General features: G+C 35.7%; 1 protein-coding gene across 6 annotated transcripts; it reads right to left on the bottom strand.

Moving 5' to 3' along the window:
* Positions 1–24,528: 24,528 nt before the first annotated feature.
* LOC103499151 (uncharacterized) lies at positions 24,529–62,446 on the bottom strand. 6 transcript variants are annotated; one of them, XM_008462056.3, is made up of 22 exons: positions 62,171–62,446; positions 61,755–62,085; positions 58,770–58,868; positions 58,090–58,241; positions 57,369–57,441; positions 57,109–57,231; positions 56,281–56,389; positions 54,155–54,234; positions 34,678–34,759; positions 31,706–31,845; positions 31,524–31,634; positions 31,239–31,355; positions 30,486–30,575; positions 30,030–30,083; positions 29,507–29,581; positions 28,685–28,760; positions 28,397–28,496; positions 27,223–27,292; positions 26,754–26,824; positions 26,187–26,296; positions 25,063–25,323; positions 24,529–25,002 (listed from the first exon to the last, which is right to left on the bottom strand). In XM_008462056.3, the coding sequence occupies exons 2-22, from the start codon at positions 61,878–61,880 to the stop codon at positions 24,728–24,730; spliced, it is 2,394 nt and encodes a 797-aa protein (XP_008460278.2). In that variant the 5' UTR covers positions 61,881–62,085; positions 62,171–62,446; the 3' UTR covers positions 24,529–24,727. The 6 variants fall into 6 exon arrangements, with proteins under 6 accessions (XP_008460278.2, XP_008460277.2, XP_008460276.2 ...); XM_008462055.3 differs by having other exon boundaries at positions 62,187–62,446; XM_008462054.3 differs by having other exon boundaries at positions 62,190–62,446.
* Between the last annotated feature and the right edge of the window lie 9,643 nt (positions 62,447–72,089).

The raw sequence follows: 72,089 nt of genomic DNA, 5'->3' as shown, positions 1-72,089 counted from the left end.
GTCACAAAAGATATTTGTAACAGTCTCAACTGTTTCAGCAACAATATTATTTGTCACTAAGATATCACCTTTAGTGGCCAGTGCAATATGCAACTATAAAAAATAAATAGTGACATAATATATGTTAATAAAAGTAATTAAGCTTTTAGTAACACGAAAACATCACTAAAAGTATACCTTTTGCGGCGCTAATATTACGTCGTTAAAACTAATAGCAACACGGATTCAATAAAACTCCTAGCGACAATGGCTCTACATCACTAATACCTGTAGCGACGTGTTTTTGCGTTTTAGTGCGTTTTTGGTGTGCCACTAAAAACATAACTTCTTGTAGTGAGGTGACATGCGAGTAAATTATCTATGCAATGAGTTTGCATAAGACCAGACCGCAAATAGTAACCACTGATGTAACTCCATTAACTAGTTAGGTTTTTATTTCATTAGGATGACCTAAGTAACTTAGTCTTAATCCTGAGTGTATTATGAATGAGTTCGCAAGGGATTGCCCTATGATTTTTACGGGTGAGAGTGGCCAGATTGTCGACTCAATATGCTTATCATTTTGAGAACAAGACCGTGAGGGGAGCTGGGAACAAAATCACACAAGATGGAGTTCACTCATTCCCAACTTTAAGGTAAGTAGATAAGTGTTCCCTTAAATGGTGTCTCTGGAACTTGAACAAAGGTCATTACCCTCTTTATGGCACGAGAGAGGTTTTTGTCTAGGGGTTGGACCATAAACAGATTGTTCATTAGAGGAGCATTGGTATTTAAGAACTAGAAGTAACCCAGGGGTAAAACAGTAATTTAATCCAACTGGTGTTACGAACAACTAAAAAATAGGTAAATGTGATTTACTTGTCTTAGAAACATGTTTAATGAAAGATGACGAAAATGCTTGGATACTTGATTCAGGAGCCACTAACTATGTTTGTTCTTCTTTATAGGAAACTAGTTCCTTGAAGCAGCTCGAGGATGGGGAGATGACGCTCAAGGTTGGAACAGAAGATGTCATTTCAGCTCACGCAGTGGAAGATGCTAAGTTGTTTTTCGGAAATATATTCATGTTTTTTGAAAACTTGTACATAGATCCTAAAATCAAGAGGAACTAAATTTTCGTTTCTTGTCTTATTGAACATACGTACTCAATTAATTTTTCTATGAATGAAGCGTTCATTTCTAAGAATGGTGTACATAAGTTTGTTCGACTAAGCTTGAAAACAACTTATATGTATTAAGACCTAATGAAGAAAAAGTAGTTTTAAATTAAGAGATGTTTAAAACTGCTAACACTCAAAATAAAAGGCAAAGAATTTCTCCAAATAACAATACTTATCTTTGGCATTTAAGATTAGGTCACATTAATCTCGATCAGATCAGGAGATTAGTAAAGAATGAACTTCTAAATGAGTTAGAAGACGATTCATTACCTCCATGTGAATCTTGTCTTAAAGGAAAGATGACTAAAAGACCTTTTACTAGAAAAAGTTATAGAGCCAAAGATCCTCTAGAACTTATACATTCAAACCTCTACGATCCAATGAATATAAAAGCTAGAGGAGGTTTTGAATACTTCATCTCTTTTATAAATGATTATTCAAGGTATGGTTATTTATACTTAATGAAGTATAAGTCTAAAACTCTTGAAAAGTTCAAGGAGTACAAGGCTGAAGTTGAAAATCTATTAAGTAAAAAGATTAAAATACTTCGATCTGATCAAGGTCGAGAGTACATGGATTTGAGATTCCAAGACTATATGATAGAACATGAAATCCAATTCCAACTCTCAGCATCTGGTACACCTCAATAAATTGTGTATCAGAAAGGAGAAATAGAACCTTGTTAGACATAGGTCATTCAATGAAGAGTTATGCTCAATAGCCTAGCTCATTTTGGGGGCATGCAGTAGAGACTGCAGTTCATATCATAAACAACGTTCCCTCGAAGAGTATTTATGAAACACCTTTCGAGTTATGGAGAGTAATTTACGTCACTTTATAATCCGAGGTTGTCCAGCACATGTGTTAGTGACAAATCCCAAGAAGTTAGAACATCGTTCAAGGCTATACCAATTTGTTAGTTACCCTAAAGAAACGATAAGTAGTCTATTCTTTAATCTACAAGAAAATAATGTTTGTATCGACAAACGTTACTTTCTTGGAAGAAGACCACATGAGAGATCATAAATCACGAAGCAAATTAGTATTAAATGAAGCTACTAATGAATCAACAAGGATTGTTGATGAAGTTGGTCCTTCATCAAGAATTGATGAAACCACAAGATTAGGTCACTACCATCCTTCTCAATCGTTGAGAATGCCTTAACGCAGTGGGAGGATTGTATCAATACCTAACCATTACTTGGGTTTAACTGAAACTCAGGTTGTCATACTAGATGATGGTGTTGAGGATCCATTGTCCTATAAACAGGCAATGAATGATGTAGACAAGGACCAATGGGTGAAAGTCATAGACCTTGAAATAGAGTCTATGTACTTCAATTCAGTGTAGGAGCTTATAGATCTACCTGAACAGATGAAACCTATAGGGTGCAAATGGATCTATAAGAAAAAGAGAGATTCAGCTGGGAAGGTACAAACTTCAAAGCTAGGCTTGTAGCAACAGGGTAAACTCAAAGGGAAGGGGTTGACTATGAGGAAACTTTTTTCCATGTTGCTATGTTAAAGTCTATAAAGATTCTCTTGTCCATAGCCTAATTTTATGATTATGAAATATGGCAAATGGGTGTCAAGACTGCTTTTTTGAATGGCAATCTTGAAGAGAATATCTTTATGTCTCAGCCCGAGGGGTTTATAACCCAAAGTCAGGAGCAAAAAAATTGAAAGCTGAATCGATCAATTTATAGGTTGAAACAAGCATCCAGATCAAGGAACATTAGGTTTGATACTACGATCAAATCCTACGGTTTTGACCAAAACGTTGATGAACCTTGTGTATTCAAGAAAATCAACAAAGGTAAAGTAGCTCTTTGTACTTTATGTGGACGATATCCTCCTCATTGGGAATGATGCAGGATAGGGGTGAGCATCGGGCGGTAAACCGCTCCGAACCGACTACAAGTCGGCACGAAAGTTGGAAAATCGGCCTCGGCCGCCGTTTCTAACAAAACTGACCGGTCCAACCGGCGGTTGGGTCAGTTGGGTTTCTTTTCCTTCTTCTTCCTTTTCTATGTTTCTTGCTTTCTTTGATAAACGATTTTAAAAAATAAGAATGGCATTATTATGTTTTATTTCACTTTTTAATTTCAATAGAAAAGTCTATGATATATATTCTATATTGTCTTAAAATCATATAATTGTGATTAAAAAATAAAATCTAGTTCTATTAATTTCAATGCTTAGTTCATAGTTATTACACAAATTAATAAAATAAACAACATAAAAATAAGAATCTAAACATACTACCAAAATGAAATTAGAAACATCCAAGTTCAATTCACTTCACCACATTACTTTTAAGAGTCACAAATACAACCAAAGTATAAAACAGAAACACTATGATAGTCTAGTCAATAGAAATATTACAAGTCTTGGATCAGAATTAGTTAGTAATCGCTTAATTGGTAATTGACAACTTATCAAAATCTGGAAAGTCTTCAAGCTCTTTTTCATTCTCCATAACCACTCGGAATCCTACATAATCAATATGAAGAATTTATTAAATAATTTAAGATTTTACTGAAGTTACACATTACAACTACAAAAGATATCATGTAAAGATTTGAAAATACCTTCTTCAATTTTTGAAGCCTCTTCCAATTCATGTTGAATTTAATGATGTATTGGATCAGAATTTAGCCAATTTTGAGTACATATGAGAGCCTCCACTGTTTTAAGAGCCAATAAGCAGCGTGATGAGTCAAAAACACGTCCTCCAGTACTAAAAGCTGACTCAGACGCTACAGTAGAAACTGGAATAGCCAAAATATCTCTAGCCATATGACCAAGAACCTCAAATCGATCAATGTTCATCTTCCACTACTGTAGTATGTCAAAATCACCTTCAGTCCTAACATTGGCTTCCAACAAATAGATATCAATCTTCGATGACCCCTGTTCGGAAGGTGTAGTAGCATCATCTACAAATTCCTCAACAATCGTGTTGTAGACAAAATCTTCACCCACATTTTCATTTGAATCAAAATCAATATTAGCATCCAAGCCTGAAATAGTTTGTGTACTAGTTGTACTAGTACTACTACATCCTTGTCTACTCCCGCTTCAAGTAGTACTATACTCATGAAACAGACGTCTACAACATTGTTCCACTACATTTTCCATGGATTCAGCAACCTCGGGACCAAAAAAAAATTTCAAACAAAAAGATACAAATCTTAATTTCTTTCGAGGATCCAACTCAATAGCAACATACAACAACAAATTATTCTTTTCATTGTTTCCTCAATATTTCTCAAATTTTGCCTTCATGTTATTAGCCATTCCAACTAACAATGCATTTGCACTACCTGCATTCAAACGTATACAATTCTGAAAAACTGTAATCTAATGGAAAACCAAGTTCGAAGTAGTATACAAAGAGCTCAAAATCTTTAATGTGACATCATAAAATACTTTTAAAAACCTTATTAACATCTTAGCATTTGTCCAATCTTCCTTATTCGGTGACATATCATGTTTATACGAGGCATCTTTATCTTCTAACCGATCAAAAGCTTTTTCAAACTTAACAGAAGCTTCAAGCATCATATATGTGGAGTTCCATCTTGTAGGAACATCAAAACACAGATAACTCTTATAAACAATTTTTTCAAGTTCAATGCACTTTTTAAATTTCAAAAAACGACCAGGAGAAGACCTTATAAATCGCACGACATATTGAATTCTATCAATACAATCATTATGTTCCTTAAAAGCATCAATTACTATAAGATTCAATATATGGACACAACAACGAACATGCAGAAATTTCCCATCAAACAATAATCCTTTATTGAATCTCTTTAAAAGATAAGCAACAGCAATGTCATTCGAACTTGCATTATCAACCGTCAAAGTCATTACCCTCTCAATGCCCCAATCCTTCAAATTCTTTTCAATGGTTTTACCGATAGTATCACCTTTATGATTCTCAATTGGACTAAAACTAAGTATTCTCTTATGTAATTTCCAATCAGAATCAATGAAATGGGCAGTTAGGACCATGTAATTAATATTTTGTGTTGATGTCCAACAATTAGTGGTGAAAGAAACTCTATACTTATTTTTTACAAACATGTCTCTCAAACGATTCTTCTCATTAACATACAACTTAAGCACATCTCTAGCCACAGTAAATCGAGATGGAACAACAAATCTAGTATGATTTCCACATGTTAATATATCCACAAACTTCTTAAACCCCTTACCGTCCACAAACTTAAAGGACAATTCATCAACTATTATCATCTCAACCAAAGCTTTCTGACAACCCTCTAAACTAAATGACTCACATACATGTTGTGAAGAATTATCTCCAACTTTGTCTTTAGGTTTAAAAGCTAATGTCATTTGAGTTTGGTCTCTCTTTTTTTGGGTAAGGGTACTTTTTGCAATTTTCTAAATGATGCTTCATAGTTCCAGTACCATTATGTTTAGAATAACATGCATAAACAACTCCACAATATTTACATTTAGCACGAGGATCATTAGGATCACCTTTAAGCCTCTCAAAGTGGTCCTAAAGCATTGATTGTTTAACATTCTTCCTTATTTTCGGGGGATTTGGAACATCTTCTCTCCCATATGAATCAAGATCAACATCAATAGTTTTACGCTTGACATCCATATCTTCTTCCCTTACGATTTTTAAAGTTTCGCAACTCCCATCACACTCTAACTCCATGTCCGTTGAATCCATTTGATTTAGCTATAATGGGAGTAAAAAAAATATATTTCATTTTAATGTGTGTGGGAAGAATAAAAGAAACCCAAAGCTTAAAAATAACAAATCAATAGATATAGATATCGTAGGCAAAAATGATGATCAAATTCAAAAGCATGCTAGATAACTACTGCATGATATCGAAATTCAAGCAAAACTCATCAAATGAAACAAACCACAAAATTATAAATGAAATATTATCCCATATAAATGTTGTAAGATGAATTTAATCAACATATTAAATCCATCTATTTTTCTTTTTTTTTCATTATATATAAAATCCAATACATATCTCCAATTATTTCACAAAAAAATAAAATTCAACTAAGACAATAGGTCATGAAATCGTATATTTTTTTCTTAGTTTTGAATGTATAATATCAGTTACAAACTTTACCTTTTAAATAAGTTACTGATGTTATTGATATATATAATAAATCATTATATTTTTAACCAAGTTTTGGTGAAAGATACTTAAGAAACAATTAAAATTGTTCTGAAGAAAAAAAGAAGAAAATTAATGATGGAAAGTTGTGTTGTGGGTGAAAATTAATCATCTTTTTTGGGTTCAAATAACAAATCAATTTAAAATCAAACCCAAACATAATTTGAATTCAAAATGTCCCCTAAGTTTGGGTCTGCAATCTTTTTCTTTTCCATATTCTTCATAATAAAAAACCCCACTTCCAATTTTCCATTAATCTCAATCCAAAAAAGTGTTAAAAAAGAGAGAGAGAAATCCATTTTCAAACAGAAGCAAAAATCACTTCAAAAACCCCATCTCTTCAAAAATCTCTTCCTTTGATTTTTTCTTCACACACAAGCAAAAATCACTTCAAAATTTGGTAAGTGTTTTTCCCCTTACAGAAATGAGAAAAACCCATCTCTTTAGAACCTTAAAAAAAATTCGTTCTTTTTCTTCTTCATTTCAATGGAGGAAGTTTTCTTCACAGTTCACAACATCCCCTTTAATTGCTCCATTTTTTTAGTTCTTTTTACATTTTCGTATACACATATATTCAGAAAGAAAAGAAAAAAATACCTAACAGGTTAGGCGTGCGGCTGGTGGCGAACGAGTTGGGCATGTGGCTAACGACGAACAGCACAAGAGATCTGTCTGTGACGGCGAACGGTTGAGGCAACGAACTGGCCAATGGAGTCACTGGCGGCAGCGATTGCGACGGCCAACTGAAAGGGAAAAGGAGAGATGAAAGATCTGTGCGTGTGGATGTGGACTGTGGTCTGGAGCGTGAGCCGAGGAGATGAAAAAACCTAACTTTACAATAGTTATATATATATATTAAAGGTAGAGTCGGTTCGGTCGGTTTACCAAACTGACCGACCTCATAGATTGAATCGACAGCTTGAACTCGATTTTAAAATTGTAATAACCAAAACCCGATCGTCCATAGTATTTTTTCACCCAACCGACATCAGTGCGTTCTGTCTCGGTCGTTTGTTTCGGTTTTTCGGCGCACCATGCTCACCCCTAATGTGAGATACCTAACTGATGTTGAAACTTAGCTGGTAGCCCAGTTCCAAATAAAATATTTAGGAGAGGCACAACATGTTCTTGGGATCCAAATCATAAGGGATCGTAAGAACAAAACACTAGGACTATCTCAGGAAACCTATATTGATAAAATGTTGGTCTGATATTCGATGCAAAACCCTAAGAAGAGTTTATTACCTTTCAGGCATAGGGTTCACTTGTCTAAGAAACAATGTTCTAAGACACCTCAAGACGTTAAGGACATGATATTTATTCTCTATACCTTAACTGTGGGCAGCTTAATGTATGTTATGCTCTGCACTAGGCCAGACATTTATTATGCAGTGGGAATAGTTAGTAGGTATCAGTCCAACCTAGGGTTAGACCATTGGATGGCGGTTAAAACTATTCTCAAGTATCTTAAGAGAACGAGAGACTACATGCTTGTGTATGGAGCTAAGGATTTGATCCTTATAGGATATACTAACTCTAATTTCCAAACCGATAATAATTCTAGAAAATTCACATCGAGATCAGTGTTCACCCTGAATGGGGGAGCTGTGGTATGGCATAGCATCAAGTAAGGATGCACTGCAAACTCTACAATGGTATCTCCAGGACTTAGAGAAAGGGTCTTACCCTCTCTATGGCACGAGAGAGGTTTCTGTTTAGTGGTTGGACCATAAATAGGTTGTTCATTAGATGAGCACTAATATTTAAGGACTGGAAATAACCCAGAGGTAAAAAAGGTACTTTAACCCAACTGGTGTTACGAACACTTGTGAAGGACTAACTTAATGGTATTGGTCTATATCCTTGGACATAGAAATATATCTACAGTGAGAAGAATTCAGCTGTGAGTTTTTAGTGGACTGTACACACAGTTAACTAATATTGATTAATGTGGTTAATGAATTTAGCCAATTAATCTTATATCGTTATAGCTTCTGATCTGTAGGTCTATTAGATCCCCTTCCTAGCTCGTAAAGGGTAATGAGATTTATTTCTATTGGTTGTAATTTGTTCAAATTTACTTTGGGAATTAATATAATGTATGGTGATACATTATAATATAAAGTTTATATTTTACTTAAACTTTATTATATAAATTTAATTTTGGGTATGATTCAAAATTAATTTATGAGAGTATTTGAATGAGTTCAAATATTAATTTAATGTGAATTAGATTTATATTAAAACTATAAGTTACAATTTAATATGTATATGATTCAAATTTGGATTAAATTAAATATAAGAAGTTGAGGATATGAGATGTATTCCTTATGTCTCAGTTGTGGGCAGCTTAATGTATGTTATGCTCTGCACTAGGCCAGACATTTGTTATGCAGTGGGAATAGTTAGTAGGTATTAGTCAAACTCAGAGTTAGACCGCTAGACGGCGGTTCAAACCAATAAGGATTCTAGAAAATCCATGTCGAGATCAGTGTTCACCCTGAATGGAGGAGTTGTGGTATGGCGTAGCATCAAACAAGGATGCATTGCAGACTCTACTATGAAGGCTGAGTACGTTGTTGCTTGTGAAGCAGCAAAAGAAGCAGTTTGGATCAGGAAGTTTCTGGATGATTTGAAAGTTGTTCCAAATATGAACATGTCTATCACTTTATAATGTGATAATAGTAGGACAGTAGCCAATTCTAAAGAACCTCGCAGCCACAAACGAAGGAAACACATAGAGAGGAAGTATCACCGAATACGGAAGATTGAGCATCAAAAGGATGTGATCGTCACCAAGATCGCTTCGGAGCACAATATTGTTAATCTATTTACGAAGACTCTTACGGCTAAAGTGTTCGAGGGTCATCTAGAAAGTCTAGGTCTAAGAGATATGTAAATTAGGTAATCTAGGGCAAGTGGGAGATGTGTAATGGGTATGAGAATACCCTAGTTTATTGTATTTGTATATATAGGTTTTAGTTAATATATTTGTACATTTTACAATTTCCAATGTTTGAGGATTACTTTATTATGTACATTCCAGTGGGAGACTAGAGTTTTAGTCCAAGTGGGAGTTTATTGGGTTTTATGTCCTAAAACTCTTAGATAGTAAATAAAATCCCTTGATCGTTATTATAAAGTGTTACTATTATATTTCAATAAGTGATATTGATTTTATTATTAGTTTTGTCTTAATAACCCGAATCCAATAAAGTAACATTCTAAGCTATTTGATGAGTCTTGAATAGTATCTAGAGACATACATGGATCAATATTCAAGATCAACTTAAAGGGTCTATAGTATAAGGATAAGGCTGAGTACCTTATCCTGGTAACACTAGAGATACGGCTCACTATGTATTTGATACAAATGCAACGATCCAACGTGTTCGTGTAGATGACATGCGAGTGAGTGTATCCTATGCAATGAGTTTGCATAAGACCGGACCGCAAAATAGTAACCACTAAATGTAACTCCGTTATAGTTAGGTTTCTATTTCATTAGGATGACCTAAGTAGCTTAGTCTTAATCCTGAGTGTATTATGAACGAGTTCGTGAGGGATTGTCCTTTGATTTGTACAGATAAGAGTGGTCAGATTTTCGACTCAATATGCTTATCATTTTAGGGACAAGATTGAGTAGGGAGCTGGAAACATAATCACACAAAATGGAATTTACTCCTTCCCGACTTTAGGGTAAGTAGATAAAATTTTCCTTAAATAGTATCTTCGAAACTTGAACAAAAGGTCCTACCCTCTCTATGGCACAAAAGGAATTTTTGTTTAGTGGTTGGACCATAAATAGGTTGCTCAATAGGGGAGCATTGGTATTTAAGTATTATAAGTGACCTAGGGGTAAAACGATAATTTGACCCTGCTGGTGTTACAAATATTTGGAAAGAACTAACTTACTGATATTGGTCTATATCCGTGGACACAGAAATATATCTAACAAACATTGATTAATGTGGTTAATGAGTTTAGCCAATTAATCTCATATCATTGTAGCTTCTTATCTATAAGTCCATTAGATCCCCTTCCTAGCTCGTAATGGGTCATGAGATTTAATTGTATTGTTTATAATTTGAAATGTTCAAATCTACTTTGGGAATTAATATCATCTATGGTGATACATTATAATATAAAGTTTATATTGTAATTAAATTTATTATATAAATTTAGATGTGATTCGAAATTAATTTATAAGAGAATAAAATATTTAAATGAGTTCAAATATTAATTTAATGTGAATGAGATTCATATTAAAACTATAAGTTAAAATTTAATTTATATATGATACATATTAAAACTATAGGTTATGAGAAAAATTTATATTTCAATATGATTCAAATTTGAATTAAATTAAATATATGATATTTAATTTAGCAAATAATTAATTAGAGAATTAATTAATAAATTAGTTTAATTTTATTTAATTAAGTTTGATTTAATTAAATTAACTAAATTAAAACATAGATTATGTGAGAGATATTCATTTAAATATGATTTAAATGAATTATTAATTAAATATGATTTAATTAATTAATTAATTAATTAATTGATATTAATATTATTTTAATAATAATAAGTTATTATCAAATTAATAGGGAACGTGAGTGGTTTTCCCACGTTTCTAAATTTTCTCTCAACTTCCCACTTCTTTTGTCTGAAGAAGAGGGAGAGATCTGCGTAATGGACAAAAGAGTTCTGTGATTTATGGATTGTGAATTCTCTTAAGAATATCTCTCAAAACAAAATTTCCTTATCCAATTTTGCCCACAAACCAAATCTCAACCCAGAGAATAGGAATGTTTCCAATTGGTGTTGTCACATTTTAGAGTTTTGTAGATCCAGAGACGTCAACGTGCGTAAGTTTCCTGTTCTTCATCTTCTGTAATTTATTTCTTGAAAGCATGTTTAGCCATAAATAAATTCGATTTTGCCAATGTACTGGTATTTTTAAGTTCCTAAATTAATTTGAGTTATGCTCTCTGTTAATTTTTTGTTGCGTAAGGCTTTCATCCATTCACTTAGGTGCATAAATACTACCACCACCAACGTTCAATTAAGATTCTTTTCTTTTAATTATTCATCATATAACTATGAGATTTACAATCCAACCCCAATGGAAGACCAAGGATTTAATGAGAGAATTTATTTTTGAATGTAGGGTAAGATAATTCATCGGAGAAAAATGAGAGGCTAGAAAATTTTGTAGAGAAAATAGGAGCCAAATTGATAGTTCAAGAGGCTGCTATTAACCATATAGGAAATCAACTTAGTCAACTAGTTGATGCACTTAATGCCTTGAATGAAGAAAAATCCTTCGATTCTACCGATATGACAACTTTTTCATTCAACATGCCCATTCTTTTTAGGTGTGTATAGACAAGACACACGATGGGTGATCCCAAAAAAAGCTCAAACAGCGAAAAGATTACAAAATTTTCCCCCTCTCAATAAGTTTGTAAGCTTCTAATTTTAGCATCAAATTGAGCTTCTGTTATGTTAGTGGTTCCCCTTCCTATTATTTATTCATTATTTTGTTTTGGAAAAATATCTTTATTTTGGTTGTGTTATTAAGATTGTTTCTGGTTGTTAAGATTCATTTCGATATTTGCGGGTTGTTCGTGGTTATTTAGTGTGTAGAAAAAATAAAGGTTGACTCTGTGATCGAGCGAGTGTGGCAAGAACAAGAAAAAGCTGAAAAAGTGTATGTATTCTTCTTGATGAGTTGAAGATGATGAAAAAGCTTTCTGATTGAGAATCAGTATTGTGATTCGAGATTGTTGAAGATCAAATATGACTTGATTGATTGCTAAAAGTAACTAATGATTAAAGGAGGTATTCCGTTATGATGTTTATAATGAAAACTAGTGATTAATTTTACTGAAGAAAGAGTCACAAAAGTACAAAAGGTTGAAAATGTGTTATAATTTATATACTGATAGTCATAAGTCCGCAATTATGACTCATATCACAAGGCAATAAAAAATCTCTTATTATGGGTCAAGAACCCCCCAAATATAGATATTGTGTCATCAAACTAGGTTAACAATATCTGATGTTACTTTTTTATATATGCTTATTGCTCTTTCAGTTGTTTCTTGAGTTATTAACTATGGTGTGTACTTGAAGCATAAGTGTTGGTTGTTCTATTTTTCCCATTTGATATCAGAGCCATCTTTGTGGTGTTTTGTATGAAACATGTGCATGAAGGAAGCTCGACTACATAACCTCCAATTCTGGACGGATCAAATTATGCCTACTGGAAAACAAGAATGATTTCTTTCTTGAAGTTAATAGATAGAAAATCCTAGAAGGCTATTGTTACTAGGTGGGAACATCCCATCGTTACAGATGTTGCTGGTAAAGTCTCTCAGAAACTAGAAATCTAATTGTCAAATGCAGAAGATGAAGCCTGTCTTAGAAATTCTCATGTGTTAAATGCAATTTTTAATGGAGTTGATTAAAATATCTTCAAATTGATTAGTACTTGTACATCTGTAAAGGAGGCTTGGAGTATTTTGGAGGTAACTTATGAAGGTACCTCTAAAGTGAAAATGTCATGATTACAAATCTTGGCATCAAAATTTGAAGCCCTCATGATGGCTGAAGATGAATCCCATAGTTGAGTTTGATGTTCGAGTTCTTGACTTAGAAAATGAATCCCTTGCTCTAGGTGGAAATATCTCAAATACTAGGCTAGTTAGAAAAGTATTGAGATCTCTTCCTTTTTGTTTTAGTATGAAGGTCGTTGTTATTGAAGAAGCAAATGACATTACTACAATGAAGCTAGATGAGCTATTTGGATCCCTGAGAACTTTTAAACTGATTCTTGAAGATGGAAAACCTAAGAAGAAAAGTGGAATTTCACTGCAAGTGATAAACGATAACACTCCTCAATTGAGCAAAGAGCGTATTCATGATGACAATTTAGCAAAGTCCAGAGCCTTACTGACAAAGCAGGTTTCAAAGCTTAGAAGCCAATTTCATAAAAGATCTAGTAATTACAGAACTCTGTCTAATAGAGAGTTCAATCATTCCCATATCTTAGGATCAAGCTCCTTTAGTTCATATGCAGCTCATAAGCACAAAGATATTGACAAAAGTAAAAGAAATTCTGAAGGATGAAAACCCTTTACAGCGGAAAATTACAGAAATCCAATTTTAATTGGAACCTTAAAATTACCAATACATTGGAAAAAATTACAAAACTATTTTTATGGTTAAACATGCTTTGAAGAAAAATACATAGAAGAAAACTTATGCTCGTTGACGACTCTGAATCTACCAATCACCAATTTGGGCACCACCACTTGGAAACCTTCCTATTCTCTGATTGAGATGGTTTGTGGGAACCAAAATTGGAAGAAGGGAATTTTTTTTAGAGAGAAATTTTGTTCAGAGAGAAATGGGAGAGCAAATCAAACTTCGCAGAACTCATCCCTCTGATATTCGTTACGCAAAAAAATTCTCTCTTCTTCAGTCGAAAGAAGAAGGAAGTTAGAGAGAATAAATGGGAACGTGGGAAAACCACCCACGTTCCTTATTAATTTAATAAATATATATTAAATTAATATATATTAAATTAATTAATTAATTAAATCATATTTAATTAATATTTCATTTAAATCATATTTAAATGAATCTCTCACATAACCTATAGTTTAAATTTAATAAAACGAAATTAAACTAAACTATTAATTAATTCTCCAATTAATTAATTTCTAAATTAAATATCTTATATTTAAATATCTTATATTTAATTAATCCAAAATTTGAATCATATTCAAATATAAATTTCTCTCATAACCTATAGTTTTAATTTGTATCACATACACATTAAATTTTAACCTATAGTTTTAATATGAATCTAATTCACATTAAACTAATATTTGAACTCATTCAAATATTTTATTCTCTCGTAATTTAATTTTTAATCATATCCAAAATTAAGTTTATATAATAAAGTCTAATTAAAATAAAAACTTTATATTATAATGTATCAATATACATTATATTAATTCCCAAAGTAAATTTGAACATTTCAAATTACAACCAATATAAATAAATCTCATTATTCTTTATGAGCTAGGAAGGGGACCTAATGGACCTACAGATCAGAAGCTACAACGATATGAGATTAATTAACTAAACTCATTAACCACATTAATTAATATTCGTTAACTGTGTGTACACTCCACTAAAGACTCACAGCTGAACTCTTCTCACTATAGATATATTTCTATGTCCACGGATATAGACCAATACCAGTAAGTTAGTCCTTCACAAGTGTTCGTAACACCAGCTGGGTCAAATTATCGTTTTATCCCTTGGTTAATTCTAATCCTTAAATATCAGTGCTCCTCTAATGAACAACTTGTTTATGGTCCAACCCCTAGACAAAAACCCCTCTCGTGTCATAGAGAGGGTAGGGCCCTTTGTTCAAGTCTCGGAGACACCATTTAAGGGAACACTTATCTACTTACTCTAAAGGTGGGAAGGAGTGAATTCCATCTTGTGTGATTGTGTTCCTAGCTCCCCACTCGGTCTTGTCCCCAAAATGATAAGTATATTGAGTCAACAATTTGGTCACTCTCACCCGTACAAATCAAAAGACAATCCCTCGCAACCAGGAGTTCATAATACACTCAAGATTAAGACTAAGTCACCTAGGTCATCCTAATGAAATAGAAATCCAACTAGTTAACGGAGTTACATCTAGTGATTACTATTTCGTGGTCCAGTCTTATGCAAACTCATTGCATAGGATACCCTCACTTGCATGTCGCATACATGAACACATTGGATCAATGTGTTTGTATCAAATACAAAGTGAGTCGTATTCATAGTGTTAACAGGATAAGGTACCCAACCTTAACCCTATACTATAGACCCTTTAAGCTGATCTTGAACATTAATCCCCGTATGTCTCTACATACTGTTCAAGACTCATCAAACAGCTTAGGATGTTAGTTTATTGGATTTAAGTTGTGAAGACAAAACTAATAATATAATCAATAACACTTATTGAAATTATAATAATAAAACACTTTATTAATAACGGTCAATTGATTATATTTACTATCTACGAGTTTTAGGACATAAAACCCAACAAATTCAACATCTATCAAAAGTGACAAAAATTTCATGTCATAAATGTGAAAGTTTTGGACACTACCAAGCGGAATGTTCTACTCTTTTAAAAAGGAAAAATAAGAGTTTTACAGTTACTATGTTAGATGAGGAATCATCATTTAATAATGATAGAGAAGAATATTTCAAGGCTCTTACAAGCTATACATATCAAAAGGAACCAGAAGTTTCTTTGAGTGTATCTGTCCTCAAATCAATTTGTGAGAATGATAGAAAAGCCAATCTTAGGAAAATTAAGTATGATGAATTGTTGACAAAATGGAAAGAAGATGTGAGGTTTTGAAACTTCAGAAGGAGAAAATACAAGCTCTTATGGAAGATAATCACTGACTTATAACAATGTTATCTACTCTTAAAATGAAACTAAGAGATGTTCGAAGTGAATTTGAGTCCTTGTCTAAATATGTATTACTCACTTCAAGAGCTCAAAGTTTGGACAATCTTCTTATTGAATGAAAGATTAAGGAAGATAAAAAATAAAAAATAAAAAAAAGCCTTGTTTTCTAAGAAAAACTTCACTTTTTGGATGGTCGTTTACAATATTTGTTAAAGCTTCTGATAGCGAGAATGAGAATGCAGAACGCTTTGATGTTTTGCATGCTAAAAGCGGTCATCACAAGGTGTGCTTAAGTTCCCCAAGAAAGTGGACATGTCATTTCTATGAAAAAGTTGGTCATATTCGTTGGTTACAAGCTTCATCAATATAACTATTTAAGTCATAGAAGATTGAGTGATAAAAGTAGCAGAAAAATCTTACAAAGTTGGTCTTATCTCTCTGTAAAAACTGAGTGGAGAGTGAAGAATGAAATAAAGCACAATCTATGGAATGTGGCGCTTACATCTATTCATACATCTAATTCGAATGATTTGTGTTTTGACAGTGGCTGCTCTAGACATATGACTGAAAATTCGTTGTTTTTCACTAAATCTAAGGAATGCAGTGGCATCTATGTGACCTTCAGTGATGGAGTAAAAGGAAAAGTTGTAGGAAAAGGAAATATAAATAGATCTGATATACCTATTCTCAATGAAGTTAGACTTGTTGAAGGGTTATCAACAAATTTGATTAGTATCAGTCAGCGGTGTGATTGAGGATTCTTTTTTGGTTTCTCTAAAGACAAATGTCATGTTCTGAATCAATAGAAAAGTATTGCAATTATTGGCACTCGATTATCAAATAATTGTTATCATTGGAACAATGATCTAAAGAATCTTTTGTGTAATCTATCAAAGTCTGATGAAGCAGTTTTATGGCATACACAACTTGGTTATGTAAGTATCTCAACTATTTCCAAAACTATCGGGGTATAGAAGTTGTGTTAGGAATACCTTTGTTGAAAAATTCTTCGGAAAATTTATGAAAGTGTCTAGCTGGAAAACAAGTAAAAGCATCCCACAAGTCTGTTGGACAATGCACTACAAGTAGTGTTCTTAAACTCCTTCACATGGATCTTATGGGTCATATTCAATTTGAAAGTCTTAGAGGAAAGAGACATGCCTTTGTGGTTGTAGATGATTTTTCAAGATACAAGTGAGTGAGATTTATTAGAGAAAATCAGATACGTTTAAAGTGTTTCAATCGTTATGCTTTTAGCTTCAAAAAGAACAAGACAAAGGCATAAGACGTATTCGAAATGATCATGGAAGAGAGTTTGAAAATTCTACATTCAATGAGTTCTATCATATTGAAGGAATTTTCCATGAATTCTTAGCTCCTTTGACTCCTCAGCAAAATATAGTTGTTGAAAGAAAGAACCGTATATTGCATGAAATGGCTCGTGCCCTATTGCATGCTAAGTCTCTCATGTTGTACTTTTGGGCCAAGGCTTTGTATACTGCCTGTCACATCCATAATCATATTTCACTCCGACCAGGTACCTTGCATACAAACTATCATTATGGAAAGGACACAAAGCCAAATGTTAAATATTTTCATGTTTTCAATAGTTTGTGTTATATTCTAATGACAAAGAATTTCATCAAAAATGGGATTCTAAATCAGATGAAGGTATCTTTCTTGGATATTCTACAAATAGTAGAGTCTTTTGGGTGTTTAATAAGCACATCAAAACTGTTTTAAAGTCTATTACTGTTGCTATCCATGACATGGGTGACAAGATTATGAGGTCAAACGATGATGATGATCAAGTATTTCTACCTATTAGTTCCTCTTCCATTACTACTGTGAGATCAGAATGTTCACTTTCAGTGAATAATCTGAAGTGTGCGTTTGCAGTTTCATCGTCAATAAGCGAGTCTGCTAGAAATGATTCTGCGGAACCTGAAGTTATTAACTCAAATGGCTGCAATAAAGACATTGGTTCGACTGATCTACCTGATGTTCAAATTCTTGCTCTTTCTACTCACATTTAGAAGAATCATCCATCAAGCAGTTTTATAAGAGAAATAATCAGTGGAATCACAACTCGTAAGAAGGAACGTCGTGATTATGCAAAAATTATTATAAATGTTTGTTTCACATCTCAAATTGAACCTACAAATGTTATTGAAGCTTTGAAGGATGGCCAGTGGATTGTAGCCATGCACGAAGAGTTACTTCAATTCGAACCAAATCAAGTTTGGCAGTTGATTCTAAAACTAGCACATGCCAACATTATAGACACCAAGTGAATTTTCAAAAATAAGATTGATGATAAAAGTTGTGTAACCAGGCACAATACTCACCTTGTTGTGCAAGGGTATGCCCAAGCTAAAGATATGGATTTTTGCAAAGCATTCCCTCTTGTTGCTCATCTTGAAGCTATACGCCTGCTGCTCGGATTAGCCTGTATTCGTAAAGTAAAATTGCATCAAATGGGTGTTAAAAGTGCATTCTTGAATTGCTTTTTAAACAAAGAAGTATATGTTGCTCAGCTTAAAGGTTCTATGGATCCTACGAATCCTAATTATGTGTATAAACTTCATAAAGACTTAAACGATCTCAAATAGGCTCCTCGTACTTGGTATGAACAGTTAACTGAGTTTCTCTCCAAACAGGGGTACAATCGCAGTGGTATTGATAAAACTATGTTCATTAAAAATGAGGAACATGATTTCTTGGTTGCTCAAGTCTATACCGATGAAATTACTTTTGGTGGCTCTCCTCCAACCTTGGTAATAGGGTTTGTCGAGAAAATGAAATCTAAATTTGAAATGAGTATGGTGGGAAAGTTGACTTTCTTCTTGGGATTTTAGATTCATCAATGAAAGTTTGGAATTTTTCTCTCTCAGAAAAAAAATATACTCGAAATATGATAAAGAAGTTTGGTATGGATAAGGCTAAGGCAAAGCGAACTCCTACAACTTCGCATCTGAAAGTTTCAAAGGATGATTCTGGTGATAAAATTTATGAAAGTTTGTATCGAAGTATAATTCAAAGTCCTCTGTATTTGACTGCTAGTCGTCATGATATTGCTTTCGTTGTTGGAGTATGTGTTAGATATCAGTTCGATCCCCGTGCTTCTCATCTTCATTGTGCTAAACGTATCTTAAAGTATATTTTAGGAATAGTCGAGTATGGGTTGTGGTATTCATTTGATAAAACCCCTGTGTTAGTAGGATAATGTGATGCTGATTGGGATAGGTGTTTTGAAGATCAAAAGAGTACGTTCGGTGGTTATTTCTTTCTAAGAAACAATCTAGTAGCTTGGTTTAGCAAGAAATAAAAGTGTATCTCTATTTTAGCAACTAAAGCAGAGTATATTGCAGCTAATAGTAGTTGTACTCAGCTATTATGGATGAAACAAAAGTTTTCTGAATACAATATTCATCAAAATTCTATGGTTCTTTATTGTGATAATATGGGTGTTATCAACATATCTAAGAATCCAATGCAGTATAGTCGAACAAAGCATATTGACATCCATCATCACTCCATATGTGAACTGGTTGAGACTAATGTGATTTCTCTTGAGCATGTTCGTAGATCTGTGCAATTAGCTGACATGCTAACAAAACCTTTGAAGGTCACGATGTTTGAAAATCTTCATGTTGGGTTGTTTGTCAATTTAGTGAATAGCAATTACATTGTTATGTGTGTGGGCTTTTTTCTGGGTTATTTTTTCTTTTTGGGTTTTCCTTCTGTTGCTCGACCCACAAGGCAAAGATTTTATTTGATTTTGTATCTTTGGTATTTAATTTTTCCTCTTCATCTTTCTCGGTTTGTGCTTTTGGTTGTGTTTACGTTTTATCACTTGTTTCGTTTTCTGTACATAAAGACGTATTTAGGTTCTTCATCTGTTACAATGATGTCTACTCACAAAGCTCACTATTGCTCTACTTATTCTGCTTCTTCGATCACGACTCCATCTTCTTCTAGTCTTCCTCCTACTCGTCCTAAGCGTTTAAAGATGATTCCTACTCAAAATCCTCTGAAATGTCTTCGTTAACTGTAGGATATTCGTGAATCTTCTTCGACAAGTTTCAAGGCTGCTTATCTGAAATCTTTTGTGTCTATGCATGATGAGTTTGTTGCTTCTACTAGTAGGTATGTCTCTGATTCTCGCATGTCTTCTAGCTCTGACTTATTCGTTGTGCAGATGTTCTTGATAGTTCTCCTTTTGCTTCATCACATAAAAATTCTAGTTTGTCTAAGTCTTCTCTAAAGAACACTTCTAGGGTTCCTATGTCTGAGACGACAACTAATGGAACTGTTAATATTGATTCTAATTCTTTTGACGATGACGACCATTTTGCCTTATCTGAGTTCTTACGTCATTCGTGACGTTCTGTTGTTGTTCACTCATCGTGGTTTCTGACTCTGGTTACATATACATTCCCTCATTTACATCGCCTAAACAAAGTTGAGTTCATATCACGCATAACCACTATCTTTGCCTCTATCTTGTTTCCCAAGCATGTAGTATAGTCATACTTAAAGTAGATAATACTGTGAATACGTTTATACTGTATAAACATCACATGAAGTTAAATTGTATGTTATAGCCTTGTTTGTGTTCGATCCTAACTTACCTAGGAAACCTCTCTTTCGACTTATACTTGGGAAGAAAGAGGAAAACTTGTATGTACATGACATATCTTTAGATATAGCAACAGTTAAGTAGACATCAACCCTTTTTATTGCATGACCCTATCAAGTGTCTAGCCTAGTTGCATACTTAAAGCCCAAATTCCACATCCACCATAGCTTAGAGCACATCATATACACATAAACAAGCAATATCTTTTTTCGTTGAAAAAAATTCCCTTTGTTCAAATGATTAGATTTCTAAGCTTAAAGAATCCCTTCTAATGAATCACAATGCACAATACTAAGGAGAATAGAGTCTGTCTCTAATACATGTTAACATTTCCTTCTTTTAACACAAGTTAAAACAACTACAGCAAGATAATACAAATGTTGCTCTTAAGACAAACAAACGAACAACCCTAACCAAATGACAAGTTTCCTTTAAATATGCATTGTGGAATCACAATCACCAACAACCCTAAATTCCATAACAACCTTACATTGAATGAAGAAAGATGGTGGTAGGAGAACCAGGAAAGGCAATCACCGATAAGAAAAGTATCTTGTAGTATGAACAATTATGCACATCATCCCTGTTTCAAAACAACAGCAATGAAAAGAAATTTTCGATATCTAAAGTCATAAAACAAATACTATCAATCTCATAAAACCTAACAACTTCAAATAAATTCATCACAATACTAACAATATAAACATTTCAATTTTAGAGTTATTTTCTCAATGAAATATTAACAATTTTAGTTCATATATTGATTGTGATAGTAGTTTAAATAAATTTATCACTATACCTAACCATGGTGTATTAAATCTATTATACAAAAGAATTATTATACGTGAATCTAATTTATATGAATTAAATATTTAAATCCTATTTTAAATATATCTCTCGGGTAGTTTGCATTATAGATCATATCTATAATTTAACTTTATTTGATAGTGTATCAAAAAATAAACTATATTTTATATTAATCACATTAATATAAAATTATCTTAATTAATTTGTACAATTTAAATTATTCCCTATAACTATCCTAGTAAGCTAACAGAGAACCTAAAAAACCTACAGATTAAAAGCTTCAATGATATAAGATTAATTAATTAATTAAACTCTTTTAATTCAATTAATCAATGTTCATTAATTACCGGTTACTCCATAAAAACCGATTGTTGCACTCTTTGCACTATAAATATATTTCTGTGTTCATGAATATAATTAATTAACAGTGAAGTGAGTTGACCATTTATGATTGCTTATAACTATAGCTGAGTCAAATAAGAGTTTTACCCTTGTAATTACATCTAATTCCTTAAATATCATTGTTTCCTCAAATGAACAAACTATAGCTTATAGTTCAACTATAAACTAACACCTATTAGATCAGTGAGAGGTTAAGGTTTCATTGTTCAAGACCCAAAAAAATTAATTATAGTTCAACTATAATTAGCTATTAAGGGAGCAATTATCCACTATCCCAAATAATGAGGAGTGAATTTCATTTTATAGTTGAGTTTTCAACTCCTTACTTCGACAAATTCCTAAAATGGAAGGTTTGTTGAGTCGACTATTAAGGTTGCTCACACCCATACAAATTAAAGGACTGACATCACAAACAAGAGTTCACAACTCACTCAAGATTAAGCTTAAGTCTACTATGGTCATCCTAGTGAAATATTTGTTTCAAAAAGCAACAATGCTATAAAGAGAAACCAATTATTTCACGGTCTGATGTATGTGTAAACTCCTTCATATAGAATACTCCCACTTCCATGTCTTCACATAAACAATATGGTTTATATTGTTAGTAACATTTCAATCTCATGTAACAAAAACAAGATGTGTTGTGTATTCATAGTGTTATAGAGATAAGGCTCCCAATCTTTATCCAGACCTTCTAGATTAATAACTAGAACATGATATGGATATGATACCGGTCTTTGGGCCCATCGTGGTACACCCAGAAGCTTTCGTCATGTGCTGTGGTGCTTAGCCTTGTGGAGGCATGTTCTCCGTACATATGAAGTTTAGGGGCTAGGTGCATCGTGATGACAATTTTTTCATGCCCATTACCTATTTTTATGCCAATTGAGAAAGAAATTAGATAGTTTTATAAACATTTTAAGAATTGATTAGGCTAATTATGTTTTATAAACATTTTAGAGATCAAGAAAACCAAACTTCTAAAATGCAAATTATTAGTAATTCATTTTTGTCTTTTAACTTGTCCTATCTGAAATTATGCTAATTGATAAAGAAATTAGATGATTTAATTACATTATTAACTAATTATACTAATTGTAACAAACGAACAATAATATAGGTTTAGGAAAACTAAATGCAAAGAATTAGTAATTCAATCGATTACATAAAATATTATCAATAAATCTTTTGGAATTCTTAAATAGCATCAATTGGTTGAGTTTCGAACAGTTATATAATCTCTCTTATATCTCAGTTCTCAGTTTCGTTCCATGTTTCCAATTCTATAGTTTCAAGGTAGGATTCGGACTCCTTTTTGTTTTCTTAGACTTTTCTAAATGGGTTTGTTAAAAAATCTATCTCTTGAAAATCTTTTGAAATTCATTGACTTTTCAAGTTAAAACATAAAAATTGTACTTTACAACATCTGAGTGTGAGTTTGATCCTCCCATTCAAGGCTAGGTTGTTCAAATCAAAAGGTTTTTAAGTTTGACCCAAGAAGTAAATTCATAAGCATCAGTAAAAGTAAGAGCATATCCAAAGACCGATATGAACAATAATAGAAAAACATATCCTCAATTGATAGCTAATTCAATAGTAATTGATATGTGATATGTAATTTATGAAGTTAGATAAAATATCTCATCAATTATAATCTTCAAGAATATTACTTATGATGTTCTTATTCTTTTACATATTGTAATATTTTTTTCATAATGTTATATAAATAGTGAAGTTGCAAAAAAAGATGCAGTATTTCGTCTAATTAATTACTACGTTTTTTCCATTATTTTTTTTATATATTTTCTCTGAAATTTGATTCTTATTAAATTATTTTTTGAAAGTAGGCAAATGCAAAAAATGCAAGTATTGTTTTTTTTTTCCTATTGCACGTGCTTCTCCTATACAATCCTATACATATATAGGAGGAATAAATATATCCTACTAATTGAATATGTACAATTACCTCCCACCAAATAAATACATCCAAATGGCATCCATTGCATTCCATCTTAAATAGTATTCCGTCAATAATTACACACGTCTAATATCTTTCAAATGGACACTTATGCTGAAAAGTTCACAACTATGACAATATGAAAATTTACAAAAATATTAGGACAAAGAGCATGTAAAAATTCTTCTAATATAATTCCCTTTAATATAGTAGTGATAGATATACGTACATATGTATATAAGAAACCTATGTTTGTCAATTCTCTTAATTTGGGTTCTTTGTTCATTTATCAATTCCCTTCTTTAAAAGTTTCTAAGGCTTGGTATGGTTTCTTTAAAAGTTTCTAAAACTTGGTATGATAGAACTAACCCAGTATAGTTGATTTTTTTTTTCAAATAATTTTAAAGTAGGATTGTCTAGCAATCATTCTAACATTCCATTTTAAAACTATTTATTGGTTTATCCATAAATGTTTAATTGAGAGAAAAATTAATGAATTGAAAATGGAGAAGAAAAAAAAGGTTATCAGAAAGAATCCATCTAACAAATTAAAATGAAAACAGAGCACATATGTCAGTGCATTGTTAACGGTTAGTACACACATCCAAACAGGAACATAAAATATAGGAACAGTCAATCTGATGGAATTTAATGGAATTTGCTGTCTTTTAGATGCAAAAATCTAAGTTTGATCTACTTTGAGTACACTAATTTGAATAAAAAAATAGAGATGCATATCGAGTAAAATGTTTCTGACAATAAAAGAAGGAAAAAGAATAAAGTTTATTACAGCCTGAAATTGTCTCCCCATATGAAATCCGACCATTGTCAAAATCATATTCCTTCAAAAGTAAAAAAGAAAAAGGAAAGAAAGCTGCACTATAAAGAATGCTATTATAGATCAAACTATGAATGGAATCAAAGTTAAGATACAACTTACGGAGGGAATGACCAATTTCACTTTAATAAGCAATGGAAAGTAAAAATCCAATTTCACTCTAATAAGCTATGAAAAGTAAAAATTGCAGGCAACTCGAATCCTGAAATAACTTTTTTGTTTTATACTATATGCAATCACATACCAGTTGACGAGGTCCGATTAATCCTTTGTGCCCCTAATTTTGGAGGGGCTGCTTTGTTTCCTCTTCCCCTACCAGCTGACAATGGCTTGGCTCGAGTCGTAGGTGCGGGAGCAGCAATGGCAGCCCAAGGATCATCATCATCAACAGGTGCACTTGATTTTACATTCAATGGTTTTGAGACAGTTCTTGGAGCAGGGGCAGCTATGGAACCCCAAAGATCGTCATCCTCTTTAGCTGGTCGGGCTGTACTTCTTGAACCTGAAAGAACTAAAATGAGTTATATGTGATCGAGCCGTGATCTAGAAAAGCTAAATGAATTGGCATTACTTGGTGGTTTTGTTTGTGAGACAGGTTGAGATACAGGTCGCTTTTGAGCCGCCTGAATGTTTGCAAGAGCTGGAGATGGCTTCGGCTCATCGAGAGGTTCCAACTCATCCCACCCATCCTTTTCAGTCTCATCTTCATCATGAAGTCCATTTTCAACTTCTCCCCAGCCATCAGTAGAAGTTGGCGATTCAGTTGCATGTTGTTCAGTTAAATCGAAACTCAAACTTACCCTTATAGGTGCGGTAGTTTGAGCATTTTCAACTGGAAGAAATATGAAATAATAAAGTTGACGGTAAAATGACAATGCTAATTTTGATAATTGACACATCTAAAAGATATCGCAAGCATTAAAAGGGGAAAAGTTGGTATCGTGACGTACTAGGCTCTTAGTTATTCAACTATTTGATCTCAGTGAAATCCATTATTTTCAGTAAACAAATGCGAGAATCAATATTTTTATAACCCTAGATTTTTTTTTCCTTCAACTTTTGTGTGGAGGTGTACATTCAAACTTTGGACCTCTTGGTCGATGGTATATGTCTTAATAGAGTCATGGCTTATATACATTTTACTTCTAACACATTTTCACTATATCCAAATTCAAAAAGATTTGGAATATTTAATTATAATATTTAGTAATAAACACTATGTAGACAAGAAATAAAGGAAGTCAGTTACATAGAGACTATAAGCAAATGGATAATGGTGCAGTACCCTATTACAAAGATGAAAATAATTAATTCATTGCCCTAAAAGTGGTGTTAGGAACACATCAAATAACTAGATTTCTGTGCTTCGTGAATCGTATTTTGATATCCTCAAAAGTAGGTATTTTTCTTTCCCTAGTTGTACAACGAACAGTGAAAAGTTTGTCAAGCACATTCTGACCGGCTGACAGATTCAAATAAAATCAAGAGAAAATTTAATAGAATAACCAAAATCTTGTCTACTTTATGGCGGATGAAAATCCCATCTATATTATCAAAAATGAAAAAAGAAAAACAACCAAACTATCAAATACCAACACCAATCAACATGAAAAAGACATTAGCATTGGCAGAGGAATATAGACACATCAGCATAATTTCAAAAATAATAAATAAACTCGCAGATGTATAAAGTACCTGAGATGGAATCAGAACTTGTAGTAGCTAAAGGCGCATTAGAGCTTACAGGAGCGCTAGAAGCATGTTCAGAAGGTTTTCCTTTTAGAGTTAAGGAGCTCATTGCCCATCTGCACATAAACATGAGATCAGGGTGGATAATAGATTGGTATTTTGTGCAGAGATGATAAGAGTATATTTATGACCACTATTTCAAATTTGTACATCAATAAAAACCCTGTTGCAACAATATGATCATCCCACATCCATCGAGTTATTAATGGACTCTTGACCCACTTAAGTAGCGTATTAATCACAATACGGATAGACAATAGCAGTAAAAGGTTCATCTAGTTAGAACCAAAGGTTCTCATTGAGTGATATATAGACACATCATACAATTGGCCAGGAAATCCAAAAAAACTTTGGAAGTCTGGCCATATCAAAGACTTGGCCATGCTTCACCCACCACATCAGAAAGTGTAAGTCTTGTTAGGGAACCACATATAAATTGGCAAACCAAAAAAAAGGTGGGGGGGATGAAGAGGTGTGTGAGATGGTGAGGACAGGATATTTAAATCAACTCACCCAAGCAAACTAGCGTTTCCTGGCAGAGACGGGATATTCAGACCTCCAGCAGCTGTATCTCCTGAAATTTCCTAGAGTAAACCATAGAAGAATGTCAACACAACACATCTCCTAATTAAAAGGCTGACCAGCTTCTGATTACTATGGACTCCCCTATTTTTTCTCCCTTTCCAGGAGTAGGCAAGCTATTTGCCATTGTATTCTCGTCAATAGAAAACTATTGTTCTTGCATCTAATACCAAACAGCAAATGTACAGGAATTTTTGCATGCACACACGAGAGAGTGTGTTGGGTAAACAAAACAAAAAACAGTCTCTCACAAGCAGCAGCTCAACTTGTTCTCCAAACATGATCCAGCATATATATGAAGATAATGGTATCAGACTATCTATTCCCAGGAATCTAAAACCTTTTAAGTCACAAGATTAACAAAGTAAATGCGATCTTGAACTAAATGTGCATTACACACCTTCTCATTGTTTTGCTTTAGTATCTGTAGGAACTGATCAACAGCTTGAAAGGACTTTGACCGAACATCACTATCAACAAGAGAAGTGACAGAACAAAAGGCATTACTGAATACATACAGATATGAGATAACTGACATAAAATGAAAATATTTCAGAACATTCAAATAACCATTAGACTGTATAATTATAAATTGATAACCAAATAAGAGTATGTATTGAAGAAGAGCAAATTAACTAAAACCCCAACTTTGTGAAACGAGTAAAAAGGTCCCATGTAATAAGAAATTTTATTAGAATACCCATCTATAGTCTCATCTTTCTCCAATACATTAGCCATCTACTCATGCAATGCTATAGAATGTAAGATAAGTCAGAAGGGGAAAAATATTTCAACAGCCGGTCGGTAATACATAAAAGTATTAAAGCCTAATCATAGTTCAAATAATTACTTCCATACCTAGTTCAGTTCTGTTCATCGACAGTTTAAAGTCTAGTATCCTAATTGGATGCTAGGAGTTCCATATGTATTGAAATTTTATCGAAAAGGAGGATGAACTCCTCAATCAGCTCCCTAGTCCCTACAACACAGTGAACTTGCCAAACTGAAGCCAAACACCTTGAAGAAACCACACCAAATTCTCATCCTACAAAGAATACAACAATGTGGTCCGACCAATGACAACCCTTTGCTCGAGAGCCTGTATAAGGTGTTAACTCTTGTGTAAACCCTACCACACAAAGAACTTAAACTTCTTGGAAATTTTCACCTTCCACACCGAGGAAAAAACACAAATAACCTCCCTTCTTAGAAGTTTGAGGCTCAATTGCGACAAAAAATTGCCTCTAAAATCTTCACAGAGCACCCATGAGATGTTAAATAAAGAGAATATTTGTATACTAATATGAAAGAAAATAAATAACGTATGTACCATAAGATCCTTATTCCTTGACACTTGTTAGTGAATATCACAATGCTGAGGGGTGGCATAATCAACACAAGATATGTATAAGAACAAGATATTTCAAGCGACAGTGAACAATTTGCTCTCTCTTTCTTTTTTCTCCTTTTATTTTTTTCCCCCTTTCGGGGTGGGGGGGTGGGTTGGGAGAGGGGAGTGTTGTATTATGATGTCCATTGTTCAGAACAGTTCAAAAATTTCGATCAAAACAAACCTGTCAGGATCTATGGTAAGCACAACAACATTAGGAAGAATCCTAGTTGCAATTTCTGTACTGTCATAATATCCACTTGTAGCACATAATGCCATTATGCCTGTCATGATAACATTGACAGTTAAAATTAAAGAAATATAACACCATTTATTAAACAGTTAACAAAAAATCTCTTTGAAATTAAAATAAAATGGGCAATGCCATTGGTCCTTCAACTGAGAAACTTAAACGGACCTAATATTAAAACAAAAATGAGAAGGAAAAAAAAAAAGACTACAGCAGTTACACCTGCACCACGGGCTGGGGAAAATGTATCACGCAGTGCACGGACAGTGAAGGCATTAATTAAAACTCTCTTCCTTGTCTGCATTTAGATTTGAGCTCAATCAGATTTTATTTCAATAGAAAAAGGCAATTTCGTGCACCAAACTTATATAATGATGGTAAGTGCACCAAACTTATATAGGATTAGACCTATACTTATATAATGATGGTACGACTATGAAAAGTGGATAGCTAGTACATTTAAGAAATAATTGACACAATTAAAAAAAATATCTCGAAACCAGAATATCCCAAACTTTATGACCATACATCCTTATCTCTGATGATTAAAATAAGAAAAGAAATGAATCTCCTGAGCCTTCCTAGAAATCCCAAGCAAAGATGTCATTCAAATGAAAGACTAATATAAATTTAAATGTAACTTTGATGTAGTAGGAATAGGATATTATGGTCAAATCTTTAATCTATTAGGATTAAGATTAGTTTCTTTTATTGATTAGGATTAGGGTTATTTTACTATAAATTGAGTACTTGTTTTCTTGTATTCACAACTTTTAAAACATTAATAAAATTCTATACACACCAAAAAAAATTTAAAAGAATACAGTAAAGATCATAAGAAATATCATACGAGGATAAAGGAAAAACATGAGGATAAGTGATCAGACATAAAAGAAAAGAAAGCGTACTTTTGAATACCAGGAAACTCTAGTATATTGCTAAACATCATCATAAGAGAAAAAAAACCTAAAATTTAAACACTTGAACACGATTGTTGACTGATGGCTGTAAGTGAATCAGCAGGCAACTTTCACAAATACTCACCCCTTCATTTAAGTAACTTGCAATGTTCCCAAGTAATATAGTCGTATTCGTTCGGATTGCTGGTTCTTCGTCAACCTGTAGGACTCAGGAATGTTCTAAGTAAATAATTGAACAAATAGCAGAGGAATAACAATATTTGGGTGGTACGAAAGTGAAACCACCAATACAGTTTACGTATGCTAGGAGGAAGTTAAGCCTTATTTATTAGATTTAGTTATACAGAAATTATAAGAAAAAGGTAATGTGTCCAACCTTGCAACGGTAGGACCCATTTTGTAAGTAACAAACAGATAGGGTTCTGTCACAAGGGAAAAAGGATAAAGATACAAAAGTTGTATAGGATATTCGGTCGGTTAGTGGCGTTTTGGCCAAGAGATTTGTCTATATTTTCCATTTTGACGTAAAGGGTTCTTTGGGACCTATCATATGGCAAAATAGATGCATGTGCATACACCTGAAGAAAGTAAAAAGGATGAAAAATGGATGCAGAACCAACTGTAGCAATAAATGGCTAAAGCAGTACCTGTAACTTCGAAAGATGCTTCAATAATGACCCAGAAATAGTGCGTTGAGAAAGCTGCCATACCAATCCAGATCATCTCAAAACTTGATCGTGAATAATATGATTGTTTTTTCAAAATAAAGAGAACTTTCTTTGATACAATGACGAGAGATTATTGCTCAAAGTTACAATAACCCACGAAAGAAAAATAAAAAGAACAAAGAACAAAAACCAAAAAAAAAAAAGGAAAGACACAAACAATACTAACTCATAATGAAAAAATTAAACCACTACAATTAAGATAAAAATCTCAAGTAGAGTAATAAGTAAAGCACTCATGGCCATTAGGTTGTTTCTTTTGTTTGATTGCTTATTTCTAAAGGGTCGAGCTACTAACAAAAAAGAAAAAGGAAATTATAATCATCTCAAAATATCATTGGAAAACATTAAGATTAATAATAAGTGACATATGTGTACCTTGGGAGCTAGAACAAGCATGGATTTTAGAGTCAATTCACGAAGAAAAGCAGATGTGTCAGAGAACCCGGTGGCAATATGGGGATAGACCTAGGTAAAACAAGGTGAGATTATAAAATTGGATACAATAGATATCACAGTATTCTTTTACACAAACAATCAAATTCATAAATATAAGCTAAGACCACTAATAACCCCACCCCACATCATATAAGCATCCAATCAACCATTGTCGAAGCATTCATTGTGTGAGAGCAGGTGCACATAATCATGCGCTGTTCTACACATGTATGCATATAGATATAAAGTAACTTGTCGAAAAAGCCTTCCGCCAAACAAATTCCAAGAAAGAAAGAGAGATGAGGGGGGTAGCATCCCTATACAGACTATTAGTTTTGTTCTTGAAATCCAGCCCAAGTGTAAGTTAATACATTTTCAATTGGTAGTGGAAAAAAATCATCTAATACTCATCCTAACCATTTCCTTCTCACCAAAATATACTAGTTTCATTAATTTCTTTTATTATTATTATTTTATAGAAACAACATCTTTCACCAAGAAAAAATAAAGAATATAAGGGAAGCCCACAAAAATCCCACCTCAGTAAGAGTTTCCAACTAAGTAAGATATTGCGTAAGGAATAATTATTCCCTTTGTTTTAAAACCAGAAACAAACTTTTCATTGAAAGGTGAACATTCTTGAGTTTCTTTAGATATAGATGAAACATGCAATAATTGTCCCCAACTTCATACCTGTTCATCGACCATTTGGGATGACAATGATTCACCAAATTGATCAATATGTTGCAGGAGTCCTGTTCTGATAGCTCGATCATTGGAGGCAAACAGTTTCACAATCGTAGGCAAAACCTAAACATCATAGTGGCCAACCCAAGTGAACAAGAAGTAATAGACCAGGACCAAATCCGTGTCAGATAAAAGTAAAAGATCAAGCAAACAAAAATTTGAAGAAAAAATTATTTTAACATTGCTTGAACAGTATAATATCAAACTAAAGAATCAAGATAACGAAAAAACCTTTGCACTGAATTCTTCCGTTGAAAGCCAAGAACCCATTTTTAACAATGCGGTCAAGGCAGGGGCAGCAGCTGAACCAAATTCAAGGGAGGAAGCTAATAAAGGAAGCAACTGTAGAATGACAAAAGAATGAGACATTTACCAAGCACAACAAGAAAACAAATACTGTAATTTTGAAGTACCTTTTTCAGTACTATTTGACGAGGAAGTTGTTCAGCTAGAACTGGGAGCTTCCGGAAGAAGGTATCCTTCTCAACACTATCCTTTAGACTAAGAATTTCCATGAAGTGTATAGTGTCCACCAACTTATTTTGGAAATACTCTATCATCCATAGATAGCAAATTAATCAACAGATGTAAAGGCCAAAACTAAAACAAGACAAAATGTTGAAGATAGAATAAGAAATGCAGATACAAAAATGAAATCGAAAAACAAATAACTTTCAGTGATAAGACAAGAGTGCAAAAGAACACACATGTTATATAATAAGAAGTCTTTATATAAAAATGAAACAGAAAAGAAGGGAAAGTGTGGCAGGCATGCATGTCGATCGTGATCAATTATTTTGTTATTTTAAGACCTTTTTCTTACTTAGGTTGGCAGGTTTTAAGATGTTACTATTATGTTTTCCTCATCACTTTCTAATCATCAACGAAAAGTTCTTGTTTATCTTTAACAAAAGAAGACAGAATCAGCACCCCCTCCAGAGAGAAATAAAACTTCTTTTCAACTCATCTTCAGAGCATTAGGTTCCAATCATTACAAAGGGAATTAAGTTAAAGGGCTTGATTTCAATTTGTTTTTATAATATCACTTCAGTTCCTATTGGAAAAAAAGATCATTACATGTGTTAGCGGTTCGTTCAGGAATGCTAGTCTCATGCAACGTTTAGGTGCAGTTTAGTATAGGCAATGAATCCTTTGCACGTTCACCACTGGCAATTTGTCAAAGACCATCATCTTTTTTTTCCTCCCATGAGAAAGAAGATATTTCTGATCTCAATAAGTTCATTCAGGCAGTAAACACTCATGGAAGTTCCCTTACAAAATGGAAGACACACTTGATCAAGGGAGGGAAACTCAATTGCTAGATCCCTTCTTGACCGGCTTTTCATTAATAAAAAATGAGAGGGAGAGTTGAACAGTTCGAGGGCTCTTACACAAACTCGTTTATTTATTTTATCATTTTCCTATTCTTTTGGAAGCAAGTTCATTGACTTGGGGGTCTTCTCCTCTCCGATTTTGCAACAGTTTGCTGGATATAAATGCTTGTAACAGAATTATTGAAGATGCTTGGGGCAGAACAGAAATTAATGGGTGGGCAGGCTTTGTCCTTGGTTAGAAATTGAGAATGACTAAAACAGCTATAAAATCGTGGCATGCAGAATTCTGTGAAACTCAAAGGAAAAGAGAAAAGGAGTTATTAGGGGATATTGATAAGTGGGACGTCTTGGCGGATACCATTAAGATAAGTGAAGGGGATGTGATGATTAGAAACTTTTTAAAGACCGAGTTAATAAGTATTTATCTTTTGGATGAAAGAAATCAGATTCAGAAATGCAAGCTGAATTGGTTAAGAGTCGGAGATGAAGATTCAGGATGAAGGAGATGAGTTACAGCATTGATTTTTTTATAGCACATATGCTGCCAACTGATGGAGGAAAGTGTTCTCGGTTTTCCGAACTGTTTGGGTGTTTGAGAATAATTTTAGTTGTAACATACAGCAGTTATTATCGGGGCATATTTGGAGAAAGAAATCAGCGCCTTGCTATGGGAAAACATGGTCATACTGCTTGCAGATTTGTGGTTTGAGAGGAATCAAAGAACACTCCATGACAAGGAAATGAGGTGGATAGATCCTTTTGAATCGGCAGCCCAAAACACTTCAGCTTGGTGTTCCTTAAATAGAGAATTAGAAGGTTATAGCATTCAGGAGATTTGCTTAAATTGGAGTGTTTTTATTTTTCCAGATTGTTAGACTTCCTATTTCGATTGTAATAGGCGTTTATTTGTATTACTTTACTTCTTTTTGGTTTTATTTTTTGATGTATCACTGTCCCCTCAGGACTTGGGTTGGGGTGGAGTTGGCTTTTTCTGCGATTGATCTTTAACGCTAGTCTCTTTTTGGTGGAAATAATGAGCATGCTATAGAGGTCTCAACCTAGTTGAGATGTCTGGATGTCAACCTTGAAGAAAATATCTTAAATTTATTGATTGGTACAATTGTTGCACTGCGTCAAAGTCCAAAGCTTTATGATCTGATGTGGTGAAGGCTTTATTATCTGAATTAAGGTTTGAATGCAATCAGAGGGTTTTTCATAACAAGGCTATTCCATAGGTTGATTGAAAGTTTGGTCGGTTCGGTTCATCTCATCTTAAGGCCTCATCATGGTGTTCACTTTATAAAAGCTTCCCAAGATATTTTATTTAGAATTTGTCTTATTGGAATATTTTTCTATTTTCCTTATAATTCAATTATGTCTTGACACTCTATTTTAATTTTCTGTTTTACTTTTTATTTTTATTTTCCTTTTGGGTTTCCCTTTTGGGTTTCTTTTACTTCTAAACATTAGTCTCTTTTCGTTCTATCAATGAAAAAAGTTTGTTGTTTCCTCTTTATATATAGATAAGTGAAAAAAAAATGTAATTTTGAGAATAAGATGTTTAAGAAGAAGATAAGAATTGTATTAGATGTGGAAATGGGAAACATAATATGAAATTTAGATTTTTATTTATTTGCTATAAAAATCTCATTATATTTTAAACAAATTAATTAGTTACATAAAATTAAACCAAATTCAACGATTCTTTTACATAAATTGCTTCATAGTTCATACAATCATACTAAATCTAAACTATTTATTTATAATTAAAAAACAATAACTATATTAGGTAAATGATCTTTTATAAATAATAATTATAATGGATTTACGATGTCACCGTCCAATGCTAACGAGGATTTTCTCGTCACCCTTATTTTATTGATGCATATTAAAAGCTCCCTGAAGAAAATTTTTTAATAATTTAAAGCATTTTCCCATAGGCCTTTTATATCTGAAGTAGCTATTTCCAAAGAGATTTTAATTAGAGCATAAAAATGCATGATGCATACTGGAATCCAAATATACGATTTCATGATAATAAGGAAGCTCACCACTATTTTCTATAAGCTTGGATGTATTCAACCTGCGAGAAGGCATAGAGCTCAATAGCCGTTGATAATCTGGAAGTAAAGACTGGCAGAAAACACATCCACCAATGAAAACAGATAATTCAAGATTTGAAAGCAACCAAATGAGATATAAAATAAAAAGTAACACAAATTTATACCACAAATCCCTCAAAGATTCAAAAGCAGTCGAATGAGATGTAAGGTCAAAAAGCTGGCAATCATTCTAGAATAGTAGGTGGCTAATTTGGAATTGAACTACAACAAATTAAGGAACTTTAACTGAACTTGGCAACCACTATGATGCTTGGCCTAGTTCTTCAATGTGCATTGCAACTATGCATTCTAGTCCTTCGCCTCTAACTTTCCCTTTGGCCCTTTAATAAATAAAGCCACACATCACCACTAGAATGAGAACACATTCAATTGCACTATGAAAAACAGGAGAGAAATTCAGGATATTTACAAAATGAGAATTGGGATATGAAAGAGAGCACCAGCTTCCATGATGTTCAACGGTTTTTTTTTTTTTTCTTTTGAAAAGGAAATAGAGCATTTCATTGATATAATGAAAAAGAGAGAGAACCAATTACATCGAGACAAATCGGAACAAAAACAATCCCAAAAACGAAACCACCAAAACGAACAAACTGGTACAAGGAGAAAAAGAAATGAACCAGAACAAAACTCATACAATGCAGAACATAACAACAATACAAAACAAATTCAAGACAATTTCAAGAAATTAAGCAAAATGAACTTCAAAGGAGGCAACTTTAGCTGCTGCAAACTGAGAAATTGCCCGACTTCCAAGGGGAGAAGACAAGGCCAAAGATGACACCAACTCAAAACTAGAACTCATCTTCAATCAATAAAATAAGAGGATTAAATCAATTTGAACCAGAGAAGCTTGGAACTCAGATCCAACCACTACTGTCATGCAAAAACTCAAACAGCTTCAAACTTGAATAATCACGATTTCGAACCAACCAAATCTAAGAGGAAATCAGGATGAACGAGCAACTCAAAATTAAGTCACAATCATCAACAATGGACCTTAAATGTACTGGAATTTTAGAAAGGGTCAAATTGGTCCTTATAGAAAGCTCCTCCACTTTTGAAGTGGAAAGCTCATCCTCCTGAAATAGAGCAACCAAATCCCCACCCAAGTTGTCTAAATTCTCAGGTGATTGTTGAGCAAAAGTCTCTTCGGTGTCATCAGATTCTTCACTACTCACGCAAGAGAGAACCAACTTCGGAATCTAAACTCTTTTTTAGGCATGAATGCTGAGGAGAGCAAGGAAAAACTCCTTGAAAATGAACTTTCAGATTTGGGTTAAAGACTTCTTGAAGGAAGGAGGAAGTTGAGCATGCAAATAAAGAGCTTCTAAAAGATCCAGGTTGGAAGCAGAAAAGGAAGAATGAAGGACTGAGCAACATTTTCTTTTCCTTGTGAAGTGCTTCCAATAGGGCTTGAGCAGCCTTGAAATTTGTGTAAAAGCTTGCTCTTTTTCCTAGAAGTGTTAGGAAAGGCTGCAACAAATGAGCATGACTTTTGGATAATGAAGGATTGCTGAGGTTTGAATAAGGAAGATAAGGTGGTAACGACAAAGAGGAAGAAAGCAAAACGTCGTTTCCCTGCCCAAGAGAGAGAGACTTGTCATTAAAGACATTCACAACATTGGCTGGTGTTGGGACTGAACAGATCTTGGACGAGGAAATGGTACTGGGGAGTCAAAAACAACAGGGCTAGTTGGGAAAATTTCTAGTCTAGAGAAGTTCCATACCTCCTCCATCCAATGAGTCGCATGTCACTTATTACGGCCCACATCCATTTTACATGATTTCGTCCTCCTTTTTCTCTCTCTCAAATTTAATTTACAAATTTTCTCTCTCCATTTACATGGGTGATGTGTCATTATTAAAATTGTTTTTATAATATTTTTTATATACTAATTTTAATTTATTCAATTTTTCCTCTCTCATATCTAGTCTTAACTCTTCACATTCCCTTTTATTTGTATTTTCTCACTCCCATATTTTTTACTCTTAACTCTTCCATATTTCTCCATAACAAATTTATTATTCATTATGAAAAGGTGCTAGAAAGGATTCGCCTAGTTGAGTTGATTAAAAATTTCAAATGTAGTCAAACTACACCAAGTTGAGCAAGGCATGATCAAACAAGCATCCAAAGAGTTAAACCATGCTAATTTTCAAGATTTTCTTTCTTTTTTATTTTTTTGGAAAGGAGACGATCTTTATTATTTCATAATAAACTCAACATACAAGAGATATATACTACGAGTACAAATAAAGAGACCTAAGGATCAGGAGACGCACCCAGACATCTCAACAAGGTAGACACCCTTTAGCGTCCTCATTATGTACATACAAAACTAGTAGAATATAAAATTGTATAATAATAAATAAGTACATCAGGGTAATGCATAGGATAGACACACAAAAAGCCAAATATCTTCACAAATAAAAGCCAAATATCTTCACAAATAAAAGCCAACTAGTTCAAACACAAATCTTTAACAGAATATGCAATAAACTCCTTGTTTAAAGTGCACCAAGTGGCTGGGTTTCTTTTTGCAGTGTCCATTCGATCTGACCAAACCATGAATTTATCATGGAAAACCCTTTCATTACGTTGGAACCATATTTCTGCAAGCAGTGATTTGGACAAGTTAGTCCAAAGTAGCCATGGCCCCTTTTCTATGAGTGGGCCCAAAGTAAAATGTCTCGCATTGGAGCTGAATGTTACGGTCAAACACCCAGCTTGCTTCAAATTTAGAGAGAAGACTGCCCCAACACTTAGCTGAATATAGACCGGAGAAAAACATGTGCTACAGAACTTCTTCTTCAGAGGCAAAGAAGGCATACAGAGGCACAACAGCAGTTTGGCAGCTTCCTTTGCATGACCAAAGAGCAGTTTAGTAACCCAAATAGCACAATTCAAACTAAAATGCTGACTCTTCAAGGCTGTTGGATTTCCACAAGGTTTCGTAGGTCTCTCTAGTCATCGGAGAAGATGCTGAAAAAGTGATTCACCAGGGATTTGAATGCTACTTTCACTTTTGCAGTTGTTCATGAAGGGCAAAACCAGCCCATCCATTGCTGAAAAAGCATCTCAAGACTTCATCAATTACTTTGTTACGTTCTTTTTTTAGCAGCAGACTATTACAAAACCTGAACGGCGAGGGACCCCATAAAACGGTGCCTGCCTCAAGCACCAATGAAAAATGATCAAAGGAACTGTGTGCTTGTCTGGTGACTCTTTGTGTTGTCAAAGACACCATCCCACTCCTTATTGATGAAGAAACGAAACAACAAGAATTTGGCAACCGAATTTCCTTCTCTAGGACCATGTATATCTTCCGTTTTGGAGAGGGGTTTCCATGAGGTTTGTTGTATCAATGCAACTATATTAAAACGGCCGCATTCCCCGTGTAATTCTGTTGAATGGAAATCTCTCATATGCCCAATAGGTGATGTTGAAATCTCCCTCCATACACCAAGCATCAAAACAGAAATCCAAAAGTGAGAAAAGTTCTAGCCACACTGATCTTCTTTCCCTATAGTCACAAAGCCCGTACACATTGGTGATCGAACATGTCTTTTTGTAAACTGTGGAACATTTAACAGACAAGGAATACTTTCCTTTAAAAGTTTCAACTACGGTTACCTTTCTCATATCCCACATTGTCACAATTCCTCCACAAAGATCAATTGATGCCACAAAATCCCACCTTATTTCCTTTGAAGTTTAGAAAGATCTTATAAAGCAACATCCAAATGCTCCATCTTGCAACTCTCTTATTCAAGCGCCCTCCGGAAAAAATAGGTCAGTTTCTACTCCTTTAGCTCCTAAATCATTCAATCATACAAGCTTCATCCATCCTAATTCAAAGATCAATATCTTGAGTGGCTCACCAAGTCACCAGGTTGGCTGTAATAATAAGGAGAAAGACATTGTACTAGAATCACCAATTAGTGTTAGCAGTGAGGAATCCGAGGGTTTGATAGGCGGCCATGATGATGAAATTATAGAGGATATTAATGGCAAGGATCTCAATTCCCTGTTTGCAGCAAACAGATTCTGATCACAATAATAGCTCAGCATTGGTAGCCCCCTTGTCTTCCCCAACAAAACTTTCAGACCTTCCGGCCCATTTGGTGTCTATCATAAAGGATTGTGGGTTAATTCTAGCCTAATTCTTCTGCCAGATTTTCTAGGTATTTGCTGATATTTGGGTAGTTTCAGAATGAAGGTGGTATCCTAGAATACAAGGGACTTGAAGGATCCATCTAAGAACTTTCTGAAAAAAATTAATCCAGAGGTGGTTCTCTAATTCAAGAATCCAAGATGGAGAGTTTGGAAGCTACTTTCGTCAAATCTATATGGAGTTCCAAGGAAATTGGATGGGATGTTGTGGCTTCAATTGTTTTCTCTGGAGGAATCGTAAGAATGTGCAATATGATCAAGGTAACAGTAGTAGGAACTATTAAAGGAAGGCACTCCTTGTCAGTTAAGTGTTCCACAGTCATGTTAGATAACCAAAGTGAACGGACATTGTGAATACAGGGAAAGAAAATTAGTGTGGCTAGAACTTCTCACTTTTGGATTACTGTTCTAATGCTTGAAGCATGGAGGGAGAATTCAATATCACACGTTGGGCATACAAGAGATTTCCATTTGGTAGAAGTACATGGGCAATGTGGCAATTTAATAAGTTCATTGGTACGAAAAACCTCATGGAAATCCCTCTCCAAAACGGGGGATATGCTTGGTCTAGAGAAGGTAATTCGGTTACTAGATCCCTGTTGGGTTGTTTTTCATCAATAAGGAGTGGGACGATCTCTTTGACAACACAAGAGTCAACAAATAAGCACTCACCTTTTCTGATCATTTCCCATTGGTGCTGGAGGCAATCGTAGTTTTATGGGGTCCCTCACCATTTAGGTTCTATAATAGTCTCCTGCTAAACAAAAAATGTAATAAACTAATTGATGAGGTTTTCAGAGGCTTTTCCCGCAATGGATGGGCTGGCTTTGCCCTTCACGAATAGTTGCGAAAAGTGAAAGTAACACTGAAAGCCTGGCATTCTACCTTTCAGGTCGCTCTCAAACAGAAAGAAGAGTCATTGTTACAAAGTTAGGCCTCTGGTGTGCACTCGCTGAAATCTATGGCCAAAACTCAAGAGAAATTGTGTATAGAAACTACTTGCAAGCTGATTTATTGAGCATATACAGAATTGAAGAAAGAAACCAAATTCAAAAAAGCAAGCTTAACTGGCTGAAAGTGGGGGATGAGAACTCGGGTTTCTTCCATCGTTTCCTGAATGCAAAAAAGAGAGTGAATCTTATCACAGAACTGATGGATGATATTGGGGCAGTAACTAGATCTTTCCATGATCTTTACAACCATCAAGACAATTAGTGGAGTCCTGTCTTCTTCTTCTCTGACTTGTACTATTCCTTATAATCATCACAACCTTGCTTCCGCTCCGGTCCTTTTGACTCAAGGATTCCATATTACTAGAACCCAGAAGAGGATTCGTCCGCTCCTTTGGAGTTGTCTTTTCCTGACATTGAAGGGCTGATTTTGAGTTTTCATGGTAACTTATATAAAAGGATATCGAGTGAACAATTTTTCCTCTCAACTTGGATTGGCCTTGGGTCACACCAAGGCAGAATGCTATTCTCACAGGATTTTTTACAGATACTGAAATTTTAAGGGCAGTCAAAGTCCTCGAGAAAAATAAAGCCTCGGGTCCTGACTTCCTCATTAAACATTGGGCACACCTTAAGACCAGCTTCAAAAAACTTCTTGATCAATTTTACACAAATGGAAAATTAAATGCTTGTGTTCAAGAAAATTTTGCTTGATTTAGAAGAAAGAGGACACAGTTTTAATAAAAGATTTCAGACCAATAAGTTTTACCACTTTATCTTGTAAGGAGGTGGAAAAAGTGCAAGCTGAACGGATGAAGATGGTTATGGACTCAATTATAAGCCCTTTTCATAGTGCTTTTATTTGGGAAGACAGATTTTAGACCCGGTTTTTAACTGCAAATGAGGTTGTAGAAGACTATCGTGCTAAAAGGAAGAAAGGATGGATCTAAAACTTGACCTCGAAAAAGCTTTTGACAGAGTGGATTGGGTCAGAAGCACGGATTGCTATGACCTGTGAGGTTTGCCATTCTAGAGCCTTTCTTTCGCCTAAACCTCTGCTTCAACTGATCCTGATTCCACCACCCAAACGCGAAAAGACATGTAAGGATACAGTCGATATACCACTCATCATCCTATGGTTCATGGGAAAGGATCCTCTATCTCCACTCATCATCCTATGGTTCATGGGAAAGGATCCTCTATCTCCCTTTCTGTTTCTTTCAATTGGAGAGGTCTTGGGAGCTCTCCTTTTGAAGCTTTATGAAAATGGGCTTTACAAAGGTTTCATGGTGGGAGAAGATAAGGTTCGTGTCCATCTCCTCCAATATGCCAACGGCACTCTCCTTTTTTGCAAATATGATGAGGTTATGTTGTTTAAATTAAAGGAAACCTTATCATTGATTGAATGGTGCTCAAGTCAGAAAATTAACTAGGAAAAGTCAGTCCTTAGTGGAGTCAACTTGAGTGAAGATGAGTTGAATTACATGGCTGGGAAAATAGGCTGCAAGACCGAGAAGCTTCCTTTTATGTACCTTGGTTTGCTTCTGGGAGATTATCCGAGGAGAGAACTTTTGGCAACCGGTGATCGATCGAGTTCACAAAAAATTGGATAGGTGGAGAGGATTTAACCTTTCAAGAGGGGGGAGGCAAACGCTATGTAAATCGGTTTTGGCAAACTTACCAACTTACTACATGTTTCTATGTGTAAAGTTGATGAAGGTGGTATCCTCTTTGGAGCGGCTATTGAGAAATTTCATTTGGGAAGGCCACTCGGGCAGCAAAATCAATCGCTTGGTAAATTAGGCTAGAGTCTCCCACCTGAAACTGGATGGTAGCCTTGGTTTTGGAGGGCTAAGCAATAACTGCACTCCTAGCTAAATGGGGATGGAGATTAATGGAGGAGGAAGAGTCTCTATGGCGCCAAGTAGTCAGAAACATCCATGGTAAAGAGCTTTTCGATTGGCATACTGCTGGTAAATCTAGGAACAGCCTGAAAGGTCCTTGGATATGTATTTCCAGAGCATGGAGAAAGGTGGAACCTTTGTCCAACTTCAAGCTTGGAAATGGACCTTTATCTAACATCACTTTTTGGAATGATACGTGGGCTGAAGATGCCCCCCTTAGATCTCGTTTTCAAAAGCTGTTTAGAATCACTTTGCTGCCTAATGGATCAGTAGCTGCACATTGAAAACTGTTTAGAATCACTTTGTTGCCTAATGGATCAGTAGCTGCACATTGAGACCATTTCACCCTATCTTGGTCTATAATCTTTAGAAGACTCCTATAAGAAAAGGAACTTTTAGGATTTCAACAACTGCTTCACCTCCTTTCACAAAGGCAGGTGGTAGACTCTATGGATAGAAGGATTGGTCTTTAGAACCATCCAGTAAGTTTTCAGTCAGATCCCTTGTGAATCACTTTTCAGCATCTTCTCCGTAGAGACCTACAAAGCCTTGTGGAGATCCAACAGCCGTAGAAGAGCCAGCATCCTAGTTTGGATTATGCTATTTGAGTTACTAAACTGCTCTTTGGTCATGCAAAGGAAGCTCCCAAACAGCTGTCTTCTATCCTCTGTTGCCCTCTTTGCCTCCCTAATGAAGAAGATTTGCAGCATTTGTTCTACTCCTGTCTTAGTGTTGGCGCAGTCCTTTTTCTTTATTTGAAGTAAGCTAGGTGTTCAACGGAACTTTCGGCCCCAACGTGAGACATTATTTTGGGCCCTCTTATGAAAAAAGGGTCAGGGCTACTTCGGACTAACTTAGCCAAGTCACTGCTCGTAGAAATTTGGTTCGAACGAAATCCAAGGGTATTCCATGATACAGATCGAATGGACATTGCAAAAAGAAAAGCGGCCACTTGGTGCACTTTAAACAAGGAGTTTAAGGCATATTCTATACAAGAATTGTGTTCAAATTGGTCGGCTTTTACCTACTAAGACATCTAGGTTTTTTTGTGTATCTATCATATGTATTCCTTATTGTACTCCTTTTCATTATACATTTTAACTTTACTAGTTTTATTTTTGTATGGACATGATGAAAACACTAAGGGAGTGCCAACCTAGTTGAGATGACTGGGTGCGTCCCCTGATCCCTAGGTCTCTTTTATTTGTACTCTTAGTATACATCTCTTGTACTATGAGTTTGTTTTATAATAAAGAGACAGTCTCCTTTTCAAAAAAAATTGAGTGCCTTTTGATTTTCTTCCTTTGCCTTTTTGCATTCCTTATTATTTAAAATATAGTTGTTTGGCAGGAGTTCGGGGCCCACATCAATAAAAGCGCAATTGTCTTTGGCTACACTCTCTCTCTTCTTTAATTGCGACATTTTGCATTCTGTCAACTAGGGATGCCGCCGATCGGAGCACCGCCATCTATCTTCTTCTTCGGCACTGAAGGTGAGTCGTGGATGAGATTCAAGGCCTCAAAAGGGTTTTGTGAGAAAGAGGGGACTGTTTTCATGGCTTTGAAATCGTCTACATTAGAAGATTACATAGACACGTCAACGTCGTCATCCTCCATAACTTGCCTAACTCTTAATTGATCAATTGGGTTTTTGAAGTCTTTAACAACTAACCTTCCTTTGGTGATGCTTGGTAAATCCATAGAGCTCAATGTCACCAAAGTTCAAGAATTATTTCCCTTGTTGAAATCTATAATTTCGATAGTGTTGAGCATTAAGCCACATAAATTTTGCTTGACCTGAGGTTGAGTGTTTATGTGGCTATATCTTCCGGCCCCCAAAATAATCTTCGATTCAAAAGTTTTCCAGCATCACTAATCCAATGGCAGGTTTCGAGTTCTCAACCAGCCACCAAAACCTTATACTACTAGAGGTCTGCTATGCTTGAATTTATCCCACATTTCGAAACTTGAGGTGGAAAGACCCCATTGCCTGCCATCTTCTTGCTTTGATGATGAAATCCTCAATCCTTTTTCCGTTTCTTCGAAACGGAGACAAGTCTCTTTATTTATTATTATAAATAAATGAAACTTAAGCTCAAAGTATAAGAGTGTTATACTAAGAGCAAGAGAAAAGAGAAGAATTCAGTAACCTAAACTTAGGCAACAAAGGAGATGACAAGCTAAAAAACGAATTCCAACAGAAATAAATCAAGCTAAACAGAACCACGGCTGTAGACATCCAAATACAAAGCATAAGAAAATTTTCCCTTATAAGGAACCCAAACGAATCTAAAAACTTGCAAAAGATGCAACCGGCTGCCTCGTAGCTATCTTGCCATATTAATCCAAAATCCAGAGAAAGCTTCAAAAAGACTTTCAAAACATCAGAGCATCAGCAACTTGCCACCCATATGAAGAGAAATCCAAGAAAGACTGAAGTTGGTCCAACATCTCTAAATGCCAATCTGCTCCCCGTTAGCTCCTAATGAAACATCTATTTGCTTTCTTGCCCCCATCTCCGGCCAAACCACACATTCCATAAGCCATCCATCTCCAAAGCGAAACTTTGAAGACGAACTACTCCATTGTCGAGTCCATCTTTCTTACAAAAGAAGGCATTAACCAGGCCCTTTAGCAGCTGAATCAAACCTTCTAGTCATTTTACCATTGACGTTGAAAGTAAGACCTTAGGCTTCTTCCTCAAATATTCTGCTAAGAAGCCATATTCTGCTAAGAAGCCATATTCTGCATCAGGAAGCCACATCCAGATCAAGTCAATGATGGGAGAGCCTCCTTCTTGACAAACTCAGATATCCGTTGATGCACTATGTTTTTTAATAGGGAAAGTCGTTGCACACAGTAGAGTCTATGACAGTTGATGCACTATGTTTTTTAATAGGGAAAGTCGTTGCACACAGTAGAGTCTATGGCATTCTGCAAGGATCTCAGTATATACTTTCCTTGTTGATTTGTTCTCAATTTCTTTGTTTTTTTCTTTTAAAGGAGACGGCCTCTTTATTAATGTATTAATAACGAGACAAAAACTTATAATACAAGAGAATTATATAATGAGCATGTAAACCATGGATTAGGAGGTGCACCTAGACATCTCGACTAGGTTTGGCACCCCATAGTACCCTCTTCGTATCCAACCAAGCTAAAAACCAAAACAAAGAGTAATGTCTAAAAGCAAAACGAAACCAAAAGAAGTACAAAAAAATACAAATAAAAGGACTAAAACAGACTAAACATCCGTCTAAAGAAAAGGCGACCGATTAGGCTTATATCTCGAATTGAGTCAATCTTGAGATCCTTGGAGAAGGAACACCACGAGGAGGCTAAATTTTGATGACTCCATCAAGGTCTTACGCTGAGAAGCTTGCTCTAAAAAAATCTCTAGAATCTTCCCAAACACAATTCTGACAACAATGCAAATAAGTTGATAATGAGCAATTAAAAACAGATACCGTGAAGAGTTGCTAGCGACAGAGCATAAATTGCATATTGAAGGAGATAAACAATGATTAAACATCTTCCTTTTTAACAACCCTGAACTCCAAGAGCCATTTTCCAAATTAGTTTAGAGATTCGACGTGGACTTCCATATTCCCATAGTGATTTTTCCAGCTTTTTAGTTAGAGGAATGAATTAACACAAAAAATTTCCAACAGGATCTAACTGCCACTATCTTTGGTGAAATATAACTCGTACTTTCCTGTGTGACTAAAGCCCCATAAGAATCTGAAACTCACTCACTTCTTCAACCTTCAAGTTTTCTTGAAAGAATAGTTCCCACCAAACTACTTTCTGCCATACAACTAAAACATCTTCTTCCTCATGTCAAACTACCTGCTGGAATTCATCTTGTCATACTAAATTAGCTCCAAAAGATCAAGGCTCCTGTTAGAATTAATAGGAATTAATAGGACTTTGTCCTTAGAGTATTTTTTGAAAGAATAATATAGAAGATTTTATTTCCTAAATCTTTTCCTTTCTTACTCCTATTGTATTCTATTTATTCTCTTCTTTTGTACCTATTGTATTCATTCATAAGAAAAATAATAAAAACTAAAGTGTCGTGGTTTTTCTCCCAGTTCTTGGGTTTCCACGTAAGCCTCGTGTTGGTGTTAATTGCTTTCAATATGGTATCAGAGCAAAGCAATAACTAAACCCTAGAAACTAACCTAAGAGAAATCCAGATCGAAACTGAACCCGTCTTTGCCGCCGCCGCGGGAATCGCCGCCATGGAGAAACTGCTCTAAAACCTATAGAAACTGTCGATCTACCAAACTGGAGTAGATTCGCAGCCGTACGCACTGCCATCTGACCAGAAACTGCCTCACGCACCGCTCCCGCCCAGCCCATTCCCCTCTACGCGTCGTCAGATGTCCAACCGTCATACCCTTCCGGCCATCCGCATCCTCACGCGCCACCTATGCACTCCAGACAAAAACCCTCAACTGTAAATCTGTACAGTAAACATTCGTTGTATGTTGACTCTTTACAACAACCGTTGTTTTCTGGTAACGTGATTGATCAACCCCAAAACAGATCAGACATTGAAGCAGGCGAGTCTTCGACGCATTCCAAACCAATCGAGTTGCCGATGTATTCCAAGAACCCGATAACTTCGTTCCATAATTTACCGTCAAATTATATAACTGGATCTTTGGGTTCGTCTACAGGGAATTTTTTAGGTGAAAAATTAAATGGGCAAAATTATTTCTCTTGGTCCTAATCAATAAAGATGTTCCTCAAAGGTCGCTGTCAGTTCGACTTCTTAACTGGAGAGATTGTACATCCTCCACCAGGAGACGACTTGGAACGACTCTGGAAAGGGGAGGACTCACTTATTCAATCCATGCTGATTAATAGTATGGAATCACAGATCGGCAAGCCTCTACTATATGCAGCCACAGCAAAAGATTTGTGGGATACAACTCAGACCCTTTACTCGAAACGACAGAATGCCTCTTGGTTGTATATACTGCGAAAACAAGTCCATAATTGTAAACAGGGGACCCTAGACGTGACTACCTATTTTAACAAGCTCTCTCTCCTCTGGCAAGAGATGGATTTGTGCAGAGAGACAGTTTGGGACACACCAAATGACGGTACACAATATGCTAAACTTAAAAAGGCTGACCGTCTTTATGACTTCCTTGCAGGACTTAATCCCAAAATTTGATACTGTTTGTGGTCGTATACTCAAACAAAGACCTCTTCCCTCCCTAATGGAAGTGTGTTTTGAAGTCCGCCTGGAAGAGGACTGCACTAATGCCATGGGTGTACTGACTACCCTACCATTGACTCCGCAGCTTTTGCACTCGGTCCTCAAATCATGATAGTGACAAGAATAATGGGAAGTCAATCCCTGTGTGTGAGCACTGCAAGAAACAATGACACACCAAGGATCAGTGTTGGAAACTCCACGATCATCCCCCAGGAGGTAAGAAATGGTCCTCCAACAAGAAACAAAACTCAGGACATGCCTATATTAGTGAGACTACCCCTGCCAGTACTTCTCAATCAACTGGTCCTACTGCAAGTCAGACCAAGACTCTGACACGGGTGTTATTGCTCAGTCAGGTATGCCTCAGTCCCTTGGGATTATTAGCATTGATGGGAAGAATCCCTAGATCTTAGACCCGGGGACTACATATCACTTCACAGGTTCTTTGGAACACTTTATCTTGTATGCCCCGTGTGCCGATAATGAAAAATCTTAATAGCCGACGGCTCTCTAGCTCCGATCGCTGGCAAAGGACAAATAGTTCCCTTTCACGGTTTTGCTCTCCAAAATGTTTTGCATGTCCCTAAACTGTCTTGCAATTTGTTATCTATAAGCAAGATCACTCGTGAGTTGCATTGTAAAGCTATCTTCTTATCTAAATCTGTTTATTTTAAGGACATGAGCTCGGGGAGGACGATTGGCACTGCCCAGCATAGCAGGGGACTTTACATCATTGATGATGATACCTTCTGTAGTAGTTCCTCTAGGGTTAGTTTACTGTCGTCCTACTTTAGCACTTCTGAACAAGATTGTATGTTGTGGCATTTTTTATTGGGCCACCCAAACTTTACATATATGAAATATTTATTTCCCCACCTTTTTTCTAAACTTGATGTCTCTTCTCTAGCTTGTGATGTGTGTATTCGAGCTAAACAACATCGGGTCTCTTTTCCCTCACAACCATATAAATCTACAAAACCGTTTACCCTCATCCATAGTGATGTTTAGGGTCCTTCCAAAGTCACCACCTCATCGAGAAAGCGGTGGTTTGTAACTTTCATCGATGACCATACCGTCTACCTTCTCACAGATAAATCCGAGGTTTCATCCATTTTCCAAAACTTTTATCATACTATTGAAACACAATTCCATACAAAAATTGCAATTCTTCAGAGTGATAATGGTCGAAAATTTCAAAACCATAACCTTAGTAAATTTCTAACCTCCAAGGGATTGTTCACCAAACCTCGTGTGCCTACACTCCTCAACAAAATGGAGTGGCTGAACGAAAAAACCGTCACCTGGTGGAAGTAGCCTGTTCCCTTATGCTTTCCACTTCCCTTCCATCGTACCTGTGGGGAGATGTTATTCCTACAGCCGCTCACTTAATCAATAGAATGTCTTCTCATATCATTCACCTTCAGACTCCCTTAGATTGTCTTAAGGAGTCTTACCCCGCTACTCGTTTTGTTTCTGAGGTTCCTCTTCGTGTGTTTGGGTGTACCGCTTATGTCCATAATTTTGGCCCTAATCAGACCAAATTTACCCCTCAGGCTCAGGCTTGTGTGTTTGTTGGGTATCCCCTTCACCAGCGTGGTTATAAATGTTTTCACCCGCCGTCCAGAAAATACTTTGTCACTATGGATGTTACTTTCTGTGAGAACCGACCCTACTTTCCTGTTAGCCATCTTCAGGGAGAGAGTATGAGTGAAGAGTCTAACAGCACCTTTGAATTTATTGAACCTACTCCTAGTACCGTATCTGATGTTGATCCTCATCCCATAATCCTACCCACAAACCAAGTTCCCTGGAAAACATATTACAGGAGGAATCTCAGAAAGGAAGTTGGGTCCCCTACTAGTCAACCGCCGGCTTCAGTCCAAGATTTCGAACCTCCTCGAGACCAAGGAATGGAAACCCTACAGAACCTTGTACTAATAATACGATGAGTGAAAATGACAGGTCTGATGTTGCTGATTTGAAAATGTGGAAGAAAAGAACTGTGGTGATGAGACTGAGGTTAGAATAGAAACCAGTAACAATGAAGTTGAACAGGGTCATAGAAGGAAACTTGATGAGTATGATCCGTCTCTTGACATTCCCATTGCTTTGAGAAAAGGTACCAAGTCTTGCACTAAATATCCAATTTGCAACTATGTTTCCTATGATAATCTCTCTCCACAGTTTGAAGCTTTTACAGCAAACCTTGACTTTACTATAATACCGAAAAATATATACACTGCTCTAGACTGTCCTGAATGGAAAAATGTTGTTATGGAAGAGATGAAGGCTCTTGAAAAGAATAGAACTTGAGAAATCTGTGTTCTACCCAAGGGGCATAAAACTGCAGGATGCAAATGCGTGTTCTCTCTCAAATACAAAGCAGATGGTACGCTTGATAGACACAAGGCAAGGTTAGTTGCAAAGGGATTTACTCAGACCTATGGTATTGACTATTCAGAAACTTTTTCTCCAGTTGCTTAGTTGAATATTGTTAGAGTCCTGCCATTTGTTGCTGTGAACAAAGATTAGCCTCTATACCAGCTGGATGTTAAGAATGCTTTTTTAAATGGAGACCTCGTGGAGGAAGTCTACATGAGCCCCCCGCTAGGATTTGAAGCCCAATTTGGTCAGCAGGTGTGTAAACTCCAAAAATCCCTATATGGTCTGAAACAGTCTTCGAGAGCATGGTTTGACAGATTCACTACCTTTGTTAAGTCCCAAGGGTACAGTCAGCGGCACTCTGACCATACTTTATTTACAAAGGTTTCCAAGTCAGGGAAGATTGCTATTCTAATAGTTTATGTGGATGGCATTGTTCTGATTGGAGTTGACTGGAGATGATCAAACAGAAATCAGTCAACTAAAGCAGAGAATGGGCGATGAATTTGAAATCAAGGATTTGGGAAATCTAAAGTACTTCCTTGGAATGGAGGTGGCCAGATCTAAAGAAGATATCTCCATGTCTCAGAGAAAATACACCCTTAATTTGCTAACCGAGACAGGTATGTTGGGATGTCGTCCTATTGATACTCCTATTGAATTCAATTGTAAACTAGGAAACTCTGATGATCAAGTTCCAGTTGATAAAGAACAATATCAGCGCCTTATAGGTAAATTAATTTACTTATCCCATACTCGTCCTAATATTTCCTTTGCCGTGAGTGTCGTCAGCCAGTTTATGCAGGCTCCTTATGAGAAACATATGAAAGTTGTTAACATAATTCTAAGATACTTGAAAAATACACCTGGTAAAAGGTTGATGTTTAGAAAACAAATAGAAAGACTATTGAGGCATATACTGACTCGGATTGGGCAGAATCTGTTGTTGACAGAAAGTCTACCTCCAGTTATTGTACCTTTGTTTGGGGCAATCTTGTAACTTGGAGGAGTAAGAAGCAAAGTGTTGTGGCCAGGAGCAACGCTGAGTCAAAATACAGAGCTATGAGTTTGGGAATATGTGAGGAAATTTGGCTCCCGAAAGTCTTGTGAAATCTTCATCAGGAATGTGAGACACCATTGAAGCTTTTTTGTGATAATAAAGCCGCTATTAGTATCGCTAACAACCCAATTCAATATGATAGAACTAAACATGCTAAGATTGATCGGCATTTCATCAAAGAAAGACTTGACAATGGAAGCATATGCATTCCGTACATTCCTTCGGACCAACAGATTGTTTATGTTCTCACCAAGGGGCTTCTTAGACCATACTTCGACCTTTGTGTTAGCAAGTTTGGACTCGCTGATATTTACATCCCAACTTGAGGGGGAGTGTTAGAATTAATAGGGCTTTGTCCTTAGAGCATTTTTGGAAAGAATAATATAAAAGATTTTATTTCCTACATCTTTTCCTTTCTTACTCCTATTGTATTCTATTTATCGTCTCCCTTTGTACCTATTATATTCATTCATAAGAAAAATAATAAAAACTAAAATATCGTGGTTTTTCTCTTGGTTCTTGGGTTTCCACGTAAGCCTCGTGTTGGTTTTAATTGCTTTCAATAGCTCCAAAAATGAACTCTACAAAAGAAATAAGTTCCAACCAAATACAAAATTTCTCTATGATCATACAGTCCATATTCATTTGTGATCCAGAAATCTTTTTACAAATTGTTCATAAGCATCAAAAGTACAAGAGAACTCCACGAGAATTTGAAAAATCTGGATCATAACTTTACTTTTTGTTACTTGTAGCAAAACCAAAACCGGGGTTATCTTCTTTATCTGCTCCCTAATTTCCAATCTTTTTTATTAAATCCTAGCTCCCTTGAATTCCCAAAAGGACTTTCAATGCACTACCACATCCAAGACTACTTTCAATGTTGGAGATGAAGTTTATAGTACTCAAAGGAAAGACAAACCAAAAGCTCATCTGCAGCTGCCTCAAATCGCACATAGATAAAAGATGCTTCTACACCCTCAGAAACAACAGAATTGCTGCCACTACTACTGCGCATAGCTACCTGAACCTTTTTCCATGCGTCCCACTAACAATAGTCTTCGCTATTGTTACTTATTGTTGAATTTCCTTCTTTTTTATCTTGTAATATTATTTTGTGTTGGGCTGCTATCTTAAGCCAAAATAATTCCACAATCATTGACTATTGACATCAAATGCTTTCACAACTCCAAGGGAACTTTACTTGGAGGAGTCATCATCATTAAACAAAGCATTAAGATCCACCCCTTCAAATTTTGTGTCAAATTTAAGGTTGGACGTGCCGAAAACACCTATTGATTCTTCACTACTAACACTGATAGGCAAGGTTAAATCGAGCTGCTTCTTGAAAGAATTATCAACTTTGCAAGGGGAGCCTTACAGTAGAGTAACCTTTGTGTTAGAGTTGGTGAATTTAGAATAATTGAAAAGCTTAGATGGAGAGTCTACAGTTACTGACCTAATGAAGCAATCATGAGGCAGAGCTTTAGTGTTGCAAACCTCCAAGAGATCCGGGTTTTTATCAGAAATGGAGGGCTTGAGTGGGTGATTCCAAAAAGAAGCTGAAGATGGGGGGCTTTAAGGACGCAAACCCCATTTAGTTCCGATTTTAATAGAGCAAGCATCATTATGAATCCTTTGTTTGATTTGATGAAAATGCCCTCATTAGTATTGATTAAGGTGCGATTAAGGATTTGCTTATTCTAAAGGTAAATTTTTTATTGAAAAAATCCACCCACCATCTTTCACCACATTTGGATGACCGTGCACTTGCTTGTTCCATTTTTCAAATTTCAAATGAAACCGACTCCATTCTTGTCATTTCCTAGGATAAATAATCTAACTCTTTCAAATCACCTTGATCTAAATGAAATAAAGCACTTCCTGCGAACATGTGATTGATGATAGTTTCTGTATCGAAGTATAATTTGAGAGTGTCAGCAGTTCATTCATCAAACTCAAACAACCTTGTTACAATCCAAAGATTGTTAAAATCAGTCTTGAAGACTTTGAAATTCTTCTGAATCCAGTAGTTCAACTTGCTCTGTTTTTCGGGTGCCAGAAGAAGTTACCCTTTCGATGCTCTGTTCTTTCTGAAAAAAAAAAAAGAGTTGTTAACTCCTTCAGTCCTTTGACATCTTCAGCAAAGTTCACAAGCCTAACGTTTATAGAAGCCCCAATTAAGGTCAGATTAGCCTCCCTATTCAAAGCTAAGAAATCTTCCGAGAGGTCCTTCAATCAAATCCAAAGAATTTCTGAGCATTTCATCAAAGGAATGCCATCCTTGAGGAGAGTGAGATGGAATGTGAATGAAGTATCTGCCTCCTGAGGATGGCCAAACAACACATCTCATAATCCATCCCAATGAGCTGAGCAACCATCCTTTCCTTCTTTAAAATAAAAACTCGAGATAGGCCTTTTGATTAGGTCTAAAATGCTCTCCATAAACTAAATAATTTGTGATTTTGAAAGGACTAGTTTTTTTTATAAGGATACCGTCTCATTTATTGATAGACAATAAGACAAAAGCTCATAGTACAAGAGGATTACAACGAGCAAAAGCGCAAAACATCTTTCACAAAAAATTTGCCAGACTTTACCATGAGCAGAAATAAGAATTGTTCACTTTGCAATTTTTTACTTCCATAATCTAAAAGAACTGAATTCTGGTACAAATGAAGGCAGGCTGAATGGAGAAAGGAAGAAGAAACAGAGGCGGGAGCTACTGGATGGAGGAGGAAAGTAGGCAGGAGAGGAGAGAGGAGAGAGGAGAGAGCATACTTACCTTTTGAAATGCTAGGAATTTTATAAGGGTATTATTGGGAATTTTGGATATTAAGGATTTGTTCCTTTTACTTTTGTCTATGTTCAACAAAATTCGTCAATTGGAAGATTATGTTGTAATCACCTTTAGGTGCATTGGTTCCCCTATTTCTCTGATCAATGAAATGTTTCTAATCAAAAGAACATGAAGAACCAAAGCTTTTCAGCTTTCCCCTTCAGCATGTAGCCTGTACTTGAGGGAAGAAGAAAACATTGATCATTTATTTATTTAGTGCTTCTTTTCTTCAAGTGGTTGAATTTTTCTTTTGAAGACTTTTCATTTGTCTTTGTGTTTGCCAAATTCAGTGATTTAGTGGATTTTAAAAAATTCAAATGGATGAAACATAGACTAAAGGAAATGAACAAACTTTAATGACAAGAACTCACATTTTGATAATTTTATGGGTTCGTTTCTTTTTTATGCTTTGTATGGGTGTAAACGTATGCACCCTTTTACCAATTACCATCTTTCCTCTCTTCTTTTAAACTGAAGATTTTCTTGTAATGCACTTTTTGGTGTTGGGAGTCTATAAACTCTCTCTTTCAATTCCTTCATCAATAAAATTCAGTTTCTCTTTGGAAAAAAATCAATATCATAGGTGTAAGAAGCAAACTTTAAACTCCCCAGATCCATCACAACTATATGTTCATTAAAATAAGAGACTTCTTCCTTGTTCCCTCCTAAATATTTTTTCCACCTTAAAGGCCAACAATCGCAGTGAACAGACATAGAAGAATTGAATAAGAGAAAACATAAGAAAAATGTGTTTAAATCTAAAGCATACAGTGCGTTTGATTGCAGGAAGTAAAAATCATTGAGAAAAGAATACGAGAAAAATCAACATCCCATGAGAATTTTTCAAGTAAGAACAGAAACCTTGGGAATGGAAGCAGTATTTCGCAGCTCCTCGGTTTTGCCCAACTTCAAACCAGAAAATAGTTCATAGATGAGACAACCTATCAACCACAATGAAGAAATATTGTTGTAAGTTTTCTTGTTTTCTAACTAGAGAAGAGACAACTTTTCATCAATGAAAAGGAACTAATGCTCAATAGCAACAAAACTCCACAAGGGAGAGAAACATAAAACAAGAGAAACGCATGCCGAATTGCTCTCTTTATCAGCCCTCTTGCTCCTTCATGTATCCGTACTTCAGCAGGAAGTCAGAAGGATGAAAAGTTGCAAAAGATCATCACCACCCTGCAACAAGATCCATCTGGGGTCCCAAAATTTATGCTACAACAGGGGAAGCTGCTTTACAAGGGACAGCAAGTAATGTCGAACTTCTTATTTAATATCATCTCATTTACACACCTACCACGATTCTGTTTTTAGAAGACCTTCGGACTTCCTTACGACATGCAAGCGACTTACTGGTGACTTATACCAGAAGGGGATGATGTCTAACGTTAAGACTTACAATGAAAGTTGATCAATATGTCAACGAAACAAGACAAAGTCGTAATACTTAGCTGGGCTACTACAAGTCTACAACCACTTCCACTTCCAATCTCCAATCATATTTGGGAAGAAATCATAATGGATTTTTTTGAGGACCTACCTATACCATTTAGGGCATGATCCGATAATGGTGGTAGTTGGTCGACTGAGCTAGTATGAAAATTTAATACCCCTATTCTGCTAAGCAAATAATCGAGATATTTATCAAGGAGGTGGAATAATTTCATGGGTTACCAAAGTCCATTGTTTCATACCTGAGATAAAATATTTGTGAGTAATTATTGGATAGAGCTTTTCACTCTCTAAGATATGATATTTAAACGCAGCACAACTTTTCACCCACAAACAGATGAGCAACAGAGCACAGGGGAAAGTGAGTACAATGCTGTGGAAAACATGTAATACCACATTTCATATTTCAATAAACACCATCCATTTAACGTGGTCTACCACCAATATCCACCTCCCTTAATTTCGTAGGGACTCAGGAGAGAAAAATACCGCTAACAACACCTTGGAATAGTAATTGATGCATGTAGACAAGGCCTCAGTAACATTGAAGAAGCATCTGGGAATGGCTCAAGGTAGAATGAAAAACATTTGTCGATCAAACAAAAAGAGAGTTTGCCTTTTGCAGTGGGGGATGAAGTTTTTCTGAAGCTGAGACCTTATAGCCAAAAAGAGGTGTGAAAATCTATCTCCAAAGTATTATGGGCCTTGAGGGAGGAAAAAAAAAAGAAAAGAAGGTGATAAAAGAGGATTAGGGCAGTGGTATATAAGTTGGAATTACCTCCTAAGGCCTTGATTCACAAAGTCTTTCGCATCTTGAAGTTAAAGAAGATGATGGGGTCGTATTTGTAGTGCACTTGACCTTTATGAAGACTTTGATCTAAGGGTTACCCTGTGTTGCATGTCGTTGGATTGCCAATTAGTAAGAAAGAACGGCTATTCAATGGGCCAAACAACCTGAGAGAAGACCACCTGGGAGTCCACTGACATCATGTACAGTTTCCTACTTTCCATCTTGAGGACAAAGTGTGTTCCAAAATCGAGGGTATTGGGAGACCTCTAATGATCCAGTCATGTGGGAGAAGGGCAAAAGAGGAAAATTGCATATCGAGGGTATTGTGAGACATCTAATTAACCAGACATGTGGGAGAAGGGAAAAAGAGGAAAATTGCATATCGAGGGTATTGTGAGACATCTAATTAACCAGACATGTTGGAGAAGGGAAAAAGAGGAAAATTGCATGAGATAGACAGTTATGGCACAACAAATGTTGTTATGTATTTGAATGGGGACCAACCGAAGCGTTTTGGCGTATTGTTGGAGGCGTGGATATTTTAGAGAAAGTTGAGGCTGAGGAGAGAAATGAAAATAAAGTTTTTCATTGATGAAATAAAAAGGGCTAATACTCAAAATACAATTAAACATAATAAGCAAGAAAAAGAAAATACAAGAATAAAACCAACAGGATAAGTAATAATGATTAAAAACAATGAAACTTAGCAACCCAACCAGTAGGAGTAATTCAAACTTACCCAAGCCCCAAGAATCAATGGCCCATGCAGGAGACTTTCTAATAGCAGCCCAATCAGACTTCACCAATTCCATCGGCTTATATTGTGATCCAATGAGCCAGGCATATTGCTGAAGAAAATACTCAAATAACCAACACAGAAATCCAAAATTGTAATGCAACAACAGCACCCAAAAGAAAGGAAAGGATGACTATTTTTATCTGCTGCCAGTGCCACAATGAAAGATTTACTAGGTTAAAATGGTTAGGACTAGTGAGCCTAGAGTTAAATTCCCCACTCTAGTTGGTCTAGAAAGAGAGCCTTTTGATATTTGATCTTTGTTTCGCTTCAAAGTACACTAGGAAGAATTTTTTGTAAACTGTTTTTACATCACCAGTTCGGGAATATCTTACCCTCTTAACTAATCATTGTAATTATTGTACTGTCTGTACAAAGAATCGGTTTTGGTTACCAATAAGAAAGAAAATCTAAAACAAACCACTTATGCAATCTAAGTAAATAAAAACCAAAATCAAAGCAAAGGTTCTGCGACTAGAGATCAACAGTGCAATGCAACACACCTTGCTTGAAATATTCATGCCACATCTAATTTGATGGATAAACCATTCATTACAGATTCACTAGGGTAGTGTCAATTAAACAGACAACACCTTTTTGAGAACGAGACCATATAAAATATCATCTACTATAGCCCTTGACATCCCACAATTAACTTTCAACTTTTGCTACTTAAATCCAGCTCATAAACATAACATCAGGAACATAATAGAGAAGATAAGGAAATTTCAATGCACAAAACTCAAGACTTCAAGAGATATTGTTATTTACCAGCATTTGCCCACTTGAAGCTTCACTGCTCCCATCAAACTCGGATAACACGTCAAAAGCATGGAGCTTCCAATCCAAGGTTGGAGTGACAACAACACTGGCCAAGCAAACATTACCATGAACCTGTTGTAGATACAACTAGTTAAACAGCTAAAACTTGAAAGGGAACAGGGGACACTGCAGCAGAGCAAATTTGAATTCGAGAAAGCGATGGTTGACCACCTAATTAGAATCCAGGTACAAAATATCAAAATACTTACAAGCTTACAGTCATTGTTTAAGAAGCTCACAGCTTTGGCAACCTGGTGCAGACCCCAAGCATAATACTCATCCCTGCCAGTAATGGAAGCACTCCGAATGAAGAATGGATTTGTCATGAATGTTTTTATTTAAATTTTCTTTAGAAAAACCAAACTTTCGTTGATTGAATAAAAAAATTACAATGAGAGAGACCAGAAAAAAAAAATCAATCCAGAATCTAAAAAATGCAAGACAACCAAAAACCTAACTAAAGACTACAAGAAAACAATACAACCCAAAACTTCGAACTAACAATAAGGCTAACCAAAGAACTGGGGAACTCAATCCCTATTTTCTTTAGAAGGGTTCTCTCCAAGGCATAGCTGAACTAATCCATGCGTCCAATACAGATTCCCTCCCACTAGAATAGAATATTTTGTATTCACACAATATTGTAAGTTAAAATGCCTTTTTATATAGGAGAAAGGCTCATTACATCAAAAAAAAAATGAATAAATTATAATGAAAATAAAATAAAATAAAATCATAGATAACTTTAATGGCAGACCATTTTAGAAGCTCGAAACAAAATCCATTGCCTCTAATGATATCATTTTACATAAAAGAATATACTTCTGAATAATGAATACAAAACAGTACACAAAAGAAGATGTTACCGACTGAAAGAAAAATGTAAAAACCAAAATTGGAGAAGAGCTTCTGTTTGGATTTTGCTTATACCTTTGGGTACCTTCTAGACCCAATTCCTTGATCTTTTCAGATAATGGCATAACAGGCTCTGTAACAATATAAATAGTAACCTTGGAAGCAGAACCATCAATAGTTTCTGCCTCATTACTATGAAGAAAGGATAAAATATTTGGATGCCTAACCTGAAACAAGACGCAGATATAGACTATTAATGTCAATGAAGTATCAATATGTCTCACAGATATTCTAGAAAAATCACATAGTAGATTTTACGGAAGAACCTAAAGAAATTATCAATTATCAGTATAAATGAGGGAAAATGAAATAAATTTTGGAGCATAATCAGGTAAATGAGCAGACAAAGGGGAGTAGATTAGTGATTTTAAAAAAAAAAAAGTTTACTTTTAGGCTTTAGCCCAAAAGACAAAAATAACCTGCCATTTTAGGTATAGATTACATAATTAGTTCAAATAATGGATCAAAATCCACAAGCTAGAGTTGAAAGGCATAGCAGCAATCAAAATTATGAAAACACACAAATATTCTCATTTATATTTATTGGGCTCATTTTGAGAATGGGGTTTTTTTTTTTTTTTAATTCCCCTTGTCATTTGATTTCAAAGAAAGTGTGGCTTTTCATAAAAAAAACCCAAAAATAATGATCTCGTCTGAATGCATCTTATCCATAACAAAAGGCCTTGGCAGCTTACAGTTCGCAGCCGTTTCACACCATTACGACCTGCAGCCAAGTGTCCATCCTGAGCATTACTCCCTGAAAGAGAAAATACAGAGACTGGAGACCCATCATCCTGAAAATGAAACCATTCTTACATCAACTTCACCAAAAAACGAAAAATTCCGAAGAAAAGGGTGAATGCCATAACCTGAGCATAGTTCAACTAGCAATTTCAGTAGATCATAGAGATGACATAGAATATACATAAAACAGAAAAGGTGAACAAAGAAGCCCAAAAATTTCTGAAATCTACACTTCAATGACAGAAATCCTATATTTTTTTTTAAACGGAAACAAGCTTCTTAATTAATGATAATGAAACTAAAGCTCAAAGTACAAGAGTACTATAATAAGAACAATGAACTAAGGGAAAATACAAGATAAAACTAAAACAAAGAATAAACTCGGGCAACATAAATATGATGGAAACCTAAAAACAAGCTCGAACAGAAAATAAACGAGCTAATCAAAGCCACTCAAAGACAATACTTCAGTAGAGAAGCTAAATACAAAGCAATACTTAAACTCTCTCCCAAAATTAGCCCACTCGAATCTAAAATCTTGTATACCCATATCTTCAAGATGAAAGGAGACAGAAATCCTATATGCAATAATCATATTTAGCTGCAAACTGCTCAACAAAGAAAACATCCAAACTTCAACGAAAACAGGAGTTTTCAATTAAACAAAAGATTTTTCTAACTATTTGGATATTGCAACTGCAAGATTGATTAAAGTTAAGTGTAACAAAGATGTGTTTGAGGTATCTGATTTGTTGAAAAGGGTGTTCCCATACGAAACTAGGAAACCTGTTTTGTTTTAGCTCCTAATGAAGCGGATCAGCTTCCCCTAGGGAGTCTTAATTGTCCTTTGGAAATCCCAATTAGCATTTCACAACATGTTGACTTAAAAGGGCAGAAAGAGGGTGCGAACATTGAAAGATCTTCATTTCCTTATTACCCTCTTTCTCCAGAAAATTTGAGAAAAGAAAATAATAATGATAAAAGCAATCATATGCTAAGAAATATTTAGAGTTCAATTTAGATGCTCTGGATGAGTCTTGTACATGTCTCCTATTAACAGATTCAATCTCATGGACAATCCGCATCCCTTCCTTCCTGGACTCCTGGTTCAAGATTCAACCAATCAAACATTAAATTCCCAAGATCAAATAGTTCTATTCTTCTTTTCTTGATATATGTGACTTTCCGAGTCAGCTTACGCACACATCGACTAATATCGAATATTTCTTTTGTTAAAGAAGCTAATAGCCATCCACCTCTTAATGATCTTTCCGGTTACAATTCTGATGGAGATTCAAATATTAGTGTACACAGTGAGGATATTATGGACTCTCTAGCACCAGATGGTTTTGTTGAGGAGAATTTGGAGGCTTACTTTGCAAATGTTTTGATACCTTGATTTAGAATGGTGAAAATGTTCAAGCAGAATTGTCACCCGCAATTCCTGCCAAATTCTCTGCTTTGATTGAAAAATGTGGTTTGCATATGAAATCAATTCCACCGGCAGACTTAGTATGGGCCCGAGCCCCCCCCCCCCCCCAAACTTTATGCTTTTTATATAATATATATACAATTGAAATAATACCAAAAACAGTAGTTAGCCCTGTGGAGCCCCCTCTAAACCCAAGTTCAAGTCTCACTCTTTACATTTTTTTTCCAAATTATTTTCACATAACTACGAAGTCCCCCATCAAAAAAATTTCTAAATCCGCCACTAATAGCATCTCCTTTATAATTTCACGAGTCTAAAAAAGTGTTAGACCTCCAATCATTCACACATATAAAAGGAGGAAATCAGGGGAGGGCATGATGGGAATTACACAGAAGACAAGAGGGCAGGAGGAGTCTGGAGGGAACCACTCATGAGGAGTATATAGGGAATGTTTTCGGGGATTACCAAAGTAGGTCATATTTTGGGAAAAGTTGCTGAGGAATTTTGGGAGAAGATACCGGCCTTCTCAAAGGAGCTGGGGAGCTAGTCTTTGTTCTTGTTTTCTTATTGCCATTTCCTTTACTGTTGGTTTGCATTTAGTATTGATCTTTTGACTCTTGTGAATGCTTCTGGTTTTACATATCAATATAAATGTAGCAGAGTTCTGTCGTTGTTTCTCCCAAAAAAAAAAACATTTCCTATATACATGTTGCCCTACAAGAAAAAGGATAGTATATGACCAAATAAAATACAACATTTAAGTCCTAAAGCTACTGTTTGGGATCCTCCATGTTGTCACAAAGACATGAGAACCTCCATACAAACTCATTACCTAAAGAACAAATCCTATTCAAGTCAGGTCATGCACATTACTCTCTTCCTTCTCAGAAAATGCTTTAATGTTTGGATCTGTTAGGAGCCATTTACCATCAACAGTAGGTTACTATTACACAAATATCGTTTTAGTTATAATTTTCATATATGTGAAGACATATAGGGCACTTAATAATTGATTAACGCATTTCAGACCCCAAACAGGAAGAAAAAATGGAAAAAGAGGAAGATGAGTTTTGATACATTAGATAATGCAGCTCACATACATTTAGATGTACATTTCATTTCCTTTCACGTGTATGAACCACATGCTAGCATGGTTTCATCTCAACGTAGAAAGACTTTGAGAGTTCATTTCCTCACCTCGTAAGGAACAAAGCTGGAAAAAGTTGAGCAATAACAGACAAAACACAACAACTCAAAGTTGTCAAATGTAAAGCAGTTCAATTCAACCCCTAAAACAGACTGCTACACACCACCGACCAAAACAGTAAGAAGCCAACTAAGAAAAGGATGGACAATTTCCCAGCTACAGGATCAAGTCTCGTCAATTCAATTCAAAATCCAGTACAAATCACTTAAAATTGAACAAACCATAATTCAGCAATCCGCAATGCCAAAGTTAGATCATGTTCATAACTAAGAGACTATTTGTCGTGTTAAAACATACCTTAGAGGTACCCCGAAAGTGAGTCCATGACCCCCAGGCAGATGGGTATGGATCGCCGATGTTGTAGGGCAGATCTTTGAGCCCAGTCCCAGATCCACCCACCACTCCCTTTAAGAACTTAAACATCTTCGATTCTTTATCCTTCCTCCTCCTCCTTCAACAAATAGAAAGAAGAGGGAGCCCTGCCTGATTGGATGATGCAATCCGCTATGTGGGTAGATTTCAATAGCTATTATGGGTCGAAATGCATTCACTGGTTCAACTGCCACAATCAATGTTCATCCAAACCAAACACAAACCCTGATTGATATGTCGAACTCCCTTGCTCCTCCTGCGACAGAATCAACAACCATAATTTCACCATTAACTAAAGGAAGAGAAAAAAAGGATAGTAATGATTATTTAAATCAATTAACCAAAAGCGATTGCCACCACTTTTGTTTGTCTCTGTCCCTGTTATTGAATTTTCACGAAGACTTTCTCGGAAAAGTTTGTTCCTCGGAGCTTCGAAACTGCTGAAAGAGTTGGAAAGGCAGAGGATGGTGATAAATAGGAAGAAGAAGAAATTGAAAGGAGCGAATCAATCTGACGTCCGTCGTCGGATCCGGTATGGAAGATGGAAAAATGGAGGAGCAGAAGTTGTATTTTCTGCCTTCCAACTCTTTAACCGGGACCGTTAAAGATAATTTTTCTTTGTTGTATTTTCATTTTATATGTGCATTCGTTTCCTAAAATTTTAAAGAGGGGCGTAAAAATAATGTTAACTATCTAAATCATATTATATTGGTGGGATCGGTTTAGTTTAAGATATTGGTTGGATTGTGTTGAAAATTTTAGTTTTCTTGGGTTGGGTTGAAAAATCTGTTCAACCCAACCAAATCCGAATTAATATTTTTTTTTATTATTTATTTAATAAAAGTAAAGTTAGGAGTATTTTATTAAATGATCATGTAAAAAGTAAACGATTGTTTAAAGGTACGTAAGAGACTAAACAATCGTATAGAAAATTAAACGATCGCGTAAGAGGATAAACGATCATATAGAAGATTAAACGATGCGTAAGAGGTAAATTATCATATATAAAGCTAAACGATGTGTAAAAAGTAAATGATTGTGTTAACTATGCTAAACGATTATTTCTTTTGGTCAATCATTTAAATCATATCTACCTGATCATGTTTTTCTTTTTTTAACGTTTTGTTATGGTAAACGATCATTTAGATTATATTCACACGATCGTGTACTTCTTTTTAAACAATGGGTAAAGGGATTCAAATCTAAATGATCGTATTAACCATGCTAAATGATCATGTTGACTAAGTAAGCGATCGTTTAGATCATATCAGAGCTAATTAGTCCTAATTGTTGTATAATTTACATTTATACCTTCCCTCAAACACAAGCTGGTAAAGAAGATATTAACTTGAGTTTGGTAAGTAATTGATTAAAGTGACCAGGTGGTAAAGCTTTGGTGAAGATATCTGCTTGTTGCTCAGTAGTGGAAATAGAGCATAAAAGGAGAGCATTGCTCAACAGATGATGACGAACAAAGTGATAGTCATTTTCTATGTGCTTCGTACACTCATGAAAGACATCATTGTGAGTAATCTGGATGGCACTACGATTACCATAATGAAGAAGGGTGGGACCCTGTTGAGGGGCACCCATATCAGCAAGGAGACAATGGAGCCGTAGGAGTTCTACGATAGCATCAGCAAGAGCACGATATTTTGATCCAATATTGAAACGAGAGACAACACTTCGTTTCTTAATGCGCCAAGAAATAAAAGAATCTCCTAAGTAGAAACAATAACCTGTTGTAGATCGTCGATCAGTAGGATCCCTAACTGAATTTACATCAGAATAGCCAGATAACATGAGAAAGGATTGAGAAGAAAATTGAAGTCCATGCCCCAAAGTTTCCTTGATATAGCGAAGGATGCGCAGAATAACAGTAAAATGGATGGTTCGAGGAGCAGCCATAAACTGACTAATAATATGAACAACATATGAAATGTCGGGACGAGTCACTATTAGATAGATGAGACTACAAACAAGTTGTCGATACAAACTCATATCTTCAAGAGGAACACCATCAAAAGGGGTTAGGTGGACATTGGGATCTAACGGTGTCGAAGCGGTGTTGAAGTCAATGATTCTTGAGCGGACTAAAAGATTAGAGACATATTTTGCTTGAGACGATAAATATCCATCTGAGCTTCAAGAGACTTCAAGGCCAAGAAAATAGTTGAGAGATCCAAGGTCTTTCATCTTAAAATGTTGGCAAGATAATGTTGGAGGTCAGATATGGCCTGTGAATTATTACTAGTAATTACCATATCATCAACATAGAGAAGAAGAAGAACAATACCATGAAGTGTCTACCATGTGATAACTTGTAGAAATACAAGTTATTGTAGTCTTTTATATAAAATAATGAGGTCTAATCGTATGACAATAGAAGAAAACAAGGGAAAAGTAGGCGATTTGGTTAATCCGTGAATAACATGAGACAAAAGAACCTCATCCCTATTTTATTGTGTTTTAGTGCTCTAATTGCAGAATTTTAGGCAAAAAAAAGTGAAGCTCGACGATATAATGGTTACGTGAGGAGATCTGTTCAACTTATGCAGTCACAAGCAAGTAAGCTAGGCGATATGAAGCAGTAATAGACAAATTTGGTTGTTACGAATGTCTTAGAAAGGACAAAAGGACGTATGTGCAGTGCTAATGCAACTTTTCAGAGGCATTAATGATACGTGGAATGTTCTGTCAACATCAAGTCTCGCCTATAAATAGAGTCTCTCACATCAAAGCAATGTTTGCACAATTGGACGTAGAGCAAGTTCATACATCGTCCGTCTTCTCCCTTCCTTTGAGTTTTAGGTGAGAGCTTAGAACAAAAGAGAGAGAGAGAGTTTATCCACTTCATCTTCCCTCTCATCAATAGGCAAAAATTAGAGACAAATAGTATGAGAAATCACACTGTACAGGTGTAACCTTCTCTTGTATTTCAGTTTATATTTTTCTTGTACTGTTTTGTAAGATGTACATCATGGTCGAGAGACTTAAAGTTATTTTTATGAAAGTAATGCATTTCTTCTTTCATTCTCCTCCCATATTTATTTTACTTTTCATGTTCAATCTATTAGATTAACTTGTGACCAATGAAATGTGTTTCTAAACTGAAGAATCATAATGTTCGCTTTATGAGTTTTGCTGAGTTAAACGCGAATATCGAAGTATTGTACAATCGAGAGAAGGACAATGATGTTGATTGTAATCACCTAACAAGTGAGAACACATATTTAGCTAAGCGAGTGGTGAGAAGATTGTAACAATACAATCTTATCACCAAATTCATCCTTTGCATATGTTGTCGAGAGGTCAATGTATGTGGCGATAACGCCGAGAGGTTGTCCGATTTAATTAAGGATAAATTAATAATTAATAATGCATCCAAAATGATTAGATATAAATCATAGCTTAACTTTGTGTATTTGGATCCCAAGACTTGCGCAAGTATGACAAAGGCACCGAGAGGTCACTTGCCCTAATTCAAAGTTAATATATACTTTGTATCTCCTTGAAGTATTAAAGCACAAATCAATTTGATTAGATAATTAAACTGTTCCTTCATCGCAATTCCTAAAGATGAGTTCAATTTCCATTTCCACCATCTTGTCAGTCCACCTTGCACCGCTAAGCACCATAGTGTAAATAGTTAGAGTAAAAATATATTGTGCATAATCTTTACTGTATAATTATATTGCATGACTTAATAGCGTAATGAGATAATTAGGAGTTTAAATTCCCTGTGTTCGATCCTAGACTTACTAGAAAACCTCTCTCCACTTACACTTGGACAATAGAGAGGAAAGATTGTGCGACATGCATATCTTTAGAAAGCTAGCAACGGATGAATAGGAATACACCTTTCAACGATAACCTCATTCATTCGCCTAAGAGTCACCCACTTCTTAGAGCCTAGCATTACAAATCAAATGTAAGAAACTTATGCATAGATTATATAACAACCAGCATGTAAAGAGTGTAGTGTCATGAAAGCTGGAGGCAAACTAAGTTGAATAGTGGTAGGACTAAACGTAGAAAACCAAGCTTGTGGAGCCTATTTCAGACCATATAATGCTTGACGAATGAGGCACACATTGTGAGGAGGAGGATAAGTACGAAGAAGTGGCTTCATATAGACTTCTTTAGATAAGATCCCAATGAGGAAAACATTTTTGACATCCATTTGAAGAAGCGGCCACTGCTAACAAACTTCGAACAAACATCATTCGAGCCATATGAGCAAATGTTTCATCATAGTCAATACCATATTCTGGGGAGTATCCTTTCGCAATAAGACAAGCCTTATAATGCTTAAAAGTGCCATTAGAGTGATTCTTTATTTTGCAAATTTACTTGTATCCAATGAGTCTTTTATTGAGAGGTAAATCAACGTAGTCCACCTATGCGTCTTTTCAAGAGCTTGCAGTTCATCATTCATCGCTTTCTACCATAAAGGTCAGTACTAGCCTCTTGATAAGAGGTAGTTCAACAAGGGAAACAATAGTAGAAAAACAGTGATAATCTTGGAGATGAATGAGAGGTTCCCTTACTCGAGTAGAACGACAAAGAGAAGTATCTGGAGTAGGCTTAGGAACATCATTGAAGGTAGACAACTGGTTTGAGTTTGCAGGAGCTGGTGCAGATTGAGCAAGCTTAGTATCAGAAGTGGATTTAGAAAGAGGAAAGAATTCAACAGATGTATCAGTGAAGAAACAACGAGGACTTGAGAAGGAAGTGTGGAATGACTAATGAGGACAAATGAGAGAACATAGTATGTTCCCAAAAGGTGACATGGCGAGATATACGAAGTCTGTTGGAAAGAGGATCCCAACAAAGTAAACCTTTATGTTATGTTCCATAGCCAAGAAAGCAACATAGGCGGGTACATGGTTCAAGTTTAGTGTGTTCATGAGGATGAAGAAAAACAAAGCATGCACAACTAAAAGTTGAAGATTAGAGTAGTTGGGAGGAGTACCATGTAGTCTTTCGAATGGAGAGATGTTCTGAAAAGAAGAAAGACGATTGATAGTGTAGATGGATGTAAGAGCAGCCTCACCTCAAAATTTCTCAGGATAGGAGGTAAAAATAAGTAGAGCACGAATCGAGTCAAGCATGTGGTGATGTTTACGGTAAACACCCCCATTTTGTTTAGAGGGGAGAGAACATGAGCGTTGAATGAGAGTACCCTGTTGGGAGAGAAAAGAAAGAAGAACGGAGTCTTTATACAGTCCAATGCATTATCAGTGCATAGGGTTTTGACAGGATGAGAGAATTGAGTGTGGATTATGGTAGCAAACTCAATATAAATGCGAGATGATGCAAAGTGATGTATACGAAAATAAATCCATGTAAAACGAGAGTAATCATCAATGAACAGAACATAATAGCATAATCATGGATAGTAGTAGTAGGGGCAGGACCTCAAATGTTAGAATTGTTGGGGTTAATGCCCTAAATCTCATGGTATTGTAGCTTGTAATTATATTATACAAATATTTTATTTATCAAATAAAATAAAGCGTTTTATTTTATTTGACATTTAGTTGCATTAACCCATAAAACCAATAAACTAACATCCAAGGTTATCTTCTGTAACCTAAACATGTATGTGGAGACACACAAGTAGATTATGTTTAAGTGATAACCTAAATGGTCTGTAGTAGATGGATAAGGCTGAATACCTTATCTTGGTGACACTACGAATACGACATGCTTTGTAGTTGTTACAATTATTTTAAATTGCTATAAATGATTTAATCCTAATCATTCATGTCGAGACATTAGAGCGGGGATATTCTATCCAAACAGTTTGTATAAGACCAAACCATGAAATGATTAGTCTCTTTTATTAACACTATTACTAGTTGGGACTACATTTCACCAGGATGACCATCGGTGACTTGACCTGAATCCTGAGTGAGTTGTGAACTTCTGTCTATAAAGGCAGTCCTTTGATTTACATGGGTAAGAATGGCCTATGTCGCAGACTCAATATGCCTATCATTTTGGGGATTCGTCTGATCGGATAACTGGGAACACAACTACACAAGGAGACATTCACTCATTCTGTATAAATAGATTAAGTGGAGAAATTGCTCTCTTAAGGACTGATTCCAATACTTGAATAATGTAGTGTCACACCCTCTCTTGGCCCGAGAGGAGTTCAATTATAGTAAGACCATATAATTATTGTTCATTAGAGGAATCAGTGGCATTTAAGGAGTTAGATGTAACTACAGGGGCAAAACGATAATTTTTGGCCTAGTTATGTTTACGAGCAATTTGTGAAGGATCATTGCAATGTTGATTGGTTATATCTAATGGTCACAAATATATATCTATAGTAAGAAGAGTGCAACTATTAGTCTTTAGTGGAATGACTAATAGTTAATGAATAGAGAATAATTTAATTAAAGAGTTCAATTGATCATTAATCCCATATCATTGTGTTGGAATTTATGTCCTAAAACTCGTACTTTGTTATTTGATTCAATAAAATTTATTATTGAATGCTATAATCTTAAAATCAATAAATTAAGGTCCCGAGCCTATTTTACTAAGTTTGTCAATACACTTGAACTTTATGTAGAGACATAAACATGGATTAAGTTCGAGTTAATAGTCCAAATAGTCTATAGTGTATGAATAAGGTTGGGTGCCTTATTCTGGAAAAACACTATAGATGCGACCTGTTCCATAGTTAGTACAAATAATGTAATCCTGAATCGTTCATGTAGAGACATGGGAGTGGGGGCGTCTTATGTAAATGGTTTGCATAAGACTGGAACCACGAAATAGTCACTTTTAGTTATAACGTCGTAAACTATAAACTGATTATTTTAATGACCTAAGTAACATGATCTTAATCCTGAGCTAACTATGAACTTCTGTTCATTCGATAGTATCCTTATGTAACGCCCCAAATTTTCGAGGTAAACTTTTACCGTATTATGTAATTTTTCGGGAATTTTAAATTTTGGATTTATTTCTGAAATTCTGAAATTAATATTTGTAAATTTATATAATAATATAATAGTAATTATATTATTATTATCATTAATGTTATTATAATCTTTATATATATAATTTGATATTAATATTTTCTTTTATTATTATTATTATTATAATTTACTATTGTTATTATTACTATTATTTAATATTATTATTATTGTTATTTAACATTATTATTACATTAGTATTAATTAACATTATTATTTATTATATTATTATCATTATCATTATTATTATTACTATTATTATTATTATTAATTATTATTATTATTATTATTTATTTAACTTAATATATATATATATATATATATATATTTTTTTAAAAAAAGGGAGAAACCCTACTTACCGCGCGCCGCCCGCCCCCCCCCCCCCCCGATTTTCTTTCCTTTCTTCTTCTTCTCCTTCCTTTCCCGACGCCACCATTCCTTCTCCTTCTTCTTCATCTCTTCTCCATCCGACAACGCCACCACTGTCCTCTTCAACCTTCTCCTTATTCTCCGACAGCGCCAGCACTGCCGCCTTCGTCTCCGTCGTCGAGATCTCACCGCCGCGGCACCCGTCCGTTTCGATCTCCTCTCGGGTTCACAACGCCAGCCACCGGCGTGCGCCCTCCGTCAATCGTTCGCCGCGTGGGAGCAAGGCCGGTCGTCGAACGCCTTCCAGCTGCCGTTCGTCACGGTCGTCGGACGCCGGAGAGCCGTCGTTCGTGTTGCCGTTTTGCGCTGCAAAACCCGACCCGGTTCCAAGCTGACCCGACCCGAGACCCATTTGCAGCCGAGCCACGAGCCACAAGCAAACCCAGCCGAGCCGCGAGCCACCAGCAGATCCAGCCGAGCCGCGAACCGCGAGCCGAGCCGCGAGCCAAGTGAACCGAGCCGCGAGCCGAGTGAGCCGAGCCGCGAGCCGAGTTGAGCCGAGCCCCAAGCCGAGTCAAGCCGAGCCGAGCCGAGGCCAAGCCGAGGCCAAGCCGAGTCAAGCCGAGCCGAGCCGAGGCCAAGCCGAGTCAAGCCGAGCCGAGCCGAGGTGGAGCCGAGCCGAGCCGAGCCGAGCCGAACGCCTTCAAGCCGAGCCGAGCTCCTTGTTTCACCAAGCCACCTAAGCCTTCCTTCCTCCGCTCCGGGTCACGGTGAGTCTTCGGTAAGGATTGTTTTCGATGAATTCCCTAATGTTGCTACATCCGGTTAAAGTTTGAATATTGGAATGAGTTGTGGCCCTACTTTTCTCCCTTGAAGGTAGTACAGGGTTGACGTTTGAGTTCTCGGGTCTCGCAGTAGGCTTGTTTGGAGATAGCTTTCCTTTCCTTGGGTAAGTCAACGGGTGTCGTTTCGGACCTTTTAAAACGACTTCTACTAGAGTCATCAACTAAAACCTTTGTGTTTTCGTTTAGGTTGATCCGTTGAGCGTGGATTCGATCGAGGGGCATAATCGAGTATCAGGTAAGGGTTTTCCTACTACTGGACCTCGGGTCGAGGCCGGAAACGTAGTAATCCACAGGGGATTACACGTTAGTGATTATACTGGATAAGTGTATCTATGTTGACTGTTAAGCACTGTTATTATGTTTCTGTCTGATGTAACTGAACCGCAACCGCTAATTGTAGATTGAAATTTTAGAATGATGGACGTTGATCATGGGATTAGACGGGGAAGGACAGTGAGTTCAGTTGGTTATTTAGCTGTTTGAGTCTTGGGACTCTTCCATAATGGTATACGAATAGTTGACGCGTATAGCAACTGAGGGTGTAATGGTTTAAGCTTATACTACCTGGCCAGTAAAGCCTTTAGGGGAATTGTAAATGATTGATGATTGTGGTATGACTGTGGTAGACGATTGAGTATAGACCGAGGGGTAACGGTTAGCTTCATCTATGAGGTAGTGTGCCTTACTTATATGTGCATCCTTCGGGAGCACTAGACTGATGTGTGCATCCTTCGGGAGCACTAGACTGATGTGTGCATCCTTCGGGAGCACTAGACTGATGTGTGCATCCTCCGGGAGCACTAGACTGATATGTGCGTCCTTCGGGAGCACTAGACTGATGTGTGCATCTTTCGGGAGCACTAGACTGAGATGTGCATCCTTCGGGAGCACTAGACTGATATGTGCGTTCTACGGGACCACTAGACTGTTATGTAGGGTACCCCCGAATAGGAAGTTAACTGTTGTCCCCTAACGGGCCCAGTAGTGGGTCCCTTACTGGGTATGTTTATACTCACCCTTTTCTCTTTTTAAACTTTTCAGGTAAGGGCACAGCGAGGGGCAGACCGACGAGAGGCAGGAAGGACACGTGAAGGCCATATGGACGCGTCTGTTTTCTTATCGCTTCCGCTATGTATTTTGTCGGAATATTTGACTTGTGCTTTTGGAACTGATGACTTGAGTTTTTGTTTGAGACTTTTTATGATTTAATTTAAAATAGGGCCCGAAACTGTCTTTTTGTAATGTTTCTAATGCTTTTAATGAATCGTAACTGGTCCGTTTTAAATTTTATGTTGAATGGTCGAGTTTTGGTATTTGGTAGTGACCTCAGCTTAGTCCGGAAAGTTGGGTCGTTACACCTTATATCTGCATAAGTGAGGGGCAGCTCATCATCGTTGGTCAAATAAGCCTTCCATTTCAGGGATAAGACCGAGTGGAAAGCTAGGAACATAGGATGCAAGATGGAATTCACTCCTACCCACTTCTGGGATAGTAGATAGGTTGTTCCCTTAAGGACTGAATCCAAATCTTGAATAAGGGGCCCCACCTTCTCATTGGCCCGAGAATGACTCATGTTTATATGTTGTACCTTAAACCAATTGTTCAATAGTGGATCAGTGGGTCTTAAGAAGCAAGATGTAATCTCGGGGGTAAAATGGTATTTTGACCCAGCCAAGATTACAAACAACTTGTGAATGATCAACTTACTCATCATGGTTATATCAGGTGGACAGAAATATATCTATAGTGAGGGGAGTGCAACTAAGAGTCTTAGTGGAATGACTTTTTAGTTGACGAATGTTGATTAAGTTTGGTCTAAAAGAGTTTAGCTAGTTAATCTCAAATCGTTGGAGTCCATGATCTATAGGTCCATTAGGTTCCACTACTAGCTCATATGGATTCAACTAAGAACCATATGTTGAAGTAACTCGAATTAGAAAAAGAGAGAGAAACTGATAAATATATAAGATATAAGTCGGTAGATATAAATTTTAATCTTTGTGTTTAAATATGATTTAAATAAATATGAATATAAATTCATATTTAGA

This window comes from Cucumis melo, chromosome 4, assembly GCF_025177605.1.
Source record: "Cucumis melo cultivar AY chromosome 4, USDA_Cmelo_AY_1.0, whole genome shotgun sequence".
In the NCBI taxonomy this organism is placed as follows: domain Eukaryota; kingdom Viridiplantae; phylum Streptophyta; class Magnoliopsida; order Cucurbitales; family Cucurbitaceae; genus Cucumis; species Cucumis melo.
This window is presented reverse-complemented; position numbering and strand designations above follow the sequence as displayed.

Coding starts and splice junctions, on each gene's coding strand:
- LOC103499151 (XM_008462056.3), bottom strand. CDS start 61,880: ATGTTTAAGTTCTTAAAGGGAGTGGTGGGTGGATCTGGGACTGGGCTC. Junction 57,442..58,089: donor GGTCTAGAAGGTACCCAAAG/GTATAAGCAAAA, acceptor CATTACTGGCAG/GGATGAGTATTATGCTTGGG. Junction 28,497..28,684: donor TTCCCCAGCCCGTGGTGCAG/GTGTAACTGCTG, acceptor TTATCATGACAG/GCATAATGGCATTATGTGCT.